The sequence below is a fragment of the Phoenix dactylifera genome, chromosome 15, assembly GCF_051530095.1.
Source record: "Phoenix dactylifera cultivar Ajwa chromosome 15, Ajwa_hap1_PhDact_Kaust_v1.1, whole genome shotgun sequence".
NCBI lineage: Eukaryota > Viridiplantae > Streptophyta > Magnoliopsida > Arecales > Arecaceae > Phoenix > Phoenix dactylifera.
Window position 1 is genome coordinate 13,228,084 of NC_143204.1, and position 72,089 is coordinate 13,300,172.

Genomic DNA, 72,089 nt, shown 5'->3' on the forward strand with positions numbered 1-72,089 from the left:
CGGTCGGCTTCAAGGGGCATTCTTTGGCCTGTAACCTGCTTCCGCAGGTGATGACCTTTGCAGGTCGGAGGGCCCGTGAAGGTCCCAGCTCTTGCGTTCCCGTAGTTTGGGAAAATTGCTGTCTTAACATTTGTCGAGGATAAATGAGGTCGAAGGTGCTCGGGCTTGCTGTTGACCCGGTAACACTTTCCGAGGTCGAGGGAGTTTGAGACTCTACTGTCGACCCAAGGCATCCCGAGCTTTGTCAAGGTCTCGTGCGCAAGGTCGAGGGGTCTGGGAACGCACTGTCGACCTACGACGCTTCCCGAGGTTGAGGGAGTTTGGGACTCTACTATCGACTCACGGGGTATCCCGAACTTTGTCGAGGGATCGTGCGCAAGGTCGAGGGGTCTGGGAACGCACTGTCGACCTGCGACGCTTTTCAAGATCGAGGGAGTTTGGGACTCTACTATCGACTCACGGAGCATCCCGAACTTTGTCGAGGGATCGTGCGCAAGGTCGAGGGGTCTGGGAACGCACTGTCGACCTGCGACGCTTCCCGAGGTCGAGGAAGTTTGGGACTCTACTATCGACTCACGGGGCATCCCGAACTTTGTCGAGGGATCGTGCGCAAGGTCGAGGGGTCTGGAAACGCACTGTCGACCTGTGACGCTTCCTAAGGTCGAGGGAGTTTGGGACTCTACTATCGACTCACGGAGCATCCCGAACTTTGTCGAGAGATCGTGCGCAAGGTCGAGGGGTCTGGGAACGCACTGTCGACCTGTGACGCTTTCCGAGGTCGAAAAAGTTTGGGACTCTACTATCGACTCACGGGGCATCCCGAACTTTGTCGAGGTATCGTGCGCAAGGTCGAGGGATCTGGAAACGCACTGTCGATCTGCGACGCTTTCCGAGGTCGAGGGAGTTTGGGACTCTACTATCGACTCACGGGACATCCCGAACTTTGTCGAGGTATTTGAGGGAGATCGAGACTGAGCTCGATAGCGGCGCAGCGGGGTGCTTCAGGCTTAACTGGAGCATTTGAGCTTCGCCGAGTAGTAGAGCGTCTGAACTTTGTCGAACAGCCGAACGTTGTCGGGCATCCGATCTTAGTCAGACATCCGAGCTCGGTCGGGCATCCGAGCTCGGTCGGACATCCGAGCTCGGTCGGAACTGTCTAGGATTTTATGAGTGTCCCAATGTTAGGAATATGAAATGATTAATGGAGAATCTTAAACAAATCATAAATGGAAAAATTGCATTCCTATTTGTCGACGGCCCCCGAAGGGTTCATTGGTAGTACATCCGAAAGTTCTCGGAGTTCCAGCTTCGGGGGATGAAAGTCCCCTCAAGAGTTTCCAATTTGTAAGCTCCGGGCCGCTGGACACGCGCAACTTGATAAGGTCCTTCCTAGTTTGGGGCTAGCTTCCCCTGCTCGGTGGGCTGAGAAGCCTCAGCTCTCCTGAGGACGAGATCTCCCACCTTGAAGAACTTGGCTTTTACTCTGGAGTTGTAATACTGCGCTGTTTTCTGTTTATACCTCGCCATGCGAACCCGGGTCACCTCCCTGGTTTCCTCAATGAGGTCCAGATTTTCTCTGAGTTGGGACGAGTTGGAGGCTGCATTGTAGTGTTCAACCCTTGGCGAGGGGAGCCCAATTTCCAGAGGAATGATAGCTTCCGTTCCATATGCCAGGTTAAAGGGGGTCTCGCCGGTGGGGAGCCGAAACGTTGTTCTGTAGGCCCAAAGGACATTGTAAAGGTCTTCAACCCATTGCCCCTTGGATCGATCCAGGCTAGCCTTGAGCCCTTGAAGGATGGTGCGGTTCGTCATCTCGATTTCTCCATTTGTCTGAGGGTGAGCAACAGAGGTGAAGCGGTGGTCGATGCCGAGCTCGGAACAGAACTCTCTGAAATGGATGTTGTCAAACTGACGGCCGTTATCAGATATAAGGATGCGGGGGAGTCCAAATCTACAGATGATCGACTTCCAGACAAAGTCTCGCATTTCTGCTCGGTGATCCGGGCCACCGGTTCAGCTTCGACCCACTTGGTGAAGTAGTCGATGGAGACGACCAGAAATTTTCTCTGCCCGGTCGCCGAGGGGAATGGTGGTGGGTACCCGGGGACTTGCGGTCCCGATCCTCGGCCCAATCGTCCGAAGGTTGAAGATGGTGTTGGCGGATTGCCTTGGGACCGACTTGATGCGGGTAACGCACCTCTTCTTGCTGCTCTTGGAACCACGCCGTGAGCTCTTCCAATGATGGTGCCGGCGGTGGAAAAAAGAATCAAAGTGGGGATCACAATTTAAAGAAATAGACTCTTATTCCAATAAGCAACGGAATACAAAGGACTCTTGGCAAAGGTCAGGAAGGGACCTTGCACTGCCTAAAACAATCTAGGGGGGCTGATATTCCCCACCCTAGCCCAAATCTAGGGCCTAACCCCTAGACCGAAATCGGCACAAGTGCCGCCCAAGCCTTGCGGCCGAAAATTCCCACTAAGGGACCCAAGGGAATAATCTCCGAACAATGACACTCAAAACAATTTTTCAATGATCTAATGGATGCCTTCAAAGGGCCTTAAGGGCTCCTTTATATAGGCCTAGCGCCTTGGCTTATTCTCGGAATGAATTTGAAATTCAAAACTATTCTAAATCAGCCACAAGGAGATCCAATTCGAATTTGAACTCATTTGGCCATGTGCTGAATTCTGCTAGGAACTTGGACGCTCGGGATGCATTGCTCGGTTGGCTGGATCGCATGTCCCGTGTGAGTGCTGCCAAGTGTCCGCGGCTTGGCTGATTTGGTATCTCTTGATGGCTGGCTGTTGGTTGCTCCCGGAATGGCTTGGACGCGGATCCTGGTTGGCCGGGACGCGTGTCCTGGTTGGCCGGGATGCGAATCCAGCAGTCTCCCTCCCGTGGATCGCTGACTTGTCCTCTTGTCCTCCTCTTATCTTGCGGCCTGATGCATCTGGGCCGCCCATACACTTGCTCGCTGATTTGCTATGGAAGAGTCCATGGACTCCTCCTCGCATTTTACATGTGTTCTTTCCTCCTTTGGCCCTTCGCTTGGATTTGTGCCATGTGGCTCGGCCTGCTGCTTTTGGCTGTGCACTGCCTTTGGGGAACTTGTTTCCTTGTTTGCTCTTGCGCGCGGATGGCTGCCACTTGTCCCTTGGGTGCGCTCTTGGTTTGGCCGGCCGTGGCTTTCCTTGTTCGGCTCCTAGGCACGCATGCGATGGCTGGTCCGGGTCCAATGTGCGATGGCTCGATTGGCTACAAATGTCCTTGGTTGTGCTCGACCCATGCGCTGGCTCTGGACTTGTTTGGCTTCGCTGCGCTTGGTCTGGATGCAGTCTTGGCCGAGTCTTGCACTTGCTGTGCCTTCGGTGCGCTCCGCTGAATGGGCGCGCGCAGCGGCGCGCGCTGCTGGGCGTGTGCGCGCATGGCTGAATGGGCGCACGCAGGGGCGCGCGCTGCGGGGCGTGTGCGCGCAGGGGCGCGCACGGCAGAATGAGTGTACGCAAGGGCGTGCGTTGCTGTCGGGCGTGCGCAGGGCCGCGCGCTGCTGGTGCGCGCGCGGAGGGTTGCGCGCGGGCAATGGTGCGCGCGGAGGGCCGCGCATGTGCTGCTGCTGCTGGTGCGCGCGAGGGATCGCGCGCGGAGGTCCATGTGCGGGCTGGTGCGCGCGTCGTCGGGCTTGCGCTGGCTGCTGTGTGCGCAGAGGGTTGCGCATGGGCTGATGGGGCGCACGGAGGGCTGCGCGCCGCTGGTGCGCGCGCGGAGGGCCGCGCTCCAGCCGGTGCATGCGCGGTTGGCCGCCCACAGGTTGTGACCGTGCAGGCGCGCGGCTGGCTGCGCGTTGGTGTGATCGTGGCGGATGGCCCCAAACCTCGCATGGGCGCTGTGGAGGGCCTGTGCGGGGTTGGGCCGACTGCTGCCACGCTTGGCCAAAGCTCGGCCAAGCTTCCAACCAATGGGATTTGCTCGAGTCTTGTCTTTGGGCGAGGTTGGCCTCGCTTGTCCCGGCTGAAATTTGACTTGGCGGAGCGGGGTTCGCAACATTCCCCCTCCCTTGGAGAACATCCTTGCCCTCAAGGATGAAGTTGGAGTGCTCATGTGCCGCCTCATTGCTGTCATCCTTGCGATGGTGGAAGTAGCCAAGCATGTTTCTGCTGAAGTTAGGAATCAAATGCACATGAACATACCGAATGTGGAATATAAGCCTGTTTCGTGATTTGAAGGTCGCGTCGCCACCCGCTGCGGCTTCGAGCTTTTTATTGATTTGTTGGGCTCGAGCTTCTAGTTTGTCAGCTTTGTAGATCCTCCAATTAGCATCGCTGGTGGCAATGCAATTGGACTCCACGTTGTCCACTTGGAATTCTGCATGATGAATAGCCGGGGCTTGAATGATTGCCTTGATTTGGATAGGTGTTGCAGAATCTGTGGTGGTGGCTGAAATTTCTGCTGCTGCAGTATTTTTGGGTACAAAGTTGGGTCCTTCACTTGAATCTGGTTCATGACTCTCATGGATCATGAAGGCACGGCTGGTTGCATCTGAAGGTTTTGTTTGGCTGCTGCTGAGATCTGGATTTGCAGCGACACCTTTGGTCTTCAGCTCGCTGCAACGATGGTCCTTTTTCCATTTGGCGCTGCACTTGAAGCATAGCCCCCTGTTGATGAAGTCTTGCCATTCACCATAGGTAAGTTTCTTTACCTTCTTGGCTTGCGGTCTGTGGGTGGCTGCTGCCGCCTCCTTGCCCATGGATGATGCTTGGGATTGCAAAGGCTTGCTGCCATTGCTGTAGCTTGTTTCCACTGTTGCAGCACCGGATGATTGGTCCTCTCTTGGGCTTGCCGTTGCAGAGCTTTGAACGCCTTTTGATTGCTGACTTTGGCTGAAGTTTGCTACTGGAGTTTCGGTTACAGCCCCAAGGCCTGCGGCAGCCGTTTCTGACATGCCATGGGTAGCCTTAGCCGTACTCATAATGTTGCAGAATTTTTCAGCAGCTTCTTCTTTATCACAGAAATTTGGGTGGTCAATCCTAGGACTCCTTGGTCTATTTTCTTGAAGTCGTGATCTCCCAAAATCTCCTTCACCATGGTCATCACCAATCAGTTCTTTTCTCCTCCTATCCATGTATTCTCTCTGGCCTTCAAGCCTTCAAGCATGGAAAGGCTCCTCTTCGGACTTGATCCTCTCATTATAGTACCCCTTATATCTCTCTCTATCTTGATCTCCCTCTAATCTTCTCTCTACAACACTTCTTCTTCGATTCATGTTCTCCCTCATATTTTTTTCTGCAATTTGCCTCCCTAGCCTCTCTATGTTTTCATTAGCTTCTCTTTTTATGGTGGCCAAAGAGGTTACCAAATGTCCGAGCACCCTTTTAACTTTGGCGTTGTTGTTTTCAAGGGTTTCAAGGAAACGTTGTGGGCTACATGAACCACTATCCGTCTCCATGAAATCTACAATCTTTTTCCCAACAAAAACCAATCCTCCTATGGTCGTCACCCAAAGGATGAGCCGACCCTCCTTATGATGCGAGGATTACACACACAAAATCTCCCTTACAAGAACAATCTCTCTACTATCAAGACAATGTTTTAAAACCCCTTTACAATCAGGTCTCTCAAGCAATAGCAATGAAAAACTTAGATCTGATTTTCAGATCTCATGAAGTAATCAATACCGAATTTAGATCTGAAAAGATAGTGCGTTACCCTTTTAGATCGCCCTTCCGTGGATTTGGACTGAAGCCGATTACCCGACGATCTCCGTTGTAAACTCTTAATGAAATTTTGAAGTAGAGTCTTCGACGAAGCTTCTCTTGGAACTTCTTCCGACGAAGCTCTCAATGAAAGCACCAGTTGGTGGGTACCCGGGGACTTGCGATCCCGATCCCCGGCCCAATCGTCCGAAGGTTGAAGATGGTGTTGGCGGATTGCCTTGGGACCGACTTGATGCGGGTAACGCGCCTCTTCTTGCTGCTCTTGGAACCACGCCGTGAGCTCTTCCAATGATGGTGCCGGCGGTGGAAAAAAGAATCAAAGTGGGGATCACAATTTAAAGAAATAGACTCTTATTCCAATAAGCAACGGAATACAAAGGACTCTTGGCAAAGGTCAGGAAGGGACCTTGCACTGCCTAAAACAATCTAGGGGGGCTGATGTTCCCCACCCTAGCCCAAATCTAAGGCCTAACCCCTAGACCGAAATCGGCACAAGTGCCGCCCAAGCCTTGCGGCCGAAAATTCCTACTAAGGGACCCAAGGGAATAATCCCCGAACAATGACACTCAAAACAATTTTTCAATGATCTAATGGATGCCTTCAAAGGGCCTTAAGGGCTCCTTTATATAGGCCTAGTGCCTTGGCTTATTCTCGGAATGAATTTGAAATTCAAAACTATTCTAAATCAGCCACAAGGAGATCCAATTCGAATTTGAACTCATTTGGCCATGTGCTGAATTCTGCTAGGAACTTGGACGCTCGGGATGCATTGCTCGGTTGGCTGGATCGCATGTCCCGTGCGAGTGCTGCCAAGTGTCCGCGGCTTGGCTGATTTGGTATCTCTTGATGGCTGGCTGTTGGTTGCTCCCGGAATGGCTTGGACGCGGATCCTGGTTGGCCGGGACGCGTGTCCTGGTTGGCCGGGATGCGAATCCAGCAGTCTCCCTCCCGTGGATCGCTGACTTGTCCTCTTGTCCTCCTCTTATCTTGCGGCCTGATGCATCTAGGCCGCCCATACACTTGCTCGCTGATTTGCTATGGAAGAGTACATGGACTCCTCCTCGCATTTTACATGTGCTCTTTCCTCCTTTGGCCCTTCGCTTGGATTTGTGCCATGTGGCTCGGCCTGCTGCTTTTGGCTGTGCACTGCCTTTGGGGAACTTGTTTCCTTGTTTGCTCTTGCGCGCGGATGGCTGCCACTTGTCCCTTGGGTGCGCTCTTGGTTTGGCCGGCCGTGGCTTTCCTTGTTCGGCTCCTAGGCACGCATGCGATGGCTGGTCCGGGTCCAATGTGCGATGGCTCGATTGGCTACAAATGTCCTTGGTTGTGCTCGACCCATGCGCTGGCTCTGGACTTGTTTGGCTTCGCTGCGCTTGGTCTGGATGCAGTCTTGGCCGAGTCTTGCACTTGCTGTGCCTTCGGTGCGCTCGGCTGAATGGGCGCGCGCAGGGGCGCGCGCTGCTGGGCGTGTGCGCGTAGGGGCGCGCGCTGCGGGGCGTGTGCGCGCAGGGGCGCGCACGGCAGAATGAGTGTACGCAGGGGCGTGCGCTGCTGTCGGGCGTGCGCAGGGCCGCACGCTGCTGGTGCGCACGCGGAGGGTTGCGTGCGGGCAGTGGGGCGCGCGGAGGGCCGCGCATGTGCTGCTGCTGCTGGTGCGCGCGAGGGATCGCGCGCTGCCGGTTGAGCGCGCGCGGAGGTCCATGTGCGGGCTGGTGCGCGCGTCGTCGGGCCTGCGCTGGCTGCTGTGTGCGCAGAGGGTTGCGCATGGGCTGATGGGGCGCACGGAGGGCTGCGCGCCGCTGGTGCGCGCGCGGAGGGCCGCGCTCCAGCCGGTGCATGCGCGGTTGGCCGCCCGCAGGTTGTGACCGTGCGGGCGCGCGGCTGGCTGCGCGTTGGTGTGATCGTGGCGGATGGCCCCAAACCTCGCATGGGCGCTGTGGAGGGCCTATGCAGGGTTGGGCCGACTACTGCCACGCTTGGCCAAAGCTCGGCCAAGCTTCCAAGCAATGGGATTTGCTCGAGTCTTGTCTTTGGGCGAGGTTGGCCTCGCTTGTCCCGGCTGAAATTTGACTTGGCGGAGCAGGGTTCGCAACAAATGGCCCCAGGATGTCGATGCCCCACTGGACGAACGGCCAAGGTGAACTGATCGAAGTTAGCAGGGCCGAAGGTCGGCGCTGAATGTTGGCGTTTCGCTAGCATCGGTTCGCACCTTCGGACAAAGTCCGTTGCGTCCTTCTGGAGGGTGGGCCAAAAGTATCCTTGGCGCAAGATTTTGTGGGCCAATGCTCGGCCTCCCAGATTGTTCCCGCATATCCCTTCATGAACCTCGCGCATAGTATGAAGGCACCTGAGGAGAGGAGAGGTGAAAGACTTTCGGTAGAGCTTGCCTTCATATAGTATGAACCGGGAAGCTTGGCGCCTGATCCGGCGAGCTTCGAGCTCGTCGTTGGGGAGGACTTCATTTTGTAGATAGTTGACGAGCTCATCTATCCAGCTCGGCTCGGTGTCTATGCACACGGTTGGCTTAAGTTCTTCTGTGCTGGGTGTTCGGAGATATTCGAGCACCATCGTTTTGGAGAGCTCGCTCATGGGAGGTCGCCAATTTCGACAGCTGGTCGGCCCTGAGATTCTCCATTCTGAGGATGTGGTGAATGTTGAAGGTGCTTATGGTAGAGGTGAGGTCTCGCACCTTCTGGAGATAATTCTGCATCGACGGCTCTTTTGCTTCAAAATCTCTCAGGACCTGGCTCACGACCAGCTGGGAGTCACTGTAGACTTTTAGGTCTTCGACCTTCAGCTCCTTTGCCAATTTGAGCCCAGCAATGAGTGCCTCGTATTCCGCCTCATTGTTCAAGGCAGGGAATTTAAGGCGTAGGGCCTGCTCAGCAACTACCCTATCCGGGCTGGTGAGGATGAGTCCCGCTCCGCTACCCCCCGAGGTCGAGGAGCCGTCCACATATAGGATCCAGGGTGGCCTCGGGGTTTCCTCCATTGGTATGAGTGGGTGCTCGGGGTCGTTTGGCAAAGTGCACTCCACGATAAAATCGGCGAGCGCCTGAGCTTTGATTGCCGGCCTTGGGCGGTATTCGAGATCGAACTCCCCGAGCTCGACTGCCCATTTAGCAATTCTCTCGGCACGGTCCGACCGTTGTAAAATCTGCTTCATTGGTTGGTCGGTCAAGATAGCCACTGTGTGGGCTTGGAAGTAGGGTCGGAGTCTCCGAGCTGAGATGATTAGGGCGAAAATTATTTTCTCCAGTTTAGAATATCGGGTCTCAATATCTCTGAGGACCCGGCTGGCATAGTAGATAGGCTTTTGAAGCTTGTCCTCCTCCAGGACTAGGACTGAGCTCACTGCAACCGGGGAGACAGCTAAGTACAGGTAGAGGAGCTCGCCCTGCTGAGGTTTGGTGAGCAGCGGCGGAGAGGCGAGAAGGCATCTAAGCTCTTCAAAAGCTTGTTGGCACTCCTGCGACCATAAGAAGTCCTTCGGTCGCTTGAGAATCCTAAAGAATGGGAGGCACCGCTCGGCGGACCTAGAGACAAATCTCTCCAGAGCTGCTATCCGCCCGGTGAGCCGCTGTACCTCCTTGACCATCTTTAGTGGCACCATCTCCTGCAGTGCCCGAATCTTCTCGGAATTTGCTTCAACTCCACGCTGGGTCACTATGAAGCCCAGAAATTTGCTTGAGGTGACTCCGAACGCACACTTAGCCGGGTTGAGCTTCATTTGGTACTTTCTGAGCTTGGAGAATGTTTCATTGAGGTCAGCCACATGGTGTTCGACTGTCCGGCTTTTTACCAGCATGTCGTCCATATAGACCTCCATATTTTGCCCTATTTGGTCCTTGAAGATCTGGCTGACCAGCCTTTGGTATGTGGCTCCTGCATTCTTTAACCCGAACAGCATCACCTTGTAGCAATAAGTGCCCTTATCGGTGATGAAAGCTATCTTCTCCTCATCTTCTGGCGCCATTCGGATTTGATTGTATCCCGAAAAGATGTCCATGAAGGTTAAGAGTTGATGCCCTGAAGTGGAATCCACGAGTTGTTCGATGCTGGGGAGGGAAAAGCTATCCTTCGGACATGCTTTATTCAGGTCGGTGTAGTCCACGCACATATGCCATTTCCCATTGGCTTTCTTCACGAGGACCACATTGGCGAGCCAGTCTGGGTAGGAGACCTCCTGGATAAAGCCGGCTTCGAGGAGTCTATCTACTTCCTCGGCTGCTGCTTGCTGTTGTTCCGGGGCGGAGCCCCGCTTCTTTTGCCTTACGGGTTTGCTAGCTGGTTTCGCCTGGAGCCGGTGGACCATGACCTCGGAGTCGATTTCAGGCATGTCGGTAGGCGTCCAGGCGAAGATGTCCTTATTGGCCCGGAGGAATCCGATCAGCTGCTCCTTTTCGAGTGAACTCAGGTCGGAGCCGACCTGCACGGTTAGCTCTGGGCAATTTTTCTGTATAGGAACCTGAGTAAGAAACTCACTAGGTTCCACCCGCTTCTTCCAAGGGTGATCCCGCACTTCCAAGGTTTCGATGGGCAGCGTGCGGTCCATTGCTTGAGTTGGCGCCTCGACCGGTAGCTCTCGTCGGCCTGATGCTCCGGTTGGTCGCTTCGCTTTGTAGGCCGCCGTGTAGCATTGCTTGGCTATCAGCTGGTTCCCACGAACTTCACCTATTCCTTGGTCGGTGGGGAATCGCATGAGCAAGTGGTAGGTTGAGACCACGGCTCGGAGGGCATTCAGCCCTGGTCGTCCAAAAATGGCGTTGTAGGCTGAGGGCAGGCGGACCACAAGGAAGTCTGTCTTTACGGTGCTTTCTCGGGGGGCGAGCCCGACCGTGACCAGGAGGCCAACTTCGCCCTCCACCGGGACCGAATCTCCGGTAAATCCGACCAGCGGAGCATTCATTCTCCGAAGCTGGTCTTCTGCCATCCCCATTTTTTGATAAGCAGCATAATACAAAATGTTTGCCGAGCTTCCATTATCAACCAGAACGTGTATTCGTCCTTTTCCTGTCTATCTAAAAATATGCTAGACAGATCGTTGTTAGAACCGACGAACAAAAGTTAAATTTAATTATACTCTTACCTTTTCTACTCGAAGAATAGTGGTTGTAAGAGGTCGATCCACAGGGAGGCGATTGGAGTTGCATAAAAATTAGAACATTCACTCGGATTTGAAATCGATTTTTGAATAATAAAAGAAAAACATTATGTTGAAGATGTTGAATATTTTCTAGCCTACCGAAGAATTATTTTTCATTTGAAAATAACGAAAAGACAAATACTTGAAATAGAAGAGCATTTATAAATTCATGAAATATTTAATTAATCAAAGGAAAACTTTGACATGGATGAAAACAATGCTTAAGAAGATTGAAGCTTGGAACATAAATTGCATAAAGGAAAATTAGATGTATTGCATAAAAAGAAAAATTTAACGATTGCATGAAGAAAATAGAAATTTAACTAAACCTAGAACAAGGATTGCATGAAAGAAATTGATTGATTTCATAAAAAGGAATGATTACAAAAAGTAAAAACAAAAAATTGAAGATGAAGCCTAATGCTTTTCTTCTGCAAATAATAAAATAAAATAAAAGAAAGTTTCTTTTATTTTCTCCCACGGTTAAACAACAACATAAACTAATACTTTTTTTTTTTTCTTTCTTCCCCGAAAACAGAGGATTGCTCTGTTTTTTTCTTTTTTTCTCTCCTCCTTGGACCAGCCGACCACCTTCTCCTCCTTGGACCCGCCGGCCACCACCCTCCAGCCGAGCACGCCCCTCTCTCTCTGCCGATGGCTCCTTTATATAGATCCCCAGCAAGCACGTGGAGATGAGGGAAATATGGAAGCGTGATCAATGGGATTGGGTCTCCGGAAGCTGGCCGCGGGAGGGGAGGCTGAGACGGAGGAACTTGATTGCAGCGTGGGATGCCGTGGCTAGGCGGATTGTGGAGGAGATTGATGACGGACGCTGGGGCGCTGAAGAAGAAGATCTCGGGTGCTGATGTGGGATGCTTCGATCACGGAGAAGGAGGTTGATGATCCGTGGAGCTGATCTAGCTGACGGGAAGGAGGCTGGAATCATGGTGACTGCTGATTTCCTCCTTCACGGTGGCTGGATCATGGCTTGATTGGTGCTGGGACGTTCATCGCGTGAAGAACGCAGGCTGCTGGGGCGGACGTGGGAGACGCGGTGCGGGATCGATGGGTGCTGATCACGAATGGCTGGTCTTGGGGGATCCGATTGCTGGGAGGAGGCGTGGATCACGGACGCGGCGTCGGAGGCTGGAGATGTGGACGGCCTGGCACGGATGCAAGGGAGTCCGACTTGCTGGGAGGGGCGAATGCTTCACGGGCGGAAGAAGGGGTCTTGAACCCGGAAAGGGGAGACGCGTGCATGGGAGGCTTGATCACGGAGGAGGAACCGCGGAGGAGACGGGAGCGTTGTGATGCGTGCGGACGGCTGGGAGGATCTGGGAGCTTGGATCACGGTTCTGAGATGGGAGCTGGGAGACCAAGTTCCATCCAATTAGTTATATAGAAGAAAATAATGTGATATGAAATTTGGCTTGTAGACGGACGGACTAAGTTCGTCACGGGTCATCTGTTCTGACTAGAGGTCAGTTGCAAGTCTTTCAAGTCATGGGTCACCCAGCACCTTATAGTTATGACATGGCCAATTTAGATTTGCCCAAAATTATTTTCCAAGAGCACAAAAGAAATGGATCCGATTCGGACCCGAACCCGACTCGGACCCGAACCCAACTCGGACCCGATTTGAAGTCAAATTTGTACTCAATGTGCATTTTATCTCTAATTTATACTAATCTATGTTAAACCCAAATATAATATTAATCTAGTGAATTTATCATTATTAGTTAGCAATAACATTAATTTTAGTAACATGTAGGTCGCACTTTTGTGCTCTCATCACACCCCCCAACTAGCTTATTGCTAGTCTCTAGCAATTCAGTGCGAAAATGATAAAATGAGAGAGCAAAAGTGTTATTTATTATATAAATATTCTAAGATAAATACTCACTTTCGTAGAGCATTACGATTGCACTTAGCATGTGCAACAAGCCGTTAAACCCCTAGGTTACCCTAGCGGACGAGTGTTGTCTCGTGAGGGTTTGCAGTGAAGTTACCCACAAACTTCATCAGTCAGGAATTTCCAAATTTTAACTCGAAATTTGAACAAGTATTACAATAGAGACTTGTTGTTATCATATTTAAACAGACTCTAACTCAAGTTTCATTACACCCCATCTATTTGCTAACAAGTCAAGAATGTAGTGAGGTGCAAGATAGTATCATATAAATGAGTGGCTTTCACTTACTTCCAACATGATCATTCCAATTTTCAAGACTTTCTAGAGTTAAATGGTAATGAACACCCCGGATTTATTTATTCTTTTTTTTTTTTTTTTAGACTGAATGCTAAGAAGAATGACTTGTGCAATATCTAGCCTTATTAAGCTTTCTAGCTAACCCATGTAGCGAGTGTTAGGCCAATGACTCCCGATCCAGATGGCTCAGGGCACTAGGTGTAGAGACACCCTAACAGGCTTAATAACTCAAGTTAACTAGGCTTCAAGGCCAAATTAGTCACTCAGAGTTTAATCTCAATGTCCTCACCTTTTTACGCGAACACTCGCTGCTTGCCAGACAGGAGGCCCGGTTACTCAGTGAGGAGACTTAAATTAAACTCATTATTTTATTTTATCTCTTCTTTTTTTTTCTTTTTTTTCTTTTTTTTTTTGGTTAGGTTAGGGTGTTCATCACACATATAACTCTAAATTATCCCAAAGATTAAAAGTATTCATATTAGTCGTAAGTTTACATACCCCACTATTCATGTGCTTATGTGTAGGTGCTAACTCATCTTGTATCATGTTAGCAGAAGATAGGTGGGACGACAACTCAAGCTAAAACTGCTATCATATTCCTTAACTCAAAGCTATTGTCAAAGCAATTCCTACTTTATACAGCCAAAAAGATTAGATTTTGAGTTAAAAATTTGAAATCCCCTTTTTTTTATTATATTTTTTTTTAAATTTTAATATTTTTTTTTAATTGCATCAAAAATATTCTCTCCCCCATACCTAAATCTAACATTGTCCTCAATGTGAAAGAAAATTTAAAACAGTAATAAGATAGAGGAGAAGTTACCTGATATGGTAGGTAAAGTGACAATAGGGGCAAAAATCACAAACCTGCAATTTTTTTTTATTTTTTTTTTGAAAATATTTACATGTTGGGTTGCCTCCCAAGAGCGCTAAGTTTTATGTCTTCAGTCAGACAATTTTAATTCATTCATGATAAACAGGGTCGGTCAGAAGTGTCTCCTCAACTTCTGGACTCAGATACTCAAGGTATGGTTTTAAACGATGTCCATTGACTTGAAAGGACCTACCATCCTTGGTATTGCATATTACTACTGCACCATGCGGGTGCACTTTCTCTACTGTGTATGGGCCAGTCCAGCGAGATTTAAGTTTTCCAGGGAATAGATGTAATCGAGAATCATATAGAAGGACTTTTTGTCCTTGGTGAAATTCCTTACGAATGATCATTTTATCATGCATGATCTTCATGCGATCTTTGTACTTCTTGGCACACTCGTAAGCATCGTTTCTAATTTCTTCAAGCTCATCGAGTTGAAGCTTCCTATGTTCTCCTGCTTTGTCAAGATCGAAATTTAAATGTTTAATAGCCCAATAGGCCTTGTGCTCTAACTCAACAGGTAAGTGACAGGCCTTGCCATAGACAGTTCTATATGGAGACATTCCAATTGGTGTTTTGTAGGCCGTACGATATGCCCACAATGCATCTGTTAACCTAAGGGACCAATCCTTTCGAGATGGATTGACAGTTTTTTCAAGAATGGTCTTGATTTCTCTGTTGGAAATCTCAACTTGTCCACTTGTTTGTGGATGATATGGTGTACTGACCTTGTGATTAATGTTGTACTTTCTCATAAGGGCTTTAAAAATTTTATTGCAAAAATGTTTCCCCCCATCACTAATGATAGCACGAGGGGTGCCAAAACGAGCAAAGATAGATTCTTTAAGGAACTTGATCACCACTTTGTGATCATTGGTCTTACATGCGATAGCCTCAATCCATTTTGATACATAGTCAACTGCCACAAGAATGTACTGATGCCCAAACGACATAGGAAAAGGACCCATAAAATCAATACCCCAAACATCGAAAATTTCTATAATTAAGATAGGGTTCAGGGGCATCTCATTCTTTCTCGAAAGTTTTCCTAATCGTTGACATCGATCGCAAGATTTACAATAGTCATGCGCATCTCGAAAAAGTGTGGGCCAATAAAATCCGCACTGTAAAACTTTTGCAGCAGTTTTCTTCCCACTAAAATGACCACCACAAGCATGGTCATGACAAAAGAAAAGGACATTCCTTTGATCGTGTTCAGGGATGCATCGTCTAATGATTTGATCAGGACAGTATTTGAACAAGTATGGTTCATCCCAAAAATACCACTTCACACGAGCTAGGAAGTGAAATTGTTCCTGTTTGGTCCAAGAGCTGGGCATTTGTTCAGTAACAAGGTAGTTGACTATGTCAGCATACTATGGAACATTGGTGTGGGAAATCATCATTAGTTGTTCATCCGGAAAAGTTTCGGATACAGGTGAGGATTCTGCAGATGACTGAACAATCAGTCTGGACACGTGGTCAGCTACTACATTTTCAGATCCCTTTTTATCTCGAATTTCGAGATCAAATTTCTGGAGCAATAGGATCCAACAAATGAGCCTCGCCTTAGCATCCTTCTTTGTAAGAAGGTACTTAAGGGCGGCATGATCAGAATAAATAAGGACCTTGGATCCTATTAGATAGGGACGAAATTTGTCTAGAGCAAAGACAACAGCCAACAACTCTTTTTCAGTGGTAGAATAGTTAAGTTGGGCATCATTCAGAGTTTTGCTCGCATAGTGAATCACATGGGGAAGCTTCCCCACTCGCTGACCTAGGACGGCACCTATTGCATAATCGGATGCATCACACATGATTTCAAATGGCAGACTCCAATCAGGGGACCTTATGATGGGTGCTGAGGTTAGTTCAGACTTTAGTCTTTCGAAAGCAGTTATACAAATTGGCAAAAAATTAAAAGTAGCATCTTTCGCCAACAAATCGCATAAGGGTTTCGACAATTTACTGAAATCCTTGATAAAGCGGCGGTAAAAATCCGCATGCCCTAAAAAGGATCTGACTTCCCTAACAGTCTTAGGAGGTGGCAATTTAGCAATTAATTCTACTTTGGCCTTATCCACCTCAATTCCTCTTTGTGACACAATGTGTCCCAAAACAATACCTGATTGGACCATAAAATGACATTTTTCCCAGTTAAGAACTAAATTTTTCTCTTTACATCGTTCTACAACAAGGGTCAAGTGATGCAAACATTCATTAAAGTTAGATCCGAATACAGAAAAGTCATCCATAAAAACTTCTAAAAATTTCTCCACCATGTCGGAGAAAATACTCATCATACACCGCTGGAAGGTAGCCGGTGCATTACATAACCCAAAAGGCATGCGACGATAGGCAAAAGTACCGTAAGGACAGGTGAATGTGGTTTTCTCTTGATCCTCACGTGCAATTGGTACTTGGTTATATCCAGAATAACCATCAAGAAAACAGTAATGAGAGTGGCCAGCTAGACGTTCTAACATTTGATCAATGAAGGGTAGTGGGAAGTGGTCTTTCCTAGTCATGGCGTTAAGTTTTCTATAGTCGATGCATACTCGCCATCCCGTTTGGACTCGAGTAGGGACTAACTCATTGTGATCATTTTTCACCACAGTGATGCCAGACTTTTTAGGTACAACTTGAACTGGGCTTACCCACTGACTATCAGAAATAGGATATATAATCCCTGCATCTAACAGCTTGATGACCTCGGCTCGAACTACGTCTTTCATGATTGGATTAAGTCGCCTTTGTGGTTCTCTAGAGATTTTTGCATCTTCTTCTAGATGGATTTTATGTTGGACCACAGAAGGACTAATACCCTTAATATCAGCTATAGACCAGCCGATCGCTTCTTGATTTTTCTGAAGGATATTTAACAACTTCTCTTCCTGTTCTTCAGTTAAATTTGATGCAATAATAACAGGTAAGGTGTTGTTGTCCCCTAGAAATGCATATTTTAAGTTTTCAGGTAGATCTTTAAGTTCGAGCTGGGGAGGTTTGACACTTGAAGGTACTAGCTGGGATTCAAGTATAGATAATGATTCAAATTTAGTAGCCCATCTGCTAGTATCCATTACAGGAATATAATCTAGTAATGCATTGACCTCCTGATTCGACTCTCCTTCCTCACAATCTTGACTGAATTGGGCCAAACATCTTTCTAGTGGATCAGAATAACTTGATTCCTCGAAGGACTTGCTGATTATGTTTTCAATCATGTGAATTTCTTCTAAATCGTCCATCTCAGATGGTTGATTACTACTGTGAAAGACATTGAGTTGGACGGTCAAGTTTCCAAATGCTAAGGTCATTATCCCATTTCGGCAAATGATCACAGCATTTGAAGTGGCCAAAAATGGTCTACCAAGGATTACCGGGATGTGACTACCTGGGTTTTTTACTGGTTCAGTTTCAAGGACTACAAAATCCACAGGGTAGTAGAATTCATTAACTTTTACAATCACATCCTCCACAATTCCTTTGGGATACTTCACAGTCCTATCTGCTAATGACAAGGTAATATTTGTGGACTTTAATTCCCCCAAACCTAGTTCGGTGTAGACAGAATAGGGTAATAGGTTTACACTTGCTCCTAAGTCTAATAGGGCTCTTCGAATGATGGTTTTTCCTATTTTAATTTCAACAGTGGGGCAACCAGGGTCCTTGTATTTTGGGGCAATCTGTTGTTGAATAAGAGATGAGGCTTGTGCCGTCATCACAGCTTGCCTAGGAATACTGGTTTTTCTTTTCACCGTGGTTAGGTCTTTTAAGAATTTTGTATAGGAGGGGATCTGTCTGATGGCATCTAGGAAGGGTAAATTTATTTGAACATTTTTAAAGACCTCCATGATTTCATCGTACTGAGATTTTTTCTTTGAGTCTTGTAGTCTACTAGGAAAGGGAGCCTTGGGTGTGTATGTCTCTATTGGTTTCTCCTCTACTCCTTGTGTTCCTTGTTCTTGTGCCTTTTTCTGAGTGGGATTTGGTTCATGCTTTTCTTCTTTTTCTTTTACAGGAAGTTGGACTTTATTGTCCACTTGCTTGCCAGACCGTAAAGTGGTAATTGCCTGGACTTCATGGTTAGGGTTTCCATTAGAATCAATTTGAAACTGGCCTCTCGGCCCTTGATTCTGTTGCCTACTAGGGTTAGGTACTGGCTGACTTGGCAATTCACCTCTCTTCCTATCCCCTAGAGAGTTAGCTATTTGGCTCAGACTAACCTCAAGTTTTGCAATCGCTTGCGCATGGAATTGGTTAGTCTGCGCTTGGGCTGTATTGGTCTGTTGTTGTTGCTTGATAAAATCTTGTTGTTGTTTCATCATATTGGTCATCATGGTTTCTAATGGTGAAGGTTGCTGTGGGATAGGGGCATTATAAGGAGGTACAGATGGAACCAAAGGTTGGTTCATTTGTGATGGACCTATCCTGGGGTAGTTGTTCTGAAAACCTGGTGGACCACCTTGATGCTGAATAGGTTCGTTCTGCTTGTATGAAAAATTTGGGTGGAACCTATTATCAGGATGGTAAACTGGGCTGAACGAGTTGGGAGTGGGCTTCTTAAAGGCACTATATGAATTTAGAGCATTTGCTTGCTCGGCCTTTATGGTGGGCAGATTAGGGCAGCACTCCACTAGATGCTCTGGACTGTTACACAAGACACACAAACTATATGACTCGTGATCCACTTTCATGACGGGATTTGACTCTTTATATGACCCTGAACTAGTGGACACAGTGAAAGCATCAAACTTTTTGCCTAAATTGTTTACTCCAGTCACCAGATTGGATATAACATTTTTGAGATCTGGGTCTACTTTCATTTCATAATTACCTGGTTTCCTAGACCCGAACTCATCTCTATTTACTTCTTCACCATAGCTACTCCAATTTTGGGCATTTTCAGCTAAGTCAACAAGAAATTCATAGGCTTGATCTGGGGTTTGGTTCATGAACCTACCTTTGTGCATGGACTCGATCATGTTTCTATGTGCCGGAGGTAGTCCTTTGTAAAAGAAATGTACTAGATCAGCCTTGTCAAGCCCATGGTGTGGGCACTTGACCAAAAGATCATGGAATCTTTCCCAAAGTTGGGAAAATTCCTCCTCAGATTTTTCTCTAAAAGTTCTGATGGCATCCTTAATTTTTTCTGTTTTAATCATGGGGTAAAATTTTGCCATGAACTTCCTAGATAGTTGTTCCCATGATGTGATAGAATTTGAAGCAAGGGAATATAGCCATGCAGCAGCACGATCCTCTAAAGTCATTGGAAACAACCTTAATTTAATACCCTCTTCATCTAAGTTTTGATTTCTAAACGTTTGACAGATTGTCAAAAATTTGTTTAGATGAATGTAGGGTTGTTCACTCTCGAACCCATGAAACTTGGGTAACATATTTATTGTTGCAGCCCGAATCTCGAATTGGGCTGCATTGTTAATCGGTAATACTATGCAGGTAGGGGGACTAGCGGATGCGGGTGCAAACAATTCATTCAGGGTTCTAATATGTTCACCCATTGTAGAGATTGGTGGTTGATCAATAATTCGTCGGATGTGACGATGCTTTTTTCCAACCTCTGGGTTAAATGGTGTTAACTTACCCCTTAATGATCTTCTACCATGCATACATTATCCACAACTTAATTAGACTTGACTCCTAAACGAAATCCTAGAAGAAGAGAAGAAAGGCTAGACCAAGATGACCACAATCAACACCACACAACAATTTGATCCTATTAGTCTTAGAACGAAGTGAGGTTTAGTAGCTTCTTAAATCTAGTTGCATAGAGACTTATCAGGTTAAAAAAGTTCCTAAAATTCTCTCTAGATTAGACAGCTCCTAATCTCCCTTTCAGATTAAGCTTGAGCTTACCAGTTAAGTGATTCAGTAACCAGTGACCAGAAAAGTCCCGGGGTGTGCGGTGGTGCCAGAAGGGATACACCGATACCACAATACCCGTAACAGTTCTCACTGTTGTAAAACTTTCCTAGACATCACCAATTACTAAATTCTCACTGGAGTGGCTTTCAGCCGCTTCTTTCCAAGAGCCTAATTGAGCTCGAAAACCCTAAGGCCGACGTTTAATTTGATTTTAATTTAATTTGGCTTAGGATAAGTATGCAAGGTGGTGATTTTTGGGCTAAAGACAGGTAATGACTTCCCGACCTTATCTTTTTAATGGGTTTTGCCCTTAATTACTTTATACAAATGCTTAATACTAAATGCAGCAAATAATCAATGTTTTTTTTTTTTTAAAGTTTATGCAATGTCATTAGGTTGTACTGATTAAATGAGCAAGCAATTTTTTTTTTATTTTTTTATTTTTCCTAATTTTTTTTTTAATTTTATGTTGTTTTTTTTTTATTTTTTAATATAGGAATAACTTGAATGTAAACTAAAACTAATCCTTATGCGTCAGTCAATCTCCGAATGCCCGTTGAATAAGCTCTGGAGATTACTCCGTGAGGAGCCCCAGTAGAGGTATGATCACCTCGGGGGATTGCGCCTTATCAATTACTAGCAAAAATAATATAGATTTTTTTTTAAAAAAAAATTTAATTTTTTTTTGAATTTTTTTTAATATTTTTTTTTAAAATTTAAATTTAAATTTCAAATTTCGAATTTCAGAATTCAAATTTTGAATTTAAATTTTTGAATTTTTGAATTTTGAAATATTTTTTATATTTTATTTTTTTTTTTTTTGAAATTTTTTTTTTCGAATTTCAAATTTCAGAATTTAATAACTACGAAATTATTAACTGAAAATAATCAAAATAATAAAAATAAAAACTTACTACCGGAGTGCGTTCACTCCGGGCATCCAAAATCCAATTTGATCTTCGTGATCGTTCTTGCTTCTCGATTTGCCTCCCCGGCAACGGCGCCAAAATTCTATTCGTCCTTTTCCTGTCTACCTAAAAATATGCTAGACAGATCGTTGTTAGAACCGACGAACAAAAGTTAAATTTAATTATACTCTTACCTTTCCTACTCGAAGAATAGTGGTTGTAAGAGGTCGATCCACAGGGAGGCGATTGGAGTTGCATAAAAATTAGAACATTCACTCGGATTTGAAATCGATTTTTGAATAATAAAAGAAAAACATTATGTTGAAGATGTTGAATATTTTCTAGCCTACCGAAGAATTATTTTTCATTTGAAAATAACGAAAAGACAAATACTTGAAATAGAAGAGCATTTATAAATTCATGAAATATTTAATTAATCAAAGGAAAACTTTGACATGGATGAAAACAATGCTTAAGAAGATTGAAGCTTGGAACATAAATTGCATAAAGGAAAATTAGATGTATTGCATAAAAAGAAAAATTTAACGATTGCATGAAGAAAATAGAAATTTAACTAAACCTAGAACAAGGATTGCATGAAAGAAATTGATTGATTTCATAAAAAGGAATGATTACAAAAAGTAAAAAAAAATTGAAGATGAAGCCTAATGCTTCTTTCTTCTGCAAATAATAAAATAAAATAAAAGAAAGTTTCTTTTATTTTCTCCCACGGTTAAACAACAACATAAACTAATACTTTTTCTTTCTTTCTTTCTTCCCCGAAAACAGAGGATTGCTCTGTTTTTTTCTTTTTTTCTCTCCTCCTTGGACCAGCCGACCACCTTCTCCTCCTTGGACCCGCCGGCCACCACCCTCCAGCCGAGCACGCCCCTCTCTCTCTGCCGATGGCTCCTTTATATAGATCCCCAGCAAGCACGTGGAGATGAGGGAAATATGGAAGCGTGATCAATGGGATTGGGTCTCCGGAAGCTGGCCGCGGGAGGGGAGGCTGAGACGGAGGAACTTGATTGCAGCGTGGGATGCCGTGGCTAGGCGGATCGTGGAGGAGATTGATGACGGACGCTGGGGCGCTGAAGAAGAAGATCTCGGGTGCTGATGTGGGATGCTTCGATCACGGAGAAGGAGGTTGATGATCCGTGGAGCTGATCTAGCTGACGGGAAGGAGGCTGGAATCATGGTGACTGCTGATTTCCTCCTTCACGGTGGCTGGATCATGGCTTGATTGGTGCTGGGACGTTCATCGCGTGAAGAACGCGGGCTGCTGGGGCGGACGTGGGAGACGCAGTGCGGGATCGATGGGTGCTGATCACGGATGGCTGGTCTTGGGGGATCCGATTGCTGGGAGGAGGCGTGGATCACGGACGCGGCGTCGGAGGCTGGAGATGTGGACGGCCTGGCACGGATGCAAGGGAGTCCGACTTGCTGGGAGGGGCGGATGCTTCACGGGCGGAAGAAGGGGTCTTGAACTCGGAAAGGGTAGACGCGTGCATGGGAGGCTTGATCACGGAGGAGGAACCGCGGAGGAGACGGGAGCGTTGTGATGCGTGCGGACGGCTGGGAGGATCTGGGAGCTTGGATCACGGTTCTGAGATGGGAGCTGGGAGACCAAGTTCCATCCAATTAGTTATATAGAAGAAAATAATGTGATATGAAATTTGGCTTGTAGACGGACGGACTAAGTTCGTCACGGGTCATCTGTTCTGACTAGAGGTCAGTTGCAAGTCTTTCAAGTCATGGGTCACCCAGCACCTTATAGTTATGACATGGCCAATTTAGATTTGCCCAAAATTATTTTCCAAGAGCACAAAAGAAATGGATCCGATTCGGACCCGAACCCGACTCGGACCCGAACCCAACTCGGACCCGATTTGAAGTCAAATTTGCACTCAATGTGCATTTTATCTCTAATTTATACTAATCTATGTTAAACCCAAATATAATATTAATCTAGTGAATTTATCATTATTAGTTAGCAATAACATTAATTTTAGTAACATGTAGGTCGCACTTTTGTGCTCTCATCACACCCCCCAACTAGCTTATTGCTAGTCTCTAGCAATTCAGTGCGAAAATGATAAAATGAGAGAGCAAAAGTGTTATTTATTATATAAATATCCTAAGATAAATACTCACTTTCGTAGAGCATTACGATTGCACTTAGCATGTGCAACAAGCCGTTAAACCCCTAGGTTACCCTAGCGGACGAGTGTTGTTTCGTGAGGGTTTGCAGTGAAGTTACCCACAAACTTCATCAGTCAGGAATTTCCAAATTTTAACTCGAAATTTGAACAAGTATTACAATAGAGACTTGTTGTTATCATATTTAAACAGACTCTAACTCAAGTTTCATTACACCCCATCTATCTGCTAACAAGTCAAGAATGTAGTGAGGTGCAAGATAGTATCATATAAATGAGTGGCTTTCACTTACTTCCAACATGATCATTCCAATTTTCAAGACTTTCTAGAGTTAAATGGTAATGAACACCCCGGATTTATTTATTCTTTTTTTTTTTTTTTAGACTGAATGCTAAGAAGAATGACTTGTGCAATATCTAGCCTTATTAAGCTTTCTAGCTAACCCATGTAGCGAGTGTTAGGCCAATGACTCCCGATCCAGATGGCTCAGGGCACTAGGTGTAGAGACACCCTAACAGGCTTAATAACTCAAGTTAACTAGGCTTCAAGGCCAAATTAGTCACTCAGAGTTTAATCTCAATGTCCTCACCTTTTTACGCGAACACTCGCTGCTTGCCAGGCAGGAGGCCCGGTTACTCAGTGAGGAGACTTAAATTAAACTCATTATTTTATTTTATCTCTTCTTTTTTTTTCTTTTTTTTTCTTTTTTTTTTGGTTAGGTTAGGGTGTTCATCACACATATAACTCTAAATTATCCCGAAGATTAAAAGTATTCATATTAGTCGTAAGTTTACATACCCCACTATTCATGTGCTTATGTGTAGGTGCTAACTCATCTTGTATCATGTTAGCAGAAGATAGGTGGGACGACAACTCAAGCTAAAACTGCTATCATATTCCTTAACTCAAAGCTATTGTCAAAGCAATTCCTACTTTATACAGCCAAAAAGATTAGATTTTGAGTTAAAAATTTGAAATCCCCTTTTTTTTAATTATATTTTTTTTTTAAATTTTAATATTTTTTTTTTAATTGCATCAAAAATATTCTCTCCCCCATACCTAAATCTAACATTGTCCTCAATGTGAAAGAAAATTTAAAACAGTAATAAGATAGAGGAGAAGTTACCTGATATGGTAGGTAAAGTGACAATAGGGGCAAAAATCACAAACCTGCAATTTTTTTTTATTTTTTTTTTGAAAATATTTACATGTTGGGTTGCCTCCCAAGAGCGCTAAGTTTTATGTCTTCAGCCAGACAATTTTAATTCATTCATGATAAACAGGGTCGGTCAGAAGTGTCTCCTCAACTTCTGGACTCAGATACTCAAGGTATGGTTTTAAACGATGTCCATTGACTTGAAAGGACCTACCATCCTTGGTATTGCATATTACTACTGCACCATGCGGGTGCACTTTCTCTACTGTGTATGGGCCAGTCCAGCGAGATTTAAGTTTTCCAGGGAATAGATGTAATCGAGAATCATATAGAAGGACTTTTTGTCCTTGGTGAAATTCCTTACGAATGATCATTTTATCATGCATGATCTTCATGCGATCTTTGTACTTCTTGGCACACTCGTAAGCATCGTTTCTAATTTTTTCAAGCTCATCGAGTTGAAGCTTCCTATGTTCTCCTGCTTTGTCAAGATCGAAATTTAAATGTTTAATAGCCCAATAGGCCTTGTGCTCTAACTCAACAGGTAAGTGACAGGCCTTGCCATAGACAGTTCTATATGGAGACATTCCAATTGGTGTTTTGTAGGCCGTACGATATGCCCACAATGCATCTGTTAACCTAAGGGACCAATCCTTTCGAGATGGATTGACAGTTTTTTCAAGGATGGTCTTGATTTCTCTGTTGGAAATCTCAACTTGTCCACTTGTTTGTGGATGATATGGTGTACTGACCTTGTGATTAATGTTGTACTTTCTCATAAGGGCTTTAAAAATTTTATTGCAAAAATGTTTCCCCCCATCACTAATGATAGCACGAGGGGTGCCAAAACGAGCAAAGATAGATTCTTTAAGGAACTTGATCGCCACTTTGTGATCATTGGTCTTACATGCGATAGCCTCAATCCATTTTGATACATAGTCAACTGCCACAAGAATGTACTGATGCCCAAACGACATAGGAAAAGGACCCATAAAATCAATACCCCAAACATCGAAAATTTCTATAATTAAGATAGGGTTCAGGGGCATCTCATTCTTTCTCGAAAGTTTTCCTAATCGTTGACATCGATCGCAAGATTTACAATAGTCATGCGCATCTCGAAAAAGTGTGGGCCAATAAAATCCGCACTGCAAAACTTTTGCAGCAGTTTTCTTCCCACTAAAATGACCACCACAAGCATGGTCATGACAAAAGAAAAGGACATTCCTTTGATCGTGTTCAGGGATGCATCGTCTAATGATTTGATCAGGACAGTATTTGAACAAGTATGGTTCATCCCAAAAATACCACTTCACACGAGCTAGGAAGCGAAATTGTTCCTGTTTGGTCCAAGAGCTGGGCATTTGTTCAGTAACAAGGTAGTTGACTATGTCAGCATACCATGGAACATTGGTGTGGGGAATCATCATTAGTTGTTCATCCGGAAAAGTTTCGGATACAGGTGAGGATTCTGCAGATGACTCAACAATCAGTCTGGACAAGTGGTCAGCTACTACATTTTCAGATCCCTTTTTATCTCGAATCGAGATCAAATTCCTGGAGCAATAGGATCCAACGAATGAGCCTCGCCTTAGCATCCTTCTTTGTAAGAAGGTACTTAAGGGCGGCATGATCAGAATAAATAAGGACCTTGGATCCTATTAGATAGGGACGAAATTTGTCTAGAGCAAAGACAACAGCCAACAACTCTTTTTCAGTGGTAGAATAGTTAAGTTGGGCATCATTCAGAGTTTTGCTCGCATAGTGAATCACATGGAGAAGCTTCCCCACTCGCTGACCTAGGACGGCACCTATTGCATAATCGGATGCATCACACATGATTTCAAATGGCAGACTCCAATCAGGGGACCTTATGATGGGTGCTGAGGTTAGTTCAGACTTTAGTCTTTCGAAAGCAGTTATACAAATTGGCGAAAAATTAAAAGTAGCATCTTTCGCCAACAAATCGCATAAGGGTTTCGACAATTTACTGAAATCCTTGATAAAGCGGCGGTAAAAATCCGCATGCCCTAAAAAGGATCTGACTTCCCTAACAGTCTTAGGAGGTGGCAATTTAGCAATTAATTCTACTTTGGCCTTATCCACCTCAATTCCTCTTTGTGACACAATGTGTCCCAAAACAATACCTGATTGGACCATAAAATGACATTTTTCCCAGTTAAGAACTAAATTTTTCTCTTTACATCGTTCTACAACAAGGGTCAAGTGATGCAAACATTCATTAAAGTTAGATCCGAATACAGAAAAGTCATCCATAAAAACTTCTAAAAATTTCTCCACCATGTCGGAGAAAATACTCATCATACACCGCTGGAAGGTAGCCGGTGCATTACATAACCCAAAAGGCATGCGACGATAGGCAAAAGTACCGTAAGGACAGGTGAATGTGGTTTTCTCTTGATCCTCACGTGCAATTGGTACTTGGTTATATCCAGAATAACCATCAAGAAAACAGTAATGAGAGTGGCCAGCTAGACGTTCTAACATTTGATCAATGAAGGGTAGTGGGAAGTGGTCTTTCCTAGTCATGGCGTTAAGTTTTCTATAGTCGATGCATACTCGCCAACCCGTTTGGACTCGAGTAGGGACTAACTCATTGTGATCATTTTTCACCACAGTGATGCCGAACTTTTTAGGTACGACTTGAACTGGGCTTACCCACTGACTATCAGAAATAGGATATATAATCCCTGCATCTAACAGCTTGATGACCTCGGCTCGAACTACGTCTTTCATGATTGGATTAAGTCGCCTTTGTGGTTCTCTAGAGATTTTTGCATCTTCTTCTAGATGGATTTTATGTTGGACCACAGAAGGACTAATCCCCTTAATATCAGCTATAGACCAGCCGATCGCTTCTTGATTTTTCTGAAGGATATTTAACAACTTCTCTTCCTGTTCTTCAGTTAAATTTGATGCAATAATAACAGGTAAGGTGTTGTTGTCCCCTAGAAATGCATATTTTAAGTTTTCAGGTAGATCTTTAAGTTCGAGCTGGGGAGGTTTGACACTTGAAGGTACTAGCTGGGATTCAAGTATAGGTAATGATTCAAATTTAGTAGCCCATCTACTAGTATCCATTACAGGAATAGAATCTAGTAATGCATTGACCTCCTGATTCGACTCTCCTTCCTTACAATCTTGACTGAATTGGGCCAAACATCTTTCTAGTGGATCAGAATAACTTGATTCCTCGAAGGACTTGCTGATTATGTTTTCAATCATGTGAATTTCTTCTAAATCGTCCATCTCAGATGGTTGATTACTACTGTGAAAGACATTGAGTTGGACGGTCAAGTTTCCAAATGCTAAGGTCATTATCCCATTTCGGCAACTGATCACAGCATTTGAAGTGGCCAAAAATGGTCTACCAAGGATTACTGGGATGTGACTACCTAGGTTTTTTACTGGTTCAGTTTCAAGGACTACAAAATCCACAGGGTAGTAGAATTCATTAACTTTTACAATCACATCCTCCACAATTCTTTTGGGATACTTCACAGTCCTATCTGCTAATGACAAGGTAATATTTGTGGACTTTAATTTCCCCAAACCTAGTTCGGTGTAGACAGAATAGGGTAATAGGTTTACACTTGCTCCTAAGTCTAATTGGGCTCTTCGAATGATGGTTTTTCCTATTTTAATTTCAACAGTGGGGCAACCAGGGTCCTTGTATTTTGGAGCAATCTGTTGTTGAATAAGAGATGAGGCTTGTGCCGTCATCACAGCTTGCCTAGGAATACTGGTTTTCCTTTTCACCGTGGTTAGGTCTTTTAAGAATTTTGTATAGGAGGGGATCTGTCTGATGGCATCTAAGAAGGGTAAATTTATTTGAACATTTTTAAAGACCTCCATGATTTCATCGTACTGAGATTTTTTCTTTGAGTCTTGTAGTCTACTAGGAAAGGGAGCCTTGGGTGTGTATGTCTCTATTGGTTTCTCCTCTACTCCTTGTGTTCCTTGTTCTTGTGCCTTTTTCTGAGTGGGATTTGGTTCATGCTTTTCTTCTTTTTCTTGTACAGGAAGTTGGACTTTATTGTCCACTTGCTTGCCAGACCGTAAAGTGGTAATTGCCTGGACTTCATGGTTAGGGTTTCCATTAGAATCAATTTGAAACTGGCCTCTCGGCCCTTGATTCTGTTGCCTACTAGGGTTAGGTACTGGCTGACTTGGCAATTCACCTCTCTTCCTATCCCCTAGAGAGTTAGCTATTTGGCTCAGACTAACCTCAAGTTTTGCAATCGCTTGCGCATGGAATTGGTTAGTCTGCACTTGGGCTGTATTGGTCTGTTGTTGTTGCTTGATAAAATCTTGTTGTTGTTTCATCATATTGGCCATCATGGTTTCTAATGGTGAAGGTTGCTGTGGGATAGGGGTATTATAAGGAGGTACAGATGGAACCAAAGGTTGGTTCATTTGTGATGGACCTATCCTGGGGTAGTTGTTCTGAAAACCTGGTGGACCACCTTGATGCTGAATAGGTTCGTTCTGCTTGTATGAAAAATTTGGGTGGAACCTATTATCAGGATGGTAAACTGGGCTGAACGAGTTGGGAGTGGGCTTCTTAAAGGCACTATATGAATTTAGAGCATTTGCTTGCTCGGCCTTTATGGTGGGCAGATTAGGGCAGCACTCCACTAGATGCTCTGGACTGTTACACAAGACACACAAACTATATGACTCGTGATCCACTTTCATGACGGGATTTGACTCTTTATATGACCCTGAACTAGTGGACACAGTGAAAGCATCAAACTTTTTGCCTAAATTGTTTACTCCAGTCACCAGATTGGATATAACATTTTTGAGATCTGGGTCTACTTTCATTTCATAATTACCTGGTTTCCTAGACCCGAACTCATCTCTATTTACTTCTTCACCATAGCTACTCCAATTTTGGGCATTTTCAGCTAAGTCAACAAGAAATTCATAGGCTTGATCTGGGGTTTGGTTCATGAACCTACCTTTGTGCATGGACTCGATCATGTTTCTATGTGCCGGAGGTAGTCCTTTGTAAAAGAAATGTACTAGATCAGCCTTGTCAAGCCCATGGTGTGGGCACTTGACCAAAAGATCATGGAATCTTTTCCAAAGTTGGGAAAATTCCTCCTCAGATTTTCCTCTAAAAGTTCTGATGGCATCCTTAATTTTTTCTGTTTTAATCATGGGGTAAAATTTTGCCATGAACTTCCTAGATAGTTGTTCCCATGATGTGATAGAATTTGAAGCAAGGGAATACAGCCATGCAGCAGCACGATCCTCTAAAGTCATTGGAAACAACCTTAATTTAATACCCTCTTCATCTAAGTTTTGATTTCTAAACGTTTGACAGATTGTCAAAAATTTGTTTAGATGAATGTAGGGTTGTTCACTCTCGAACCCATGAAACTTGGGTAACATATTTATTGTTGCAGCCCGAATCTCGAATTGGGCTGCATTGTTAATCGGTAATACTATGCAGGTAGGGGGACTAGCGGATGCGGGTGCAAACAATTCATTCAGGGTTCTAATATATTCACCCATTGTAGAGATTGGTGGTTGATCAATAATTCGTCGGATGTGACGATGCTTTTTTCCAACCTCTGGGTTAAATGGTGTTAACTTACCCCTTAATGATCTTCTACCATGCATACATTATCCACAACTTAATTAGACTTGACTCCTAAACGAAATCCTAGAAGAAGAGAAGAAAGGCTAGACCAAGATGACCACAATCAACACCACACAACAATTTGATCCTATTAGTCTTAGAACGAAGTGAGGTTTAGTAGCTTCTTAAATCTAGTTGCATAGAGACTTATCAGGTTAAAAAAGTTCCTGAAATTCTCTCTAGATTAGACAGCTCCTAATCTCCCTTTCAGATTAAGCTTGAGCTTACCAGTTAAGTGATTCAGTAACCAGTGACTAGGAAAGTCCCGGGGTGTGCGGTGGTGCCAGAAGGGATACACCGATACCACAATACCCGTAACAGTTCTCACTGTTGTAAAACTTTCCTAGACATCACCAATTACTAAATTCTCACTGGAGTGGCTTTCAGCCGCTTCTTTCCAAGAGCCTAATTGAGCTCGAAAACCCTAAGGCCGACGTCTAATTTGATTTTAATTTAATTTGGCTTAGGATAAGTATGCAAGGTGGTGATTTTTGGGCTAAAGACAGGTAATGACTTTCCGACCTTATCTTTTTAATGGGTTTTGCCCTTAATTACTTTATGCAAATGCTTAATACTAAATGCAGCAAATAATCAATGGTTTTTTTTTTTAAAGTTTATGCAATGTCATTAGGTTGTACTGATTAAATGAGCAAGCAATTTTTTTTATTTTTTTATTTTTTTTAATTTTTTTTTAATTTTATGTTTTTTTTTTAATTTTTAATATAGGAATAACTTGAATGTAAACTAAAACTAATCCTTATGCGTCAGTCAATCTCCGAATGCCCGTTGAATAAGCTCTGGAGATTACTCCGTGAGGAGCCCCAATAGAGGTATGATCACCTCGGGGGATTGCGCCTTATCAATTACTAGCAAAAATAATATAGATTTTTTTAAAAAAAAAATTTAATTTTTTTTGAATTTTTTTAATATTTTTTTTTAAATTTAAATTTAAATTTCAAATTTCGAATTTCAGAATTCAAATTTTGAATTTAAATTTTTGAATTTTTGAATTTTGAAATATTTTTTATATTTTATTTATCTTTTTTTTTGAAATTTTTTTTTCGAATTTCAAATTTCAGAATTTAATAACTACGAAATTATTAACTGAAAATAATCAAAATAATAAAAATAAAAACTTACTACCGGAGTGCGTTCACTCCGGGCATCCAAAATCCAATTTGATCTTCGTGATCGTTCTTGCTTCTCGATTTGCCTCCCCGGCAACGGTGCCAAAATTCTATTCGTCCTTTTCCTGTCTACCTAAAAATATGCTAGACAGATCGTTGTTAGAACCGACGAACAAAAGTTAAATTTAATTATACTCTTACCTTTCCTACTCGAAGAATAGTGGTTGTAAGAGGTCGATCCACAGGGAGGCGATTGGAGTTGCATAAAAATTAGAACATTCACTCGGATTTGAAATCGATTTTTGAATAATAAAAGAAAAACATTATGTTGAAGATGTTGAATATTTTCTAGCCTACCGAAGAATTATTTTTCATTTGAAAATAACGAAAAGACAAATACTTGAAATAGAAGAGCATTTATAAATTCATGAAATATTTAATTAATCAAAGGAAAACTTTGACATGGATGAAAACAATGCTTAAGAAGATTGAAGCTTGGAACATAAATTGCATAAAGGAAAATTAGATGTATTGCATAAAAAGAAAAATTTAACGATTGCATGAAGAAAATAGAAATTTAACTAAACCTAGAACAAGGATTGCATGAAAGAAATTGATTGATTTCATAAAAAGGAATGATTACAAAAAGTAAAAAAAAAATTGAAGATGAAGCCTAATGCTTCTTTCTTCTCCAAATAATAAAATAAAATAAAAGAAAGTTTCTTTTATTTTCTCCCACGGTTAAACAACAACATAAACTAATACTTTTTTTTTCTTTCTTTCTTCCCCGAAAACAGAGGATTGCTCTGTTTTTTTCTTTTTTTCTCTCCTCCTTGGACCAGCCGACCACCTTCTCCTCCTTGGACCCGCCGGCCACCACCCTCCAGCCGAGCACGCCCCTCTCTCTCTGCCGATGGCTCCTTTATATAGATCCCCAGCAAGCACGTGGAGATGAGGGAAATATGGAAGCGTGATCAATGGGATTGGGTCTCCGGAAGCTGGCCGCGGGAGGGGAGGCTGAGACGGAGGAACTTGATTGCAGCGTGGGATGCCGTGGCTAGGCGGATCGTGAAGGAGATTGATGACGGACGCTGGGGCGCTGAAGAAGAAGATCTCGGGTGCTGATGTGGGATGCTTCGATCACGGAGAAGGAGGTTGATGATCCGTGGAGCTGATCTAGCTGACGGGAAGGAGGCTGGAATCATGGTGACTGCTGATTTCCTCCTTCACGGTGGCTGGATCATGGCTTGATTGGTGCTGGGACGTTCATCGTGTGAAGAACGCGGGCTGCTGGGGCGGACATGGGAGACGCGGTGCGGGATCGATGGGTGCTGATCACGGATGGCTGGTCTTGGGGGATCCGATTGCTGGGAGGAGGCGTGGATCACGGACGCGGCGTCGGAGGCTGGAGATGTGGACGGCCTGGCATGGATGCAAGGGAGTCCGACTTGCTGGGAGGGGCGGATGCTTCACGGGCGGAAGAAGGGGTCTTGAACCTGGAAAGGGGAGACGCGTGCATGGGAGGCTTGATCACGGAGGAGGAACCGCGGAGGAGACGGGAGCGTTGTGATGCGTGCGGACGGCTGGGAGGATCTGGGAGCTTGGATCACGGTTCTGAGATGGGAGCTGGGAGACCAAGTTCCATCCAATTAGTTATATAGAAGAAAATAATGTGATATGAAATTTGGCTTGTAGACGGACGGACTAAGTTCGTCACGGGTCATCTGTTCTGACTAGAGGTCAGTTGCAAGTCTTTCAAGTCATGGGTCCAATTTAGACATGGCCAATTTAGATTTGCCCAAAATTATTTTCCAAGAGCACAAAAAGAAATGGATCCGATTCGGACCCGAACCCGACTCGGACCCGAACCCAACTCGGACCCGATTTGAAGTCAAATTTGTACTCAATGTGCATTTTATCTCTAATTTATACTAATCTATGTTAAACCCAAATATAATATTAATCTAGTGAATTTATCATTATTAGTTAGCAATAACATTAATTTTAGTAACATGTAGGTCGCACTTTTGTGCTCTCATCAACGTGTTTTACATCAAACTTATTTACAATCATAGAGATCACCACCGCGTCGTCATGGGGGGTTTCGACCCCTTTCAAATCCTCGTCCGAGAATGAGATGGCTTCAGAGGTGCACAGGCGCTTCGGGGGGTCCCCCTCCTCGGCCGGCCCTCCGACCAAGGTTCTTCCGATGGTGTTGATGGTGCCTGCGATGGGCCTATTGGCATTTGAAGCTCCGGGCTGCTCGGCATTTTCTGCTGGCCTCTTTTTCTCGCGCCGGTTTTGTACAAACCGGTTTAGTACTCCGCGACGAATGAGCGCCTCAATCTCGTCCCGGAGCTAGAAGCAATCCTCCGTGTTGTGGCCGTGGTCTCGGTGGAAGCGGCAATACTTCCTAGAATTGCGGTAGGCTCCAGGATCTCTTATCGGTGGTGGAGGCCCGAAATAATCCCGGCCCTCGACCTCCATGAGGATCTCCGTCCGGGGAGCGTTGAGGAGAGTGCAAATTTCCTACTTCCCCGGCGGAACTCGTGGCCGTGTTGGAAACCTCAGTCGGGGTGGGGACCTTGGTCTGCGCTGTCCCTGCTGCTGAGGTGGACTTCTTAACCGTGGCATAATTTTGTTTTGGCGAGGATATGGGCTTCGCTGACGGCCGCGCTCCTCGCGGCGCTTCTTCTATTTCTTTAAAGCCGGCTCGGTCGCACCCCGCCTGGAGGCGATGGCCTCCTCGGCCTTTGCGTGCTTCCGAGCTCGGGCCAGCATTTCGGTGAAGTCAGCAGGAAAACTCTTCTCGATGGAGAAGAGGAATATGTAGGAGCGAGCTCCAGTCTTCAGCGCCGACATGGCTATCGACTAGTCGAGCTCGCGAACCTCCCAAGTCGCGGCAGTAAAGCGGTCGAGGTACTCCAGAAGAGATTCACCCTCCCGCTGCTTGACATCCAGGAGGGAGTCCGATGTTCGCCACTGGCGCCGGCTGGCAGCAAAGTTGGTGGCGAACTGCTTGCCGAGCTGTTCAAAGGAGGAGATTGCGCTCGGCTTTAGCCCCGAAAACTAGAGCCGAGCAGTTCCTCTAAGAGTTGCTGGGAAAGCCTTGCAGAGCATAGCCTCTGAAGACCCTTGCAGCGCCATAAGGGCCCGGTAGCTCTCCAGATGGTCGAGGGGGTCGGTGGTCCCATTGTAAGACTCTACTTGGGGCATCTTGAATCTGGGCGGTACCGGCTCGTCCTCGATCTGGAGGAAAAAGGGGGACTTCATAGTGAATTCGAAGTCACCCTCACGCCTTACCCTTCTGCCATGGAGCGCCTCAATCTGGCGCTCAAGATTCTCGACCTTTCTATCGAGTTCCCCAACCTGAGGGATTGCCACAGTAGTCTGCTTCGGTTCACGGCGGTCCGGGGCCGACTCAGCTTCCGAAAGCTGTGGCCTCCTGTCTGTGCTCCTCCCCGGCAATTCTCTCCAGGAAGACGCTCGTTCTTCATTGTTAGCCTTGGAGGAGCCGTGAAGATTCTGGCCCTGGGAGATTGGGCCATTTGGAGGAAGCATTGGCTGGACCTGGGCCTGCAGAGGTAGCGTTGGTGGGGCTTCCTCACGCTGCAGGCCTTGGACGGCGGCGGTTAGTGCCTGGACTTGCTGCACTAGGACGTTGAACTGTTCTGGCTGGACTTGAGGAGTTGGATCAGCCGTGGGTGACGAATTCCGGACAGAGTGTCCGGGACTTTGTGGGAGACGCCGGGAAGCATTGGAGGCTCCTTTACTTCTCAACTTCATGGCTACGACTCGGACCCTTCCTCTAGCACCAACTGTTGCTGAAAATTGGACCCGGGGGCGGCCGGCGGCTGAGGAGGAGGAGCTCCGGCGCTTCGGACAGGGGGCGGCGGTCGGTTGGCGGGCGGTGTCCTCCGGGAGACCTGCAAGAAGCCGGTGGCCGGAGTTTCCTAACATTTGACAAAGGGGCGATCTTGTCGAGTGGATGAGCTAGCTTTTGTGATTCTTTATGTATATACAAAATACGCCTCTAAACCGGCTATAGCTCACCAGAAGGTCCAACTAATTAAAATACACCACAACGCCAACACGTAGTGGATCGAAAGCAGCCACTAGGCGAGTCCAGTGCCATACCGCAGCTTACATATTAGGAGTTTTCCATAGTTAGTCGCATCCTAACCGAAGGACTAGTGATCATCAAAATCCCACCGATGTGACAGACAGGACATCATCTGGGTGTAAAGCATCCATGCCTGATGTTCAGGCTGTACTTGAGCCAGTCACTTCTGGTCGATCCACATGTTCTAATTTTCTGGTAGATAGGCTTATCCACTAGACATACACAAAGGAGGGAAGAAGAAGTAAGAAAGAAGAACGTTCTAACAGACTGAAAGACAACCTCCTCCTATTTCCTAATTACCATACTGACTTAGGCATCCAAGGGTTCTCGTTGGATATATTTTGCCTAGAGGACTTTTCTGCTCTATGCTGTTTCAGGTTGGAGGACTACCATCTGATGAAAAACGCAGCTGTAATGATTAAGTGTTGCCCATCTCCTCTAATTCCGATTAGAGCAGCCGACCACCAAGCTCTTTAGCACCGTCCTGCTTTTCACTGAGGTTCCTAGTGCCAATCGGTTTTCAGTGGCAACAATACATATGATGGATAAGGGTTATTAATCACCCCAATGATTTTGTAAATTAAGGAGTCGATTCCCCTTTTTCTTTAATTCTTTTTCCATATTTATCTAGTAATATTTCTGTTTTTTGTGATGTGACATATTGTTAGGATATGGAAGTTCTTGCAACTTGCAGCGGATGCATTCATGTCATTGTTTACTATATTGGTTGCTCCTCCTTCGAGTTGCTCTATTTTTAATTGAGCATAGTTTTTTTCTTTTTCTAGACGGCTGCTTTAATTCTGATTCATTTTGCTTCTCGATGTTGTGCTGGTCCAATGTACTATTTGTTGCCTTTTGTAGGCATGTTCTTTTGAATAACATCCTATTTAGGTTTATTTGGAGGAAACGCTGGCAGATCGAGCGGGATCAGTTAAGGAAAGGGAGCCAGTGAAGAAGAGACGCCATCCCCAGAGTGGCCCAGATTCGAAATGTACGGATGTCGATTAAATATGAAAATTGGATGTCCTCCGCTTGTTTTGTCTGATGGGACGTTATCTGCTCTATCGGATGCTAATTAAGTGGTGCTGGTGTGGCGTACTCACACGTGGATTTTCTATGGATCGGAGAGGGTATGAATAAAATTTGTTTACTTACATCGAATATTTTCTAGCGGAGGGGAAAGCAGTTGGGATTGCTATGCAGGTAAGGTTCTCCTCATCCCTTCTTTCCTATTTTTCACCAAAAAAAAAAAAAAAAGACGACACCTAGCAAAACAACTATTAGGGTCACACGCTCGATCCCTGCAGGGTTAAAAAAAATATTTTAAAAAAATATATCAATAATTTTAAAGGACAAAAGGCATTTTCACCTTAAAAATTTCAAGATATAATAAAAATCACACAAAGTATTCAGCTGATAAAGAAAAGGACGTATCTACAAAGCATATAAGATAAAGAAACTAAAAAGATTCCGCATTGAATAGGAACCGAAAGCAGATAGAAATTTAATCTCAGCTTCACCCAACAATGCTTTATCATTCCAACTTGGAACACCTTTCCCGAGGAATCCGCAAATAATTTGCCTTAGAGGTTAATCAAAAAGGAAGAAGCATTCAATTCCCAGCCCATCCATCAAGCAAGATCACCATAATCACTATACGTAGCATATGGTGTGGGGCCGAGTATGGGGATGGCATCAAGGCCCATAACTCTTTTAACACCAAGACAATAAAAATATAGCGGTCGCCATTATAAATTAAAGTTTTTTTTATTTTATTTTACAGTTGCATAGAGTATAGATCCTCCGGGATGCATGGTTTGTATCGTAGAATGATGTATAGTGCTTGATGGCTACTATCAAAAGATGAATAACTATCAAACCAAACAGTTTTATGTGCTATACATGATGCATCACTGTTGATAATCGTCCAATTTCTGGTAATAGTCATCGAGCGCTGCATATCACTCATGCACTGCGGAGGATCTTAGGTTGGTAGGGGAACAAATGGGTCGGATCAGTCTGGGTCATAAGTAATCCCGACCCAACCTGGTTTCTTGTTCGAGTCATAATATTAGACCTAGACCCCATCTAATGGAAGGTCGGGTCGGATCGGATCCATGCATAAGCCAGTCCTAACCCAAAAAAAAAAGGGTCTGGGTCGGGTGTGGGTCATGCCCACTCGACTTGCAAAAATTTTGCATGCTTGCTTCAGTTGCGTGGAGTATCAACTAACGAGTACAATCATCATCAGGAAACTATCAAACTGCAACTAGCAGTGGTGAGAGGTAACACATTATTACACCAACCTTCTATTTCTTGCCTTCCTGTCTTTTTTTTCTTATAGTTTCCACTGTGCCTTCCCATCTAATTTTATAGCCTTCTCTTTAAATGCCTCCAACTTCTTCTTCTTTTTTTTTGCCTCGCATCCTTCTCTTCTTTTTTTTTGTTTTGTTTTGGTGGTTATGTTGGGTATGTGTTTCCATCCTTCAGAAGAAGTGGTAATGCCACCTTGTGGGTTTATACTACACCCAAAACATCAAATGCCTCAATTCCCAACATTTAAATTTAAATCTGGTGTATAGCAGTTCTGCGAGCATCAAAATCTAAGGTCCATAAAAATTTTTTAAAAAAATATTAATCAAAAAGAAGTTCAAAGATTCTAGTTTTGCACCACAAAAAGCAGCTCACTTCTCTAGTCTCGATAGATCAACAGGATCAGAATACTGAACACAACGGCTTATCAAGCAATGTAATACGCACATGTTCTCCCTTCACGCTCTAGCTAGCATTTGCAGTACATCAGCGAATAATGGTCAAAAAGAAAAGGCAAGAAGGCAATATATTTACCATGCTTTTCTCATCCAAAGAAACAGGATATGTATTTACCATCAAACTGCCACTCATACTTTTTCGAGTTCGGGTTTGGCCGAATCGGATCATAGGATCATAAATCCAAAATTTTTCCAAAAATGAAACGAACCGAGTTGGATCGGATTAGATCCGAATATGATAAATCCTAACTAAAATTCAAAAAATGAAATGGGTCCAATCTTAGAATCCGACCCAGCTTCATGGATCTTTTAACATGGGTCGGTTCGAATTTAAGCGAATCGGGTTGGATGTAGTCATAGATCAATCCGACCCTTATAATAGCGATAGCACGCATCATTATCATCTTCTGATGTCAGACCCTGCTTGATTTAGCCTGCCACACGAATGTCATTTTTTTCACCCCGACCAAAAATCCTAATCGACTTCCACAAAGGTAAAGGAGCTTGTGGATAGTTTGGCACTTAGGTAGGCTTCCTCAATCCATGAGTGCTAGGGAAAAGTCACTTTAAGTTTGCCACCCGTCACCACCTCCTTAACCCCTAAAACGTAATCAAATACCCCTGGGCGGCGACTTACCACGTACATTCGTTGCACATAAACCCAACTTCTTGGTGCCATGACCCACACTCTTTCCTACGGCCATTTTACCACAAGCTGAAAGCCACCAATAAAGAGGTGGTGGATTGTTGTAGTTAGGTATAGCAAATGCGTTTGGAACTCCCCTCTTGACCATTTGTACCTCTCGACATCCACAAAGAGACTTGTCTTAATCCCTCCTCTACTCTATTTATAATGTCTCCTCCAAGTCCCCCCAGAGGTTAAAAAATAAAACTATAGAGATATCTTTTGAAGGCAAGAGAAACAAAGGAGAAGGATATGGGGAATTGCCAGGCGGCGGAGGCGGCGACGGTGGTGATCCAGCATCCTAGTGAGAGGCTGGAGAGAGTTCACTGGCAGCTCAAGGCCAATGAGGTGATGGGAGCCAACCCTGGCTACTACGTCGCCGTTATCGTCACCACCATGTCTTCGGCATCCAACTCGCCGGTGAGGCATCTTAAGTTGCTCCGACCGGATGACACACTCCTTATCGGCCATGTTTACCACCTCATTAGCTTTGAAGGTTAGCTTCGAAGGTTAATCATTAATTTTTCTCTCATTCTAGATATTTATGGGTTCACTTTTTCCTTTAATTTTGACGCTGTAGAGGTGCTGAGAGAGTTTGGATCAAGGAAGAAAGTTAGGCTGAATAAGTTTCTCATGTCGAAGCAAGAGAATAGAAGAAAGAGTAACAATCACAGGGAGAGGAAGGCAAGAGGAGGAGCAGATGGTGATATTGGTGATGGAGATTCTAATCAAGAGAATTCTTCTTGCTCTATGGTAAATCTCTTTAATATTTATGGGAGAATTTCACGGTTTCTGAGACAAGTCATGCTTGGTCTCTGTTTTGTGACAGTATCTCGTGTCTGTCACACAATAAACGTCAAACAAGATGTAGCGATATTAATATAGTGTAGCTGGAACGATGTAGCGTGACGGATATGGAGGCTGAAGGCCAGCTAATCTGGCCCAGTAATTGGTGGTTAGAGATTAGAGACTAATACAAGGTTAAATCCGAAAATAATATAATCGGATTTTAGAACAAAAACTAGATAATATTGATCGCAAAAATTTTATAATTTCAACATGCATGCTTGCACACGAACACATACATCAATTTTCTATTACATTATTTACTTTATTTTTTACGCACTTGATGCACACATAAGAGAGGCATTTCTCGATTTAGGGTTTATATGAAGATTTGAATCTTTGATGGTTAATATATGATTTTTGTCCAATTGAGTGATTGTTTGTTTGGTACTTCTATTAAGTGAATATTAATTAGTCATAAATGCGCACATATTGTTAGAGGTATGAACATTTTAATAATTAAATAATTTTTCACCATAGTGTAAGGTTGTTTTGTGATGCAAGTAAAGGTATCAAGAGAGTTACAACTAAAACCAGTAAATTTAGATAAATACTGTAAAATTATTGAATATCGGATGTGAAATCAAACCCAAATGAATCCGGTAAGTGTAATAGAATTTGAATATAGACCTTATTTGCTTATAGGGATATATAAGATAGGATTTTAACTGGATCCAACCAGTTTGGTATGATTTTGTCCAAATTGGATGTCTTTTCTCCATGATTATCCAATACACGTCATGCATACGTAATAATTTGTTTAAGTTTTTGAATTTTTAATAGAAATTAAGATACATAATATGCACAAGGTTTTAGTGTTTGATGTTAATAAGGCCTGCACCTGGTCTGAATGGGAGTATGACTGAAGGCCAACCTAGTTTTCTTTTGAATCATGATTTCAGAGCAAACTGCACCCATGGAGTAACCAGATGGTATATGAGGACAGTATTTTAGACCTGTCAAGTCATTCAGGCTAGGCTGGGTCAAATATGACTGACCCAACTCAATATATTCGGCTGTGTTGGTTTAGATCTTGATTCAGGTCCAATATATGATGAAAGAAAGTACAGTGTTATATTTCTGTTTAAAAGAAATTAATAATGATACAGATAAAAAAAAGGATTTTCACATGGATTGTTACCACTAATATTGTCGACAAATACATGATCAACTGTAATTTCAAGCTTTTGACCAACAAATAGAGCACCTTAATACCTAATTTGAGTAATTAAATGCGGTGCTAATAGCCGTTAGTTTCGCTGGTTAGCACACTTCTCTCCAAATAAGAGGTCTCCTCTTCAAACCTCAGTGGAGGTTAAGAACTAGGGTATTCGATGATAATATTGAGCTTAGAGATTTTCATGGTTGAATTAGATTAAATTAACCTACGGGGCACAAGCCCTAACTGAATTGGGGCTAGATAGAATCATAAATTAACCCGAATCTATTTGGTGTAGAAATTGGAATTACCATAATAGCATGCTTGGTTTTCTCTCAAGATTGTATAACAAAATTTTATAAAACATCTTAAATCATGTGATTAAAATTTTTTATTTTAATAGGATTTTTTATATTCATGACTTTTCTCTCTTTGTAATGTTATAGCGTTCCATTTCAAACTAACTTTTTTTTTTTGTTGATGAATCGTGAGGTCAAAGACCCTGAGGAGCAAACTAAATAGAACAAAAATAGGTATAACCTAGGGCATCAAACTGAATTAAGCGAGAGAAATCTTCAAACTACCTCTATAATTTAATACCTACTTAAAATTAAAAAAGAGAGCTCAATTCCTAAATCTAAAATTTTGAATTTAAAGAAAAAATAAAATCATACTTTTGAAGTCTAAAGAAAAGTTGGATTCACCTACTTTAAGTGGGGTGTCTCTTCACAACTTTTTCCCAGATGTCTAAAAAACAGCTCCTTTCAATTTGAAGAGTGTGATGGTTTGGAGGCCTTCGATTCTTAAGAGATCTTTCTTTAGTTTCTCAAAGTTGTCTAATGTTGAAGCAGCGGTGATCATTCAGTATTCTTTTGGCAGATGGTGGAAGCAAAACAAGAAGAAGAGGAGACACATCAGGTGGGCAATAGCAACATTGACATTAGCAGCAGTGGTGGCAGTGTGTCAAGGCACAGACAATGGAGACCAACCTTGCAGAGCATTGCAGAGGTTGGAATTTGATTCCTCTATATTTGGAGCTTAGTTGTTCTTGAAAAATTGCTACTTGATGAAGCTACCTGGATCCCATACATGCCATTACCCTCTCTTTGAAATTGTTTGGTTCCTAGGATTTTTTTTCCCTTACTAGAATATTTTTTCTGAGAAGTTATTGTATGGGTATATAATGCTTGAGAAAGTAGTTTTTGTATATTTGGTTGACCATGAAAAAATAGCACATTCCAGAATAGTTTATATTTGGTTGAGTATCTACTTTGTTAGAAAAGTTTTATAAAATTCTTGTTATGTCTTTAATAAAAGGAAAACCTTACCCCCATTCTATCTAAATGCTTAAAGGTATTTTTGAAAAAACAAATTCCAATTCCTAGCACGTGGGAATTAGACTTTTTCATATCTTATATGATTTTTTTTCTTAAAATATGAAAATCTTATTTATATGGAGATACTATTTTTTCACCTCTCTTTTAAAAATTTTAATTAAACTGTTTCTATTGACTCCACTTCCTCTCCTATTTTGTCTACAAACCAAACAAGTCCTTTGAGTGACAAAACAATGGTGCGAACAATGACTTTCTATCTATGGACAACTAGCATACTTATGTTTTGATAAGTTAAAAAAAAAACAACAACTTCTTAGGTTGGTCGTTGGAGCCCAAAACCAGGTCATTTTTCATAAAATAAAATTATATATAATAAATAAACAAAACAAAAAGAATGGGCTAATCAATCCCCACCCGACCTAAGCTAATTCTTGGGCAGAGCAAGTCCAGACTCGTGGAACCATGACTAATTTCATTAGATTCCAGGCTAATTCCCACCAACTTGTTTAATATGAGTTTATTGTTTAGTCATTTCTTTGAAATGGTTGATAACAGAGCCGTTGTTAGTTTTTAAAGAATCAAAAATAAGGCTCACCAAAAAAAGAATCAAAAATAAAGTCATCCTAGGAATTTTTTAATCCCATATTTGACATAAAGCTTCAAATGCAAAAACATGCATGACATGTTTATTGATGTATTAGCCTGATCATTCAGGGTAACTATTTATCACCTTCTCTTTACTGATGATTACAAATTATTTATTCATGCCACCGTGTCTCATGTGATGGTATTAGTTTCTATTATTAAAGATTACTGTAAAGTTTTGGGTCAGAGGATGAATTTTGAGAAGTTAGTGGTAAAGTTTAGTCTAACGGTTAAACTCTTAACACCAAGGTATTAAGAATTGCCTACATATTAGAGAATCATCGCACGTGGATATGTTTAGGAATCCCTATTTCTGGTAAATAGCCGACTTTTGTGGATTGTAAAGATTTGATTCAACAATTTTTGGATAGATTGGAGGGTTGGAAGTGGAAGGTTTTTTCTATGATGGGTAGAGTTACTCTTATTAAGTCTGCTCTATCTTCTCTTTCTATTTATTTAATATCTCATTATATTATTCTCCCAAGAAAGGTATACTGAAATAATTATGAATTTTCTTGGGGGCTTATTGGATAATTCTCGAAGGGTGCGTTTAAGTTCTTAGGACTATGTGTGTCAATATCCTCATGATGGTGGTTTGGGTATTCCTATTTTGATAGCTAAGAATGAGACACTCATGGTTAAGCATGCTACTAGGTTTCTTTTGATGCATGATGGATGTTAGAGTTCTTACATGAGAACAAAATATGGCTCCTAATATTTTATGGCTTATCCAGTCTAGTCGCTATCTACCTCACCAATTTGAAAAGAGCTTTTTGCGTATATAACCTCCTAAATATTAGAATTTGTATGAATACCCTTCCAAATTGATATTTATATGTATACCCTCATCAAATACTTGTTTTGTATGTATACCCATACCATCTAACGCCGTTAAAAAGTTAACGGTTTAAAAATTAAATGATGAAAATACCATTAATGGTAAACATATAAAAAGAAACGTTTATAAGGGTATACATGAAAATAGCAATTTTAGAGGGTATTCATGTAATTTCATATATTTAGGAGGGTATACACGTAAAAAAAATTTAGATTTTTGTATAAATACCCTTCTAAATATTAAAATTTGCACGAATGCCCTCCAAATTGATATTTACTTGTCTGCCCTCACAAAACTCTATTTTTGTATGAATGCTTTTGACATAACGATTCAGTTAACGTAATTAGCCAAAAATATATTTATTTAAATTAAAAATTAATTAAAATTATAAAAATATCTTTTTATTTCTAATTGGGTAACAAGTTAACAGATCTCATTGAAAACTAAAACAGGTTGAAATAGAAAAAATAAAATTAGATTTTTTTTGCATGTAAACCCTCATAAATATGTAAAATTACAGGAATACCTCACAAAGTATTATTTGCATATATACCCGTATCAAAAATTTTTTTTTGAACATCTACCTATTACGGGTATTTCAGTCATTTTTAATTTTAAATTTAGCGGCGTTAGATAAGATGGGCATATATGTAAGAAAAAAGAAAAATGGAAGGTATACATGGAAAACAAGTATTTTATAAGGGTATACATGCAAATATCAATTTTGAAATGGTATTCATGTAAATTTTAATATTTAGAAGGATATATATGTAAAAAACCTATTTGGAAACTCCGTTGATAGCTAGGCCTGAGGCACTCATGGCTAAGCATGTTGTGAGGTTTCTTTTGATGCATGATAGATGTTGGAGTTCTTTCATGAGGGCAAAATATAGCTTCTGGTCTCTTATGTCTTATCCAGTGTACTCTCTATCTGCCTCACCAATTTGGAAGAAAATATGCTCTTTTTCCCCTGTTATTTATTTTAGTATTAGATGGTGTGTTGGCAACGATCGATATGTCTATTGATGTATTACATGATCCATAGATATCATTTTTCTCTTTGTCTAGGTGGCCTGTCCTATTAATTAATACTGCTACATTACAAGGTCTTATGGTTAAGAATTTTATGATTTTTGAAGAAAGAGATGGAATCAGCCACTTATTATGTAATTTTTTTTTTGAAGAACAAGTAGCTAAAGTATTATCTATTCTAGTTCCGATCGGTGATTGTGGTGATAGATTGAGTTGGGGTCCATCTTCTGAGTTGATTATCAAAGTATTTGATTTCCATAGACTTTTTTTATCTACACCTCAACCAAATCATAGCACTACTTGGGTTTGGAAGTTACGTGTTCATCCCAAGATCTCATTATTTATGTGGAAAATTGCCCAGCATCGTCTACCATATAAATTTTTTTTGCTTCAGCATGGATTTCACATACCTAGTGATTGTGATTTATACTTAAATGTAGAGGAGTCTATTCAGGATGTTATACTCCAATATCATATGGCAGCACAAGTATAGAGAATGGCCCAGTTATGGATTCATCGATATTTTCTTCTTTATCCTTGAATGAGTTTCTTCAGATTATTAGAGATAGATCTTCTTCTAATGCGGGATAATCTAAAGTAGTTTTAATTTGTTATATTGATTGTCGTATATGGTTGGCACAGAATGAGCATATTTTCAAGGTTTGAGATCGAGTGCTTGATTTATTTTACTAAAGGCTTCCTTACAAGCTCATAAATTTCTCCATAATACTTCTTCAGACGGTACTTTGATAATAAAGGCAATCTATGACTCTTCTCCGGCAGTTTCTATGTCTTATATGTCTTTTACTTTACTTGGAAGCCACCACCCTTCTATTCCCATAAGATCAATTGGACGAGTGCAGGAGAGAGGTCTTTTTGGTGGAGCAAGCTTTCTTATCAAAAGTTTTGTGGTGCTTTTGTGGCTGCAAATGGCATGTTAAGATCTACGGCATGATTATTCCAATTGTAAATTGCATGTAGCATAGGAAAAACTATCTTATGTTATTCAAGCTTTGTGGGAAACTAATATTTGTTGGGACGAAGATTTCCAGACAGTTATTAGATGGCTTTCTGATCCATTGCTAGCTGAAATCAGACTTCGACCTTTTCTCATGGATCGCTGGCGATTGTTGCATTCTCTGCTTTCATTTAAGATTTCTCATATATATATATATATAGGGAAGCCAATAATGCTTCCGACTGAATAGCACCTTATGTGGCCAATCATACAAAATCAATATTATGGATTCTAGGATACATCTTCCTGCTTCATTGTTCAATATTTTATTTGCTAATTCTTACAGCTATACTAATACTTGTTTAATTTAATTTATCCGTTCTACCAAAAGAAAGAGAGAATTTTCAGAAATAACCGTGCTATGGCTACATGTTTATTTACTGCAAGTTTTGTAATACCATAATTCAAGCGCATATCGACGATTGGTACAATATGCACCATGATATGCCTCCATGTCTGCTCATATGTTGCCGATATAGAATAGTTTGATAAGGCGCAGATCTCGGTCCTACGTTGAGTTTGGTCAAATTTGAAGACCTTACTTCTATGTTATTTTAGATTTCCACTAATCAAACAACCAAAAAGTTTATTTTTAAAAAGAAATTATTTTTCAAGATCTTTCATGAACAACAAAACAAACCCATCTTTGGCTGGGCCGCTTGCATTTTATTTTTTTTTTGGTGGTACAATAGCAATTCACACTTTACGAATGTGGATGTAGCCAACAAAATTAGAAAACAACAAAGCAGATAAAGAACCCGGCACTCTGGCGCGCTCTAGCCAAATAAAGAGAGAAGGGAAGACAGCACATGTTATTATAGAGAGGAGGGCCGCTATTGAATATATCTTGAGTTTACGAGCACTAGAGATATAAAACAAATACTTGTTTTATTTTGTGGCATGATTAGTTAATTGAGGGTGCACTCCCTCATGGGCCGGACTAATTTAATTATTGTAGTACACCAATTCGAGTTTATATATATATATATAGCTTTAGCTTATAATTTTAAAAGAAGAGAAAAATTGAGTGTTTTATAGATCAGGTGTATTGTAGGTTTGGATTTAAGATAAAATCTTGTGCTATGTAATCTCTAATTCTCTATAGTGAAACTTTTGCATTGTCTCTATCCTTGGACAAACATCAGTAGATCAAACTACGAAAATATTGCGTGTTCTTGTTATTTTCTCTTTTTTTCTTCTTGTTTCATTTTTTTTCTTGCATGTCGCAATAGGGGCGACGTGAAATTTAGAGCTTAATACATTCCTTTTGCTTTTCTTTTTATATTTCCAATTTTTAATATATAATATTATTTTAAATATATTTTTATATAATATATTTAATATTTTAAAATTTTGTTTGGGCCAAGTTAAAAACCGGTCAACCCTAACCTGGTTCGTTTTCTATTGGGCCTACAAAATCAAATTCCGGCCTAGTCCGCCGAGCTTAAAACTTCAATCAAATTGGATCAAGTCGAGTTTGCACTAGTCTCAAACTACTTAAACGCCAGTGTGAGGGAGCCACAATGCTAGAAAAACTTAATATGCATATTAGAACCAAACTAACCTAAAAGCTTATGCTATTAAAGTTTCGATCGAATGTTTATATCAATCTTTTTCTCTCACTCTAATTGTTTTATATAAGACTTTAAAATCTCATACATGATCCTCAACATCGAATGGCAATTGAAGATATAGAATTGTACAATTTGTTCAATTTTAAATTCATTAATGAATTATGGGCAGGACACATGTGGTGGAATTGTTCCCTACCTTCTTAGCTTTGTTTCCAAGTTAGACCATCCAATTTCTAAGGGAGTCGGCGATCGCAATTAGAGCAAGCCAAGTAAACTAGTACTAAAGTGCCCATCAATAATCTGAATCAGATCGGGATGTTTCCCACATCGAATAGTGGAGTTTTTAATTGTCAGTAAGGTTTAGGTTATAACATATTCCACCTACTTCTTTTTTTCTAATACGAGTTTTTTTTTCCGATTAACCCCTCTTTTTATAAACTTGTTGTATATAACGACCCTTTTTATAGATTTCTAGATCCATATAATAAATTACAATAATAAATAAAATTACTTGTTAAGTGACAATGAATGAATTAGTAAGTGACAGATGAAAGGAGGATCTATGCACAATTAACTGTATTGAATTGGAAACTAATTAAAAAGGACTTGCATTGGTAAGTAACTATACAACTAACTAAAGTTCAGCTGTTTTATGCTATTAATTTTTTTCAGGGTTGTAAAATCTGGTTGCAAGGTGATTCTCCTAGACTTCTTCCTTCGCTGCAGGATATCAAAACGTAGAGATTGAATCAGCAATTGTCAATGATGTCTCACAATTGTAGGGAAGATAGCAAAGCAATGGATTAGTTGGCTAAGATCAAGGGATGTACTTCATGATGACCTTCTTCAAATTTTAAATACTGATGGATACGAAGTTAATTGGTTTTCATCGACATGGTTGGCTATTTGTGTTTCTACCTATCTGCAACAATTTGCTAGTTTTCTTTTAATTAAATATTTTTATCTGCATGTACTTAGGAAAAAAAAAACTAATGATAAACTAATTTTCTGATTACAATGCAAGTTCCCCAGTTCATCTGTCATTTACCCATCCGTCTCTTCACAAGTACCTCCTTCTTGGCATAATAACACCTCTTTGGTTCAGAGTTGGTAGCCTCCCATCTAATTCCGTTTCCAAATTTTTCTATTACCACAGCACCATTTTTTCCTGGCACAGGGGAAAGCCGTTGCGGCACAGCTAGCGGAGCGGGTACTTGCCACTTCGATTTCTCAGAATAGGATAGATAGACTGGTGTAGGCAGCGACTAGGTCAGCCAGGGTGAGGGCAGCTAATATACATGCATTGATGGGGGGGTGAGCCGACCAGGCGTTGTGATGGCAGGTGGATTTGGCGGATGCGGTTTCACTCGCGGGTGACACTGTTCATTTGGAAGGTGGTATGGGACTACCAATCGACTGAATTTTTGCTAGCTAGGAGGGAGATAGGGGTTTTTGGGATGTGTGTGGACTGCCTGAAGTCGGTGGAGACTGTTAGTTATGTGTTGTTTAAGTGCTCACGGGCGACTCAGGTCTGGAGGAGAGCATCTTTCCTCTTACCGGGGCCTACTTTTGTGTGGGGGATTTTTTTGCGGCAGGTGAGGATTGCTCTACGATCGCTGAGCACTGCAGGATGGGGTTTGGCTGCTGTCTACCTGGCATATCACATTTGGTAGGATAGGAATGCCAGAGTCTTTGAGGGGATGAGGGCTCCCCTGAGATCTGTTGTAGAACGGGCTCTCTGTCAGATAGTGGACATCATGGAGGTGGCTGAGTTGAATGCATCTGCGATGGCTAGGGACATCTGGGACCCTCTCTTCGCTATCACAGTGCCCAGGTTTGTCCTTGTTTCTTCAAAGCTCCCACCCTCCGGCCATCTAAAAGTGAACTTCGATGGAAGTCTGTCCGACGATGCCGATCGAGCGGAAGTGACGTTTGTCATCAGAGATCATGGTACTAGACTAATTGCAGCAGGGAGAGATGTCGCTCTTTCGAGGCCTCGTCTTTTGGGGCGGAGCTTAGAGCAGCATGGGAGGGGCTTTCCTATGTGAGACATGTTCTGCAAGCTGGTTATATCATTCTGAAAGGAGACTCAGCTTCCCTGATGGCGTGGCTTAGGGAAGAAGGGCGGGAGGAGTTGGAGCATCCACTTTTGGGCGACGTTCATTGGATGCTACGGGAGTGTCGGATTCTCCAGATCAGACATATTCTTCAGAAGGCGAACCAGGCGACTGACTGGATCACCTCTTACGTTGTGCACCACTCTGAAGAGTTTCTTTGAACCTAGCAGTCTTTCATTTCTTACGTTGTTGCTTGCTTGACTCTGATGTAGCTAGCTGTGCTCATGCTCGAATAGTGTGAGCAGCAGATTCAAAAAAAAAAAAAAAAAAAATCTTTTGCTCCCAAGGAAATTTACGGGCCCAGCTTAGGGGTGGAGTGGCAGGCTGGCAGCACTGGCCACCGTACGTCTGTGGCATCAAATCTTTCCCTTTCAAGATGGCGTCTTTGTGCTTCCTGCCAGTTACGTGCCACCATATATCACCGTGAGCCTCGGACGTGAAAGATTGTTAGGTAACATTCTAGCGATCGTAATAAAAAAAGTTTCTAAATGCCGCTGCCTAAATTAAATTACAAACTTTCGTAGGCTACTTTATATATTTCTTCCGATACTTGCAAGGAGTACAAGAGATTTGTCAAATCTTGAAGCTCAAATCTCTCTTATTGACCCAACCAATTCCATCAGGAATCACTGCAATCTCTCTCTTTGTCTGTGCCTGTGTTGTCCCATTAGATAAAAAAATTATAATAAAATTTTATTCATTTATGAAATAGATAAAAATTTAAATTTGAATATAAATTTTTTATTAAACAGATAATGCAATCTGACCTCCATGACTTGTTTACTATTCAAATCAAATCCAATTAAACTAATTAGATTAAATAGATTTTTAAAAAGTTAAATGATAAAAACAAGTTAAGCAAATTTAGTTAAATAAATTTAAAAAATAAATAAATTAAAAAGTCATAAAAAAATAACAAATTATAGTTCTAAATCTAAATTTGATATATTAATAATAAATCGGTCTAGAGAGATTGACTTAAATTTGTTTATGCAAAATTCTAATCTACTTAAAGCTGATAGGATGTAAGTCAGATTGGCGGGCCAATTAGTCCCTCTGCTCGTACTTTAAGGTATTTCTCAATTGGACTGTTTAAATAATTTTTTTTTCCTCTGTAACAATTGAAACGATCTAATTTTTAATATGGATTTTACTTTTCATAATATAGTCAGTCCATCCATTATCAGTAGCCGTCTATTGTTACCGCGGAATGGTTTAAGAATCCTTTATCTGCCTCAACTTCCTTTGTTTTGCTATCTCACCCAACCACTCATTCAAAATACGCACACACACAAATGTATAAACACACATGCACGCATATATGGTGGTAATTGAACTACCCTCGTATGAGGGTTATTAAAATTTAGGTGGTTGTGTTACATGCATCTACTCCTCAATTAATGAAGTTAGCTTAAGACTCCAAGTTTGTGTAATAACTCAAAACTCCATATAAAAAGGTTAGTTGAAAGGTGCTGTTTGAGTTTCTTGGTCCTATATAAATATCCAACATCTATCCATTGTATAACAGACGTGGGACTAAACATATGCTCATATAGATTTTCACATATTTTTCTATTTAAATATGAGTATCCCTACCAAGTTAAGTATCCAAATCCATTCAAATCTAATTTATATACTATAAATCCAATCACACCACCAAGAACAACCGGTGGTCAACTAAATGATTCTTTAATGCAATGTCCCTTGGTCCACATGGGTCATGGACCGAGTCATCTCTGATACCATTTGTAACTAAGGATGTGCATGGGTCGATTTAGAGCTTAAACCAAATCAAACTGATTTTCTAAAATTGGAACCGAAACCGAACTGACCATCTACAAAATCGACTTCAAACCGATCCAAAAAAATTGATTCAATTCAGTTCAGTATATTAGGTTGATATTCGATTTTATATATAAAAGAAAATATAAGAAAAAAATTAAAAAATAAAATTTTTATTTAGACACATATGGGTTGGGTCGATTTGAATATATATATTCATATATATACACATGGGTTGGGTCAGATTGTGTCGATGTGAATCAATTTTCTGAAAACTCAAATTGAAACTGAACTGAATTTTTTCGATTCAAGACTTTCTCAAACCAAAATCAAAGCGAATTTTGAAAAAATCGATATAAACAAAACTAAAGAGACCAGTTCAGGTTGCATTCGTGGTTCAGCTAGTTTTCTGCACATTCCTATTTATAACAACCCAAAATTTCATCCAAAAAGGCTAGTTGAAAGGTGTTAGTTAGGTTTCTTGGCCCTATGTACTTAAGATTTACGTAGTGCATAGCCGATGTGGGACATAGCACACGTTAGAGTCCTTACAGTTTACATAAGGTTCCTTTGAATCATATTCAAGCAAATCATTTCTCATCAATTTATTTGGATTTAGAGTTCTTTGACATCAAGCAATTGAGGGTCTAGACCAATAATCATGATGCACAAAAGCGACATCTAATAGTTTAGTTATGATGAAATTGTTTGTGCAATTTTACCATCAGATGACGAAAATTCGGGGGCGGATCAAGCTCATGAAAAATATCCCAAAAATATCTTTTCAAGGAGAGGAATATTAACCATCCCACTAATTAATTAATAAAAAAATTAAAAAATACAAATGAAAGGAGAAGATAATACAGGAAGGAAAATAAAAGGAAAAAGAAGGACAAGGAAGAAGAGGGAAGAGATAAAGGGAAGAAAACTTAGAGATTAAGGCTTCTAAGCAGTTTCTGAGCACCATGGAACATCCCAAAGATCCCAAAGATGACATTCATGCAGCAAAAGGTTATGATGTATTTTAGACTTGCATAATTTAATGATGTTTTAATTGTTTGTATAATTCTCTTATAATTTTAGAATCGTAGATCTTTATACACTTTCAATATGTAGAGTTAGTTTCATGGCTATTATTAACACTACCTAGCTATTCAAAGCCTAAATGAGAAAAGTAGAATCTTTATATCAGCTTGACTGTTGATTATAAAAATATATCAAAAGATGAAATGAATCTATATTTGACTTGGAAATACTTGGTAAATGATGATCCACAAAGCTGACCTTAAATAGTTAGGAAAGGTTGGATGATGCAATATTATGGTTTAAGGCTATTAATCTTATAAGTTTTGGAGTCAGTGGAGGATGGTTTCATATAAGTCTTAAAATTATCAATATTATATCTTAAAAATACTTTTGCAGACTTCTATGCTAAAAAAATACATAAAGATATAATTTTTCTAATTTTGTAGTAAGCTGTATCACGTACTTAGTCATAAAATTAAGAAGAAAAAAGAGTGTAATTAATTTGTTTAGTTGATAAAATCATTAGGTATTGATACCGCTTTTATACATTTAGATCCCACCCATACTTGATTTTGGCTGAACTTCTTTCTTGTCCTACTTCTTAAAGAAACAAAACAACAAAAAGAAAACAAACAATTGGATGATGGTTGAAAATAATCACATTTTCATTTTCTCTTTATTCTTCTCCATTTTTATTGTTCCAAGTTCTCATAAAAAAGGAAGAAAAAAATATTTGTATGAAGGTTGGAAAAGAAACAAATTCTCTATTTCTATATATTCCTTTTTTAAAACTTTTCTTCGAGCTTGATGAATCTCCCTCCATGTATAGAAAAATTTCATAAGCAAAGATTTATCCCCTAGCCGATATTTTGAATGAATTTCGTATAAGATTAGATTTATTATAAATTAAAAGAACTATCATAAATTTATAGAATGAAACTTATTTCCCATCTATGATAGGTTTGATCTTTTTTATTAGGTCTAAATCAAGATGGAGAGACAAAGGGTGACACTTTTTAAAATAATTACTATATTTTCTACAAAGTATAGGATACGAGAAAATATTAAATTGTTGTCCAGTAAACCTACATTTATATAATGGTAATCAATTATTCGTTTTTAGTAGTAAATTACTAGCATGGAACAAATACATTCCTACGTGAATGAAGGGTAAGATAAAATTCAATAATTCAAAAGAAAGGAAAAAAATATTGTATGATGAAACATTTGAACTATAATATTATAAAATATAATATTTTGATATTAAAAATTATTAATCAAGGTTCGTCGTCTCGGTACCGGACTTCTATTGGTGCGATTCCTTCTCATGTGGGACCCACCTCATTTGATTTTCTTAAAAAAAAGATAAAAAGGAATGCCGGTTTGGGTGAGTTAAGCATGCAAGAGACCATGGAGGGTTGGGTTCTACGAAAACGGAAGAAAAAAAAAGAAAAAATAGAGAAGAAAAGGAAGAAAAAGTGATGCTTTGTCGGATGATCGGATAGTTGATTGTATCCAAATTTAGTTGAAATTTCAGTATATTGTTTCCGACATTGAGAGCTATAGATTGAACAGTTTGAATCTTAAAAAGCCTTGTCTATTGATTATTTGAAACATCAACACTTGGTGAGATGTGTTCTCTATTTTGTTATTTATTGTTAAAATCTGCCTTATTGGTGATGAATATTCTTATTGTGGAAGCCAAGATTAAATTATGTTGATGTCTGTGCATTCTCTAGTTGATCTAGAGAGAATCTATTATAATTCTATTATTTTAAATAATAGAAGTTTTTGGCTGGACTGTGTCCTATGATTTTTTTCTTCACATAAAAGGATTTTTTATGTTAAAAATTGTGTTGTCTCTTGTTTCTAAATTGCTTAATTATTTTGCCTATTAATTGCTTGAGTAGATTGTAGAGATTACTGATGACCCAAAGATTGATTCATAGATTGATTTTGATGATCACAAAACCTTGAAGTATAGATACTAATGTTTATGTTGCAAGGAGAAAGATATTTATTTTGCAAGGAATATAGCAAGTTGGAAGAACACAAGAAGGCCTCCAAAGCTCTCAAGTTGGAAGAAAGCTACAATTTATTGGCCCAAAGTTTAAAGTTCAAAGGATTCAAATTGGAGGAGTAAAATCAAAAGAAAAATTCAAAAGAACAGTCTTCGAGTCGACTCCAGTGGAATTCGAGTCGACTCCGGAGAAGTATGAGTCGACTCCGGAGAAGTATGAGTCGACTCCTAGGAGTCACAGGCAGAAAAGTCAGAGAGCAGTTTTCGGGTCTGAGATTCGAGTCGACTCCAGTGGAACGCGAGTCGACTCCGATGGTTGGTAGGTCGACTCCAAAGAAAGCAAGAGTCGACTCTCAGCGGAACACAAAGAAAAAGTCAGAGAGCGTTTTATGGACTCTGAGATTCGAGTCGACTCCCGCAGTACGCGAGTCGACTCCGAGACTGTGCGACCATCGACAGACAGAAGACCATGTTACTGCCTCTGAGATTCGAGTCGACTCCCAGACAGCTCGAGTCGACTCCAAGACAAGCTTCACGTCAAAAGGCAGAAGACCAACTTTCGGAAACTGAGAGCCGAGTCGACTCCAAGGAAGTTCGAGTCGACTCCAAGACTGGATGAGCCGAAAGACAGAGAATCGGAAGTTCGGGCTCTGAGATTCGAGTCGACTCCCAGGACAGTCGAGTCGACTCGAGTGGACAAAATTCAAATTTGGATCCACGGACTACAGAGGATGAGTCGTCTCCAAAATTGCCAGGTCAGCGCCAGAAGTTGGCGAGTCGACTCCGGGTCAAGACGAGTCGACTCCCAGTCAAGACGGTAACTTTAATTCAAACTGGGAACAGTTGCCGAGTCGACTCCGGAAAAGCTCGAGTCGACTCCTGCTACAGCCGAGTCGACTCCTGATCGCGCGAGTCGACTCCAACCCACCAACGGTCACATTGTCAGGCTGCGCAGAGTGTGCAGAACGGCCAGAAAAAGCAGAGTAACGGCTAGTTTCCGTGGGGGTTGGCTTAAATAGCCACAGAAGACTGTAGCAAGGTAGAGAACACACATTCCACTCCTAGCATTCAGGTCTTCAAGCTCTCTAAGTGCTCTTCAACGAGAAAAAGGGAAGATCTGCATTTACTGCTCCACCAACATCTTCCCAGCATTCAAAGCTTCCTCCTCCTGCTTTCAAGTCGATCACTCTTTCAAGAGGAGACCGGAGTTCCAGAAGCCACACCTCTTCACCATCTTAAAAGCGTTTGAGGGCTTCTAACTCCTTTACGATTATATTGTTTTAAATCTGCTTTTTGAGAAGCTATTTTCTGTTTTCTTCTATCTCGTGTATTTACTTGATTCAATCGCGGGATTGAATCAAGGGGTTAAGGTTTGTTGGTGAGCCAAAGGGAAAACCAACTGTGTAAGGTTTGTTGGTGAGCCAAAGGAAAAACCAACTGTGTTAGGTTTGTTGGTGAGCCGAGGGTAAAACCAACGAGTAGGGTTCGATTGTGATCCCGGAAAAACAATCGGAGTGGTTCTAGTCGGTGAGCCTGGGAAAACCGACCGAGTTCGTTGTGACCTCGTAAAACAACAAGTTGGGTTGTGAGCTTGTAAAACAACCGGCTGTAATCTGTAGGATTATAGTGAAATTTCCAAGAAGTCTTGGGGAGTGGATGTAGGTGCTGGGGTGCACCGAACCACTATATGTTTGTTTGTGTTTGTAATGCTTCTGCTTATTGTCTAACCAACACACTCACTTACTTAGATAAACTGCTTGCTTAACTCTTATCTGCACATCCTTTAGTTGCAAGCATATTTAATCAAGTCACATTCTATACATCAAACTGTTGCTAAGTTTAACTTTCACTGCGCATATTTACAACTTAGCATAATTAATCAAAAAGTAATAGAAGTAGCTTAAAAGTTTTAAAAGACCCAATTCACCCCCCCCTCTTGGGTTGTATCTACTGGGCAACAAGTGGTATCAGAGCAGGTGCTCAAATATTATTTGTAGTCTTAACCGACTAGAGCCAAAGATCATGACAACTCAAATAGATAGTTTTCTAGGAGAAGGACAATCAATTGATACACCACCACTATTTAATGGCATAAACTATACACATTGGAAAATACGCATGCGCATCTTTATTCAATCACAAAACTATTATTTATGGAAAATCATAATAAATGATCTTCACACACTCTCTCAAACTTCTAATGAAAAGGATTTAGCACAATTGAATGCTGATGCCATGAACCTCTTATATTGTGCATTAGATAGGAATGAGTTTAATTGCATATCTTCTTGCATGACTGCTAAAGGAATATGGAATATGCTTGAAGACAAATATGAATGCACTAACAAATCTGAAACATCATGTGTAGAAGGAGAGCAGTATCACATTGAAAATCCATGCTTGGTGGCACAAGAGGTACATGCTGAAACTGAAAGCAATTTTACATTTGATGAACTCCATGATGCCTTTTCTGATTTGTATTTAGAATATAAGAAACTTATTTGTAAGAACAAAAACTTGAAGATTGAAAATCAAATTCTAATAGATGAAAAACTGAAACTAACCAGTAAAACTGAAATCTTAATTAAAGAAAATCAAGAACTAAATCAAAGAGATCAACTTCTCACTGAAAGTCATGATAAACTTAAGAAAAACAATGAGTTACTTTCAGAAGATAACAGAAGATTAACTAAAAAAGTTGACAGATTAAAACCTGTTGTTGAAAGATTTACCCTCAGCTCTGAAAAATTGAACCTAATGATAAATAATCAAAGAGCTGAATTTGATAAAGTTACATTAGGATATCAACCTTGGTACACCCAAAAACCTTTTAAGAATATGTTTGTTAAAACAGTTTTTAATTACTCTAAAACAGATTCTTATAAACAAAAGCTAAGTAAAATCTCTTCTGTTGTTCCTAAATCTATACGTTACAAATTTGATGAACCAAAAAGGGAGAAACAGAAAATTAAAAGTTTTCCTACTACTCATGTTCGATCTAAGTTTGTTAAATTCAACAAGAGGATACAGAAATACATCCCTTGTAATCCTAAAATCTGTAAATTCATGGACAAAATAGCTATTAAGAGAATATGGGTTCCAAAAGGAACAATTATAGCTAACCTACAAGGACCCAAAAGAGCTTGGGTTCCTAAATTGAAAATATGATTATTCTTTCAGCATGCATGTCTAGCTATCCAAGGTTCTAATGAAAGATGTTATCTAAACAATGGGTGCTCTAGACATGTGTTAAAGAATTGAATTTAAAATGTAATTTAAAAGAATGATTTAAATGAAAGAAAGAATGAAATAAGTAATTCTTACATCTTCTCGTATTGAAATTACTTTATTAGTTGATTAAAACATAACTTGAAAGTATTAATCATTTTTGTGATATAAGTGATTTTTTTTCTTGGGTATGAAAAGAAAATATATTCAAAGCACTTCATTTTTATAGTATGCTCCACTCACTATTGGATAAGTTGCTAAATGATTAATTAATTTATTAAGAATAACTCTATGAATTCTCTATATGCTTGATTAAGAATTTGTATCCATGGCATTATTGTTTATTAATCATAAATATGATAATGTGTACTTGGTATGCTTTGGAATATATGCACTATGAATACCAAGATTAAAGAAACCATCTTTGGCATATAAAATCAACTCATGCTAGTATGTACTTAATCTCAAAAGACCTTGCCATAGGCTTACTTAGATTATCTACTTAAAGATCAAAGTTTTGCTATGCATGTTAACTAAGGAAACAAACAAGAATCAATTTCTGAATCTAAAGATGTTGTTTCCAACACTAAGTTTTCAAAAGCTTACATTAGCCTTATTCTTGGCACTCAGATTGAAATATTTTTCTGCATTGGCACAAACTCACAAAAAGCGATCAAATGATAAAGGTTTGCAAACTATGAAAGTAATGTATCATGGCATAGTTTTGAAAACCAATTTTATGTTAAGTTGTGCACAGAAAATAATATTAAATTCGATTATTTCAGTACCAAGGACACCTTAAGTAAAATAGGATTAATAGAATCTTTGAAGAATTGAAAAAGGCAATGTTGTATGATAGTCATCTACTTAAATGTTTTTTAAAAGCTATCATCACTGCTTGTCATACATATGACTTCTATTAGATCTATCTTTGATGAAAACTTCTTTTGATCTTCTGAAAAATAGAAAACGAACTATTGCGTATCTCTCATATTTTTCAGTCGTACATGTTATGCTTGATATGTTCTCTTGAAAAATAATGCCAAATCTAATAAAGATACCCTTGGATATCATTCATCAAGCAATGCATATAGAACATTCATGAAAAATTCTAGTTGTAGAAGTATCAATTCATTTTATTCTTTATGAGACTAATGATCTATTATCAAAATACTAAAATCAAATTATATGGTTAAATCTTTTACATATAACAATCTGAAAAACTTGTTAATTAGAACCAAATTGGATTTTTCAGATATACACTTAATGATGACTACTAGAAGATTAAATCAAGAAAAGATGAAATAGATCTTGATAAGATTCTTGCATGATTAGAAGTAAAAATCACCTTTATCATTTGTTTGCTTTATAAACGGTATATCCTATCAAATGAGTGTGTAGAATGGACTCCTATGTGCTTACTTTATATATGTTAGATAACCACCATATTTGAAAACACTCATTACAAATATGATAAAGCATTATATGATTTGAAACAAGCATCAAAAGCATGATATAAAAGCTTAAGCAACCTTTTTGATAGAAAGTAATAATGATAAATCTATGTATCAAAAGGAAGAATCTGTGACATTATTTTTGGTTCTACTAATGAAGATTTATATTTTTACTAAGCTCATACAAGGTGAGTTTGAAATATGTATGATGAATGAATTAACATCTTCTCTCAAACTCCAAATTAAGACAAACAGGAAAGGGGATCTTCATTAACCAACATTAGTCCACAAGAAAACTCTTATAGAAGATTGGCATGAAGAAGGTATATCTATGACCCCATCTTGTAGAATTTGAAAAGGATGAGCAAAGTAGATCTATTGTGTTAAAGCTGTATTGAAGTATGATAGAATAATTATTTTATCATACAGCTAGTAGACCAGATTGTATCCTCATTATGTGACCGTGTGCAAGACTTCAATCTAACTTTAATTAATCATATTTTATTGATAACAAATAAATCATAATCTGAATTTTGATAGAAACAAATGTTTAAGGCAATTTGATCAAAACTTAGCTAGCATGCCTTATTGATAATTATCTTAAGCAAATAGAATCTAAGCTAAATTGATGTTGAAAATAAGAAATTAATTTGACCTTGATGAATCTTCCTATTGCTTCACATGCTTGTCCTTGAACAGTCTTGGTTAATGAAACTATCTCTTTAGTTCAAGTGACATATGTTTGCTTATGTTTAGGCAATTTCTTGAGTAAAGTGACTCAACATTCAATTATTATCATATCTTAGGTTGAGTTACCTAGTTAAGAAATATGCTATATGAATGTTTTGTATCTTAAAGAAACTAAAGACTTTCTTTCAAGAAAGAAAAGGAATTTGGTAATAATGCAGAATCCTTGAGCAAGAAAATGAGTGATTTCAGCTTGAAGGACACCTCCACATAAGATACAATAAACATTCACATGCAAACAAGAGAGAGGATCTTCTTCAGCCAAAAGTTCACACATAAGAAATCTAGTTTGGCTAATGAATAAGTAATTCTAGATATCTCTCTCATAAATTAACTGAGCAAAGTCAATAACTTTAAATCTTATTATGACATGATTAAAATCATTAATTGTTAATCTTTTGATATCATGTCCATATATGTATTAATTGACTTATGCTCTTAGAAATTGTTTCATGGTTTGCCTAAACTAAATGATTTCTTTGCCTATATCATAACCATGAAATACACAAGTATATGCTTAAAAGTTTGATGTAAAATAACTTGTGAGAAGTTATGAATCCATGAGCATAATAAAAATGTTGTTTGCATGATATACATATATATATGATACACAAGATTAATTCTTTATTCTGCTCTTTCAATTGAATATTATTCAAGAGGTGTAGAATCTAAGCAAAGGCAAATACTCCAATCTTAAGGAAAAGTAAAACAAGCATAATATATTTGGCACATTTGGAAGGGATAAAATCCATAATTAATTACACTTAAACAGGGAGAATTCGAAGCAAACATTTTAATCCTTCTATATTGCTCATCATAGGGATGGTGCCAATGGGGAGGCTAGTGGTAGTACCCGGCACTATTTGACCCAACTATTCGGTGTAGGGCATATTAGGGACGGCACAAGAGGGAGGCTAGTGGTAGTACCTCGTGCCCCTTCCCAACTCCACCGGATAGGGAGTAAATAGAGTATAGAGCATAAGAAAGTAAAAAATGAAAGACAAAGTAAATGAAAGTATATAAGAAGAATCAAGTCATCTTTTTTTTTTTCACTTGAAAACATAATTTAAGGATGAAATCAATGCAAGATTATATTTAAATAGGGGGAGTTTATTTGAAAAGAATTGATTTTGATCCTTGACATGCGTGTTCTTATTATTTTAATGCATGACTTAACACATAACATATTTTGCATGTGGCTTGATGTTCTGAATTATGAATTCCCAATATTTTGTAATGTTCCATGATTGAATGTTTGAAGTACTATATGAAGTTATTTTTATTTTATTTCAGATTTGTCATTCACAATCATCTCTAAAATCTGAAAGTAGAATAAAATTTGTAAAAAAAAAAAAGGGGAAGAGAAGGATATATCTATTTAGGAAAAATGAATTGATTTTGTTTTATCTTTCAACTTGCCTAATTTTAGTATATAATGTTCTAATTCACACCAAAATTCAACATAAATACAAATATTCTGAATATGCTCTTATATGTTTGAAATATGTGTTTTCAATCGTAATGATTTAAGATGAGCTACAATGTGGAAGATACATATCTCAAATTATGATTTTGAAAGCCTCTATTGAAAATCCTTATGTAATTCAGAATCTGATTTTATATAAAAGCTTAAACTCAATATGATTTTTAAATAAATTCTTAATGTAAGAAAAACAGAATTAATTTTGATGCCTTGGTTGATTGCTCCGATACGCATCAGAAACATATCATTTCTTATCTTCAAAGTATACTAATATTGGTTCAAATGATGTGTCTTTCGATGATCTTGATTGCAAACAAAAATTTCTAAATATATGATTTTATTTTGTTATTAAAAGGATTTATTGTGTTTCATGTATACATTGCAAAACTATGATTAAGAAATTGAGTTCTATAAATATATATACCTCAATGATCATCTATATGTTTTTCTCCCCTACATTATTAAAAACTTTCATCAATAGAGTGAATGACCTTAAAACTAGAAATATTTTAGCTCACTCAAATGATTCTAAAAGAAAGAAAATGTAAATGCGGTTGAAAGAAACTAAGCTTCAAATGAATCATTTTCTGATTGATATTTCTATACATTTTCTCTAAGATTAAGAGAAAGCATAACTTGTTCGTAAAGGATTAGAAAGAGTAATTACTACAAATTTTGGAATAATACTAGATTACTCTACATTCTCGATATTACAGAATTTCAGTGTTATTCACGTTTATCACTATAATCTGAAATTCAACAATTTAAAATGATTAAAGAAGAATGCATCTTTTGAGGGGGAGCTTTAGATATTCAGTATCCTATCCCAAAGACACTTTATTTTGATGCATGCTTTAAATTTTATGGATTGATTTTGATGAACCTCCTTATATTGCAAGACATGCTTTAATTACCTTGAGATGAGTTCTATAAAGGTTGTCTTATCTCAAACCTTGAGTCTTATGAAAATAAGCTGAAACTTATAGAAAATATATTTTTGAGATTGACAATTTTGTTGAACATTATCTTAGATTTCTAAACTCTTAAATGGAATGATCAATTGAGGGGGAGAAAGAAAATTTCAGAAGGAGAGGTCTTATGGAACTTAATTACATGAATCTATAGGAGAGGGAAAGAATACTAAATGAAAAGTGATCCTAATACTCTCCAATATGTATCATCTGAAATTTAAATCTGAAAATCTTTATGATACACCTTGAGGCGTGTTATTTGGTTAGTATATCTTATGCATCACTCATGAACCAAATTACAAATCTTAAGAGCCTCTAATTTAATAAAACAGGGGGAGAACAATGTATTAAATTTTCTTGAGTATCTCTTAGAAAATCTATTTTGAACCTCACTAATGAGTTTTAATTGGCTTGCTCTTTAGAACTTCTATTTTGTGCCAATTCATTATTTTATGTATCAAATTGTGCTTATTTTCTAAAGGAATAAAAGAAAGTCTTTAAAAGAGCTCAAAGATGTATCAAAAATTGCATAAACTCATATTTTGGTATTTGTGCCCCAATGCTCTTATTATCATAAAAGAACTTTGAAGTCATTAAGAATTAATGATCCAACATGATGATATGTTTTTCCAAATATATAAGTTTTGATCTTTTACTCTGAAAATTAATTAAATTGCTCTCATGTTGATAAAACACTTAATAGATTGGGCAAAAGGTCTTAAATGAACAAGCTTTCATACTTAGTGAAGAGAGGTTAGATTTCCACTCATATTTTTCCTTGAATATCATTTGTGGTACTTCTTGAATTAACCTAAGGAAGATTCCACCTACACTTGATTAGAAAACTATCTGTGGTATCAAATTAAAAAACCTCTTGAATTCACACTCGATGTGTTCTGCTCTGATCTTTGTACTTAATGTTTCACTATCTTTTTGATGTTGTCAAAAAGGGGGAGAAATATCTAAGTATATGCTATATACTCAGAATGCTTTATTACTTTGAATTGAATACAAATCAGCTTAAAATTTAAATATGTTGATTGTGTTAAGCTGATTAAATCTAAAGCATTATCATGAAGTATGTTTTTAAATATATATGTTTTCTACTTCATGCAACTTAGCTATGTATTACTTCTAGAAATCAATATCTTTTATATTGCATATACTCCAAGTTTTGTCATCATCAAAAAGGGGGAGATTGATGACCCAAAGATTGATTCATAGATTGATTTTGATGATCACAAAACCTTGAAGTATAGATACTAATGTTTATGTTGCAAGGAGAAAGATATTTATTTTGCAAGGAATATAGCAAGTTGGAAGAACACAAGAAGGCCTCCAAAGCTCTCAAGTTGGAAGAAAGCTACAATTTATTGGCCCAAAGTTTAAAGTTCAAAGGATTCAAATTGGAGGAGTAAAATCAAAAGAAAAATTCAAAAGAACAGTCTTCGAGTCGACTCCAGTGGAATTCGAGTCGACTCCGGAGAAGTATGAGTCGACTCCGGAGAAGTATGAGTCGACTCCTAGGAGTCACAGGCAGAAAAGTCAGAGAGCAGTTTTCGGGTCTGAGATTCGAGTCGACTCCAGTGGAACGCGAGTCGACTCCGATGGTTGGTAGGTCGACTCCAAAGAAAGCAAGAGTCGACTCTCAGCGGAACACAAAGAAAAAGTCAGAGAGCGTTTTATGGACTCTGAGATTCGAGTCGACTCCCGCAGTACGCGAGTCGACTCCGAGACTGTGCGACCATCGACAGACAGAAGACCATGTTACTGCCTCTGAGATTCGAGTCGACTCCCAGACAGCTCGAGTCGACTCCAAGACAAGCTTCACGTCAAAAGGCAGAAGACCAACTTTCGGAAACTGAGAGCCGAGTCGACTCCAAGGAAGTTCGAGTCGACTCCAAGACTGGATGAGCCGAAAGACAGAGAATCGGGAGTTCGGGCTCTGAGATTCGAGTCGACTCCCAGGACAGTCGAGTCGACTCGAGTGGACAAAATTCAAATTTGGATCCACGGACTACAGAGGATGAGTCGTCTCCAAAATTGTCAGGTCAGCGCCAGAAGTTGGCGAGTCGACTCCGGGTCAAGACGAGTCGACTCCCAGTCAAGACGGTAACTTTAATTCAAACTGGAAACAGTTGCCGAGTCGACTCCGGAAAAGCTCGAGTCGACTCCTGCTACAGCCGAGTCGACTCCTGATCGCGCGAGTCGACTCCAACCCACCAACGGTCACATTGTCAGGCTGCGCAGAGTGTGCAGAACGGCCAGAAAAAGCAGAGTAACGGCTAGTTTCCGTGGGGGTTGGCTTAAATAGCCACAGAAGACTGTAGCAAGGTAGAGAACACACATTCCACTCCTAGCATTCAGGTCTTCAAGCTCTCTAAGTGCTCTTCAACGAGAAAAAGGGAAGATCTGCATTTACTGCTCCACCAACATCTTCCCAGCATTCAAAGCTTCCTCCTCCTGCTTTCAAGTCGATCACTCTTTCAAGAGGAGACCGGAGTTCCAGAAGCCACACCTCTTCACCATCTTAAAAGCGTTTGAGGGCTTCTAACTCCTTTACGATTATATTGTTTTAAATCTGCTTTTTGAGAAGCTATTTTCTGTTTTCTTCTATCTCGTGTATTTACTTGATTCAATCGCGGGATTGAATCAAGGGGTTAAGGTTTGTTGGTGAGCCAAAGGGAAAACCAACTGTGTAAGGTTTGTTGGTGAGCCAAAGGGAAAACCAACTTGTAAGGTTTGTTGGTGAGCCAAAGGGAAAACCAACTGTGTTAGGTTTGTTGGTGAGCCGAGGGTAAAACCAACGAGTAGGGTTCGATTGTGATCCCGGGAAAACAATCGGAGTGGTTCTAGTCGGTGAGCCTGGGAAAACCGACCGAGTTCGTTGTGACCTCGTAAAACAACAAGTTGGGTTGTGAGCTTGTAAAACAACCGGCTGTAATCTGTAGGATTATAGTGAAATTCCCAAGAAGTCTTGGGGAGTGGATGTAGGTGCTGGGGTGCACCGAACCACTATATGTTTGTTTGTGTTTGTAATGCTTCTGCTTATTGTCTAACCAACACACTCACTTACTTAGATAAACTGCTTGCTTAACTCTTATCTGCACATCCTTTAGTTGCAAGCATATTTAATCAAGTCACATTCTATACATCAAACTGTTGCTAAGTTTAACTTTCACTGCGCATATTTACAACTTAGCATAATTAATCAAAAAGTACTAGAAGTAGCTTAAAAGTTTTAAAAGACCCAATTCACCCCCCCCCCTCTTGGGTTGTATCTACTGGGCAACAATTACTATTGCTTGGTGAGTGATATCCTATTTAATTATACAAAGAGGAAAAAAAAATTTGCATCATCATTTTATCTTGATTGCATTTTTTCCAACAACTCAGTACCGGTGCCATACTAGCACAGTGTTGATATGTAATGGTACGGTATTTTTTGGCACACCGAGTATCGATACGCTACTGTACTGAATATTGGTACCAAATCGATATGGTACGCCCCGTACCGTCCGGTCGGTACGCTCTGTATTGCTCGGTTCGGTATGCCCCGTGCCATCCGGTTCAGTACGCCTCGTACCGTCTGGTTCGGGCCAATACGGCATACTATGCTATTAATTATTAGTCCTAAAATCAAAAAGTAACGATGAAAAAGAAAATAAAATAAAAATGATAGCTATTAGCTAAGATGAAAGATTCTTGATTAATATAAATGCTATAGCATGTTAATTTTATGCTAACTTTTTTCTTTTGCTATGATAAAAGTTTTCATACTAACTTTCACTGGCAAATACCTTTTTCTCCATCATTTCTTTTATTTTCCTCTATATATAGCTTTTTCCAGTTTTTCCTTCTCTTCTTTTTCTTTGTCCCTCCAGGTCTTTAACAATCCTAGCCCATCTTCCTCTTCATCTCCTCTATCATACCTTTTACCCTAATTTTATCCTTTTTCCTAACTACTTGGTGTTAGGCCACCTAGTTTAACTAGGTAGCTAGACATTCCCTTGCAAGAATTTGTGAATCTCCTCTATCAATAGTTTCACTCTACATTCTTCTCTTGCAAGTTTATAAATTTGGTATCTAAATTTAAATTCACAAAAAACAATCCAATTTCTATATATCTAAGTCCTATATTACTAGAAGTATATATTAATATTTGAAAATTCTTAGATTTGTGATCTCACTCAATAGAAGAAAAAAAATGAACCAATCCAACGCATGCCCTTCTAGGGGTTTTTGGCTTTTTCTTCAGCAACAATTTATTTATTCTATTTATGCCACTTTTACCCTCTTAGGGTTCCAAATCTCAAATTGACTCTGTGACATCTCAGATCTATTGAGTTTCGAGTTAATAATTTTAAAATATAATTCTTAAATTTAAAATTTAAACAAATGATTCTTTGTTTTTTTGCTTGTAAATGAAGGGACATTCTTAAAGTGACGAGCTCAGTATATAATTTTTTTTCTTTCTTTCCTCTCTATACAATTATTGTGAGATGGACACACACCAATAGGGTCGGAAACAACCAAATGGTAAGGGCCATAACTTACAAAGGTCATCGTATTTTTCTCCCCTTCACCTCCTCACATCTAGTTCCATTCTGAAAATAAAATTATACATTAGAGTCATTAGTATTTTAAGAAAAACACATTTTATTTACATATACTAGTATCATACCTATCCATCTTTCTCTACGTTACAAGAAAAAAAAGAATTTTTTGCATGTATATCTTCCAAAATATACAAAATATATGAATACTCTCATAAAATTGCTATATATATATATATATATATATATATATCCTCATAAAATATTTATTTTGCATATATATATATATTCTTCTTTCTCTTTCTTTTTTATATATGCACCCATACTATTTAACACCGTTAAAAAATAAATGATTTAAATTTAAAATGATAGAAATATCCTTATATGTAGATCCGGAAAAAGAAAACTTGAAAGGGATACATATGCAAATATCAACTTTGCAAGGATATTCATGCAATTATGCATATTTAGGAGGATATACACTTAAAAAAATCAATAAAAATGATCAAAATTCAGTAAAGATAATTTAGTTGTTCTTAATAAAAAAGATGACGAAAAAAGATTAATATTATCATGTCATATGATCTCATGTTAATATCAACTCTTATAGAATGAATCATAGTGCTTTTACAAAATTCTCATTAAAAACAAACAACTCAATATTTATAAATCACTAAAAATATTTTACTAATCTAAACATCTATAATTAATTTAAATTTAATATAGTTTAATCTTTTAAAATAATGAAGAATATATAGATGTCATAGATTCAATAATGATAATTATATCAAAATCAAATGGAGAATACCATTATCAAAATGATCACCTAATATTCCAACTAGACCGAATATAATCTTAAAAAAAAATTGACAATGGGGCTCAATTTTTTTTTTTGATTTGTCGATCGAACTAAATCATAAAAGATTTAACAAGTTCTAGCTAGGGGTGCAAATGGGTTAGGTCAAGTTGGGTCATGAGTGTCCCCGATCCAATCTGATTTCTTGTTTGGATCCTAATTTTGCACCCGTACCCAACTCAATAAAATATTAGGTCGGGTCGGATAGGGTCCACCGCTATAGTTTTCGACTCAATAGGTCATTCGGATTAGGTCGGTTCCATGTATAATCCGGACCCAACCCAAAAAATTTGGATCCGATTCGGATCTGGGTCGGGTCCGGTTCGAGCCAACCAATTCATAGCTTCAGAACTTGTTTGCACCCCCACGGGCTCAAATAATTTTATAGATTCGGGTCGGGTTGGGTTGGGTTGAAACGTAGAATTGAAAATCCCAAATTATCCAAATTTCAAATGGGTTGGGTTGGGTCGGGTCGGGTCGGGTCTAAATTTAGTAAACTCAGACCCGACCCAAAAAATGGAATGGGTCTAATTTTAGGACCTGAACCGGCCTTACAGGTCCTCCAATACGAGTCGGGTCGGGTCGATCATGGGGCAACTCGACCCATTTGCAGCTTTAGTTCTAACCGAGTTTCGACCTTTTTTTTCTAATGAATTTTTGAATATATATAATTCTAAATATGAGAAATTGCATGAATACCTTCGTAAAGTTGATATTTGCATGTATACCCTTATAACTTTTTTTTTGCATATCTACCTATAAGGATATTTCAATCATTTTAGTTTTAAGCTATTTATTTTTTAACGACGTTAGATAATATGAGTACATAAGTAAAAGATAAAAAACAAAAATATATATGTAAATAGTAATTATACGAAGATATCCATGTCATTTTATATATTTAGAAAAATATACATACAAAAAATTCTAAAAAAATATAGATCACATGCCCCCTCACGAGAGCATCACGTGACAAGAACAAGTTTTATAGAAGCAGCCGACCTACGCTACCGCCTCGTCGTATAGAAGCAGCCAAGCAGGCTCCTTGCATCTCCTCTCGCCTACCAAATCAACGCGTTTTGAAGCAACGTTCGTTCCCTTTCCCTCCATTTCCTTCCCCAAGGGTTAAACCCCGCCCAGCCAATCTCCGATGCCGATCACCCGCCGCCTCCGCTTCGCGATCCCCCTTCTTGCCTTCTTCTTCATTTCGACCTCCGCCGACGAGCTCTCTGGTAAAAAAGGTTCTCCCTTCTCTCTCTCTCTAATATTCTCGCTGCTCCCAATTCATCTGTGTTCTTTGGATGCAGTCGTTTCCCATCCTGGCAAGCTTAAACTCCCCCCCGGCCGGCCGGTGGAGGGCTCCCCCGGCTCCCGTCTCGGCTCCGTCATGACCTGCAACCGGGTCCACATCCACGGCGTCTCGAGGCTCCGCCATCCAACCAAGTTCGCCCATTCGCTCAAGGTCCGGCTCTCCGTCACCCAGCGCGACGCCCTCTTCCGAATCCAGACCATCGAGCTCTGCTTCCATCAGTAATCGAGCAAACCCTAGCCCTTTTCTTCTTGTTTTGATTCGTTCTTGTCTTAAATTTCTTCTCTTGGTTCTTTGAATTTTCCTAGGAATGCGTCAATTGGGTTAGGGATGTGCCCTCCTGGTGAGTGGCAGAAGCTTTCCAAGAATTTATGGGTTCAATCCATGTCGCCGTACGGATACAAGATTTTGGACATACGGATGCTGCCGGATCCATCAAGGACAATCGAGATATCCACTGAAGAAGGTATTCTCTTACCATTCTAGGATGGAATACTACTGCGAGTTTCATATTTGGTGTGTGCCAGATTTTTTAGGTCATGGTTTGCGTCTCTGCAGAGTTCTTGTTTCATCGACTAGTGTTTTTGGTCCTGGGGATGATTATGATGATGATGGCCCGTTTTCTTAGCGAGTCAGTGGTTTTCTATTACGGTGGGGCGATGACATTGGGTATCATCGTGGTGATATTGATGCTCCTTTTCCAGGTAATATATCACCCAATATTTTGTTATTCAGCTCATGATGAAGCTTGCAGGTTTTAATTCCGCTGGCTTGTCATTTCTTAGGAGTAAATTTTTCATATTTCCTCGAATGTTTTAAGCTTTACATGCACTTGCTGCCTGGATGCATTTTGTTTTTATTTATTTTATTATTATTATTTTTTTAAAAAAAACGGCCTAGATGCTTTTTTTCTCTCTGAAGGAAAAATCTTTTACTGTATTTATAGATCCTTAAAATAGTTATGGATAGAAAGGACCTAAAAACATGAAATTAATTTCATATTAATGGCTTGGTACAATGTTACTATTTCTGATACATATCCTACAAATTTCTTGAAGAAATTAAGGAGGGTAAAAAACAAGAGTTGGTTGGCAGTCATGGGTTGTTGGAAGCTTTGCTGGGAGCAAGGAAAGGATGAGTGAAAGCTGCTAGATGATCAAATAACAAAAAAGAGTGGACCAATGAATGCCTTTCCTGCAGACTGGCACTAAACCGTATCATTGGATAAGTATTATAATAATTGTGAAAGTTGAATGAATGGGCTACATGTAGAGCTGTAATTGAGCTCAGCTTGATTACGCCCTAATTTGATCAAGCTTAGTATGAAAAAAGTTTTGAGGTTAAGTTGAGATTAAACTTGATTGATTTTTTTTAAAAATTGAGCCTAATTTGAAACCAAGCTGGATGTCATCTCATTTCAGTCATCTTGATAATCTCAAATTGAGTCAACATCAACTGAGCTTCCATTGAGCATGATCCCTTAATAGAATCTACATTCAAGCTCAATTCAATCTTGAATAAAAGTTAACCTGATACCAACAATTCAAATGATCCACCGTTCAAAGCCTTAACTTCACTTTAAGCATCCAAACATCAGCTGTGGGAGTTATTCCAACAACACATACTTTATAATTATACACCCAATTTTGAAACTTACTGAGTGGTACTTGATTGAGCATGGTTTCTCTCCAGCTTAGCTTAAAATTAGCTTTGAACCTTAGATTTGAACTTTGCTAAAATATTTCCAAGCCAAGCATGATAAAGGACGGTGCAATGCAACAGGCTTCTGCTATTGCAGAGTCTGGAGAGGGTCACATGTATGCAACCTTACTCTCGCATGTAAAGAGGCTAATTCTGTGTTGCGACAGGATCACAGTTACTGTTGCGCCAAGTCTCACCCTCCACGCCAATTCTGATCAAGTTTTATTGATTTGACCTTGAGCAGAACTCAAGTTGCTTGGATCAATTGACAACCATAGGTTTATTCAGTATGTCAAGATAATTGTTCTTATATTGGTCCTCTCTCTTGACCATTTACATTGCTATTTCATCACCATTTCTTTACAAGTATGTTGTTTGCTTATATAGTCTCTTTAAAAATTCACTGTTAAATTTCTTAATACATAATATGATCCCACATGCTAATAGTTTATATTTTTTGTATTATTTATTTAGCCAAATATGGTGGGTTATTAGATTTATTCCTGAAGTCTTGATTTTGTTCCTCCAATATATTTTTTCTAAAATGTGCTCAAATTGTTTTTCATTTAAATTTGGTCATCTTATCCTTGGACTCCTAATACTTCATTTATTTTTTTCTTGCTCCTTGTCTATATTTCTATAGTTACCTAATGTTGTGTGCTCGAGGTTTCTTGAGTATCACCTAACAATCTTTTCAATGTTTTCTGGGAGTAGTTTTAATCTATTTGTTGATACATGTGATCTACTCTTGGTTCATCTTTTTTCTAGGAAAAGTCTCTGACATTCGTAGGTTTGGCATTCGTTGGTGCATAAGTAGTACGGACATCAATGGTCACCTAATAGCAATTATTCAAATAGCTAGTTTAACTTATCCTTTCTATGTTTTTGATTTTAATATTAACTTTTTTTGGTTTACCAACTATCCATCCTCATATGGAATATTATTTACCACTGGATATCTACCATTGTTTCCAAGAATTACACAAAGACCCAGTCTGAAATCTCTCTGTATCAATCTGCAACCTTCTTATCATGGCCTCTTCTGATTTTTGTTGAATGTGATCCAGTGCTATAAAAGACAAATTGCTATAGGTTGCATGAAAACATATCTGTGGAATTGATTAGCTTTTAAGCAAAATGAAAATGATTATTCTGTATTCTCAAAAGAAGTTAACATGTGCATGTTATCTAGTTATCAACAAAACAAACATGATAAATTATTGTGCTTTTATAAGTGAAAATTATCATTTGAAATGGCCAATGATTCTAGGTGGCGACAACTCTGATTGTCATCTGCCTTATTTTTCTAATATTTTTAATTGAAAATATGATTTCTGTCTGTCCCTGATTATTCCATTCTGTTCCTATTAAATAAAAAGCTGCATATGCTAAACAAATATCAAGCATTAGATGGTCACTGATATGTTATACCTACTTAAATTGTTGAATTGTAATTCTTTTTGATTTTACATCATGTGTCAATTAGCAGCAGTATGCTTGATTACATCTAGGCTTCTCTATTTTCATCAGCCATCATTTCAAACTTCTCATTAGATTTTCTTCTATACTGGCCTAGTAGATTACATGTCTATCAATTCAACTATCGAGTTATGATATTGTATGGTGGTGCATTTGCAGGGCATGAGGCTATTACCGACGGGTCGAAAGAGTTCACTTGCAATATTTATGTACTCGTCAGTTGTAAGTGCTGGCTTTAAAATGTATTAAAGCTATACACATCCTATCATCCCCCATCACATAATAACATAGTATTTCTTTTCTAATGACAGGTGGGCCTTGGGGCCTTTCTTCTACGATATCTATCTGGGTTATTGCGTACGATACTTGTGGAGATAGGAATCAGTGAAGACATGCACAATCCTGTATGTAAGTTTCTTTATGCTTTATTGTGTTATAACTTTTGTCATGGAGCTATGATTTTACCTGCGCATCTCA

The 72,089-nt window shown here is 40.1% G+C and overlaps 2 protein-coding genes across 6 annotated transcripts in view; both read left to right on the top strand.

Annotated features, from left to right (window-relative positions):
* The first annotated feature begins 38,526 nt into the window (after positions 1-38,526).
* Positions 38,527-45,350, top strand: LOC120106046 (uncharacterized). Of its 2 annotated transcripts, none has more exons than XM_088711705.2 (4): positions 38,527-38,930; positions 39,015-39,187; positions 41,319-41,447; positions 44,934-44,972. In XM_088711705.2, exons 1-4 carry the CDS (start codon positions 38,687-38,689, stop codon positions 44,955-44,957), a joined length of 570 nt encoding a protein of 189 aa, XP_088567831.1. In that variant the 5' UTR covers positions 38,527-38,686; the 3' UTR covers positions 44,958-44,972. The 2 variants fall into 2 exon arrangements, with proteins under 2 accessions (XP_088567831.1, XP_038974821.2); XM_039118893.3 differs by lacking the exon at positions 44,934-44,972 and adding an exon at positions 45,030-45,350 and having other exon boundaries at positions 38,528-38,930.
* Positions 45,351-68,132: 22,782 nt separating this feature from the next.
* Positions 68,133-72,089, top strand: part of LOC103721613 (transmembrane protein (DUF2215)) — a 15,082-nt gene continuing 11,125 nt past the window's right edge. For 2 of the 4 annotated variants that reach the window (XM_088711404.2, XM_008811882.6), the window contains exons 1-6: positions 68,133-68,355; positions 68,431-68,653; positions 68,741-68,898; positions 68,991-69,136; positions 71,772-71,834; positions 71,924-72,016. In XM_088711404.2, coding sequence (XP_088567530.1) covers positions 68,274-68,355; positions 68,431-68,653; positions 68,741-68,898; positions 68,991-69,136; positions 71,772-71,834; positions 71,924-72,016 — 765 coding nt within the window. In that variant the 5' untranslated portion in view covers positions 68,133-68,273. Of the gene's footprint in view, positions 68,365-68,430; positions 68,654-68,740; positions 68,899-68,990; positions 69,137-71,771; positions 71,835-71,923; positions 72,017-72,089 lie in introns of all 4 variants that reach the window. The other 2 variants (XM_088711403.2, XM_088711405.2) reach the window with 2 other exon arrangements.

Bases quoted from the DNA above. Each gene is read 5' to 3' on its own strand.
- LOC120106046 (XM_088711705.2), top strand. From the start codon at position 38,687: ATGGGGAATTGCCAGGCGGCGGAGGCGGCGACGGTGGTGATCCAGCAT. The intron at 38,931-39,014 runs GTTAGCTTCGAA...TTGACGCTGTAG, and splicing joins CCACCTCATTAGCTTTGAAG to AGGTGCTGAGAGAGTTTGGA. The intron at 41,448-44,933 runs GTTGGAATTTGA...TGGTTGGCACAG, and splicing joins CCTTGCAGAGCATTGCAGAG to AATGAGCATATTTTCAAGGT.